General features: G+C 40.5%; 1 protein-coding gene and 4 pseudogenes across 1 annotated transcript; 3 read left to right on the top strand and 2 right to left on the bottom strand.

Moving 5' to 3' along the window:
• The first annotated feature begins 5,140 nt into the window (after nt 1–5,140).
• LOC142433365 (sentrin-specific protease 6 pseudogene) lies at nt 5,141–12,933 on the top strand (annotated as a pseudogene).
• Nucleotides 12,934–30,018: 17,085 nt separating this feature from the next.
• Nucleotides 30,019–30,514, bottom strand: LOC142433364 (large ribosomal subunit protein uL11 pseudogene; annotated as a pseudogene).
• A 3,873-nt stretch (nt 30,515–34,387) lies between these two features.
• Nucleotides 34,388–34,832, top strand: LOC142433363 (small ribosomal subunit protein uS13-like; annotated as a pseudogene).
• Nucleotides 34,833–41,418: 6,586 nt separating this feature from the next.
• Nucleotides 41,419–53,398, top strand: LOC142433362 (sentrin-specific protease 6-like). Its single transcript, XM_075538362.1, is given in 8 exon segments — nt 41,419–41,426; nt 43,158–43,220; nt 45,605–45,645; nt 50,240–50,377; nt 50,380–50,469; nt 50,472–50,778; nt 50,780–53,306; nt 53,309–53,398. Coding segments are annotated over 8 exon segments (3,264 nt in total).
• A 17,093-nt stretch (nt 53,399–70,491) lies between these two features.
• Nucleotides 70,492–70,987, bottom strand: LOC142433361 (large ribosomal subunit protein uL11 pseudogene; annotated as a pseudogene).
• Nucleotides 70,988–72,089: the final 1,102 nt, after the last annotated feature.

Here is a 72,089-nt window from a genome sequence, read left to right as displayed (position 1 = left end):
TACTTAGGAATAAATCTAACAAAAAAACTAAAAGGCTTATACAAAGAAAACTATAGAACATTTCTACAAGAAACTAAAAGAAATTTACATAAATGGAAGAACATCCCATGAGCAGTAAGGGAAGCTACAATGGAGTGAAAAATGTCAATATTACCAAAAGCACTCTATAAATTCAGTCCAATTCTCATCCAAGTCCCAGCATAATTCTTTAAACAAATGAAAAATTGAATCACCAGCTTCATATGGAAAGGAAATAAACCCATAAAATCACACAAACACACACACACCAAGAAAAAAAGTAAAAGTCCTCTCACTTCCTGATTTCAAAACTTATTATAAAGGCATGATCATGAAAATAGCTTGATATTTGTAATATGATGGATATGTAGACCAATGGATTAGAACAGAGAATCCACAAATAAAACCAAGCACCTACCAATACCTGATTTTCCATAAAACACTTTAAAGGAGGAAATAGTCTTTTTGATAAATGGTGTTGGGAAAATTAGGTTTCCACTTGCAAAAAAATGAAACAGACCCATATCTCAAACCACATACAAAGAGGAGCACAATTACATTAAAGAATAAAATAGAAACCACAGGACTATTAATACCATCAATGACAAAAAAGGAACAAACTCAATGGTCCTGATAGAAAGCATAAACACACTACCAAACATAATAAAAAACACACACACAACAGAAGACAAAATAGATGGCAGAGGCCATTTAAGAATACGACACTTGTGTCCTTGTTTTGTTTGGTTTCTGTTTGTCTGTGTATGGGGGTGTCTGAGGATTTCAGTCACTGAGGATCACTCTCTTGAAGTTGAGTTATAGACCCCAGATGCTGTATCTTTTAATAGCCAGTGAGAGAGTTAGTTGATTGTGCTTACCTGGTCGATAAACACATGTGGTTTTGTTGAAGCGCGGAGAGATAAATGGCGCAGTGAGCCTCTCCTTTCTAGTTCTCCAGTCTCTTGCTTTCTGTGGTTAGACCAGGGTGCAGCTGCCTTACCTGGTTCCCTGCTTCAGGTGGCAAGGCTCACTTCCTGTAAGACATCCCTGAGAAAAAGCCATGTAGACCTACCCTGATGCAGCACTGGGTGCTGGAGAAGCCGTGTGGAGACCCGTCAGTGATGAGATGCTTACATGTTCACTGATTAGGCTTTACTCCTGCACTATGTGCCATTGCATCCATTTTGTGAGATGGAGGAGGGACTTTGTGGATTGGTGTCGGACATATGGGTTAATGTTGGACTTGTAGGCTTGGGCAGCTCTGGGTTGTAATGTTTTCTTGCTGTGCACTTACCCTTTAAATAAAACTCTCTCTTATACATATGAGTTTCTGTGGCTTTGTTTCTCTAATGTACATCAACTTTCTTCACCACATTTGCATATGCACCCATTTTGTATTCTGTGATCATCTCAGGATGGTGACTATCATACAATAAGACATTAGTAGAATAAACTATTCTTATACCAAAAAGATTTAAGAGCAGGCCCAAAGTCCATCTGCTTCTTGTTGCATTTGCATATATACACACATAAACAAATAGAGCAATATTTAGATATTTACATATGTCCACATATATGTATATATTGTTCGTTCTTCTTTTTTCGTTCCACCTGCCTCAATCTCACGTTTACCCATCATTTCCCTCTCAGTAATTCCTCTCAGATACAATTAGATTGATCAGACACCACCACAAAAGCTACACCCTCCTCGCCATCAAATTCAAACCCTTAATATTCTCCTATCCCCAACATTACAGGCTCACCACTCACCTCCCCTGCCTTCGCCTTACCATGCCTACGCCACAACCTTTGGTTCCACTGTTGTTGTCTCCATGGGATTGCCTCACCAGCCTATCTTGTAGAGATAAAAGATAGAGGGAGAGAGAGAGAGAGAGAGAGAGAGAGAGAGAGAGAGAGAGAGAGAGAGGGAGAGAGAGAGAGAGAGAGAAGAGGGAGCATACAAATAGTCCGAAGTCTAACAGAGATCCTGACACAGATTACAGAATATTGCTCTGTTCAATACTGAGAAGGACAAGTTATAATCCAGCTGTCCAGTCCCCCCTTTTTATCAGGGTTCCATATCCCAGGACCTACTTACCTAACAGCAGATATGTCCTTATTTAGTCTTCAGCGATCGTGTATCTTTTAGCTTCGTTTTCCCACAAACTTTTTGAAGCCCTCTCATATAGCTCACAAAGTTCATGTTCTGAAGCCCGATGAGATGAGTAGGGCTTTGGGGTCTAAAAGCCTGCAAGAGTTCATCTAAGATACAACTATGGATCTCTCCTGGGTAGGAGAAAAATAGTAAGAAAGTAATCAACCTCAGATGAGAAACAAGTTTACAAGGCTGATAGACTACATGGTCTAAGACCTCAACTACTCTGAGAACAGAAGAGCTAAATGGTGCCCAGGTACCACCTTGAGCTATCTGTTGGACGCAGGGGCACGCAATAAACATCTCTGATTAGTATGGTAGAAAAATATAGAACAAACAAAAAATTCTTAAATATTCCCAGACTACTTGGGCCACCTGAGGCCAGAGGACTCTCTGGGCTATCATCATGAGATACCTTGACACCCCCCCCAATAGATCCTGTTAGATGAATATTATTGTAAAAAAAACACCTGCATGAGTCAAAAAGTGAACATTTAATCCAAAACAATGAAGAGAAAATAAGAAAGGAAAGGCAAAGAAGAGTACTGGAAATGGAAAAATGGTAACATTATTCATAGGAATTTTGAAACAATATGAAAAACATCAGTAATGTCATTTTCAATATGTGTGGAAATTGTCAAGGGGGAAATGAACATGTGTAAATTTTCACCAGAACACAATAAAATATTATTTTTAAAGTAAATAGAAAATTACCATAAAATGTCTATATAAATGTAAAGAATATGGAATTACTAACAATTTGAAATCAAAGAGTAAAGTAGAAAGACTTAATTTCCTGCTTTTAAAACTTTTCAAGTCCACAGTAATCATGACATCACAGTATTAACATGAGGATAGACATAAGATCCATGGCGGGAAATATCCAAGGAAAGAATTTAAAAGGAAAGATACCTATGTATTTATGATCAATTGATTTTAAACCAAGGTACCAAGTAATATAATGGGAAGGGAATAGCCTTCAACAATTTTTTGGTTATATGCCTGTGATTGGTAGGTTTATTGTGCCAACCAGTGAACACATGGGGTTATTTCAAGGGCATTTTAATAGAAGGGCGAGAGATAAATGGCTCCAAGAGCCTTGCCTTTCTTGTCTCTTGATCTTTGGTGATTGGACCAGTGTGTGGCTGCCTTAGCTAGTTCGTTGCCTCAGTGTGTGAGCTACATTACCTGTGGGACACCCAACAAATGGACTGTGTCGCTATAGTTTGAGGTTCCTTCAAGGCCTGCTTGACCATACTGCTGGTGTAAACATCACTTGAACTGTGGAAGGTGGGACCATGTCATCTGGATGACTGTTGGTGACCTGCCCTGCTGTTTGCTACCTGTGGCTGGATTGTCTGAATAGTTCTACAGAAGATTCAGCTGTCTGCTTCATTAACTTGCACCCAGCAGACTCATGAGTTGAAGTACTGCCATTGTATGAATTGTCTCGCAGAACTGAGTGCACTCTGCCCTTTGTACTGCTCTGAGGACTAATGAGCTGTTCATTTCTTATATTGTATCTCCCAATCTATCTTTCTGTCTATCTAAAATCATGCATGTCTTGGTCTTCTTCCTCTAGAGAACCCTGTCTAACACAATGCCATATATAATATGAACATAAAATTCTATTTTACAAAATACACAAAAATTAACTAAAAAACTTATCATATACCTAAAGCTGGGAGCTAAAGCTACAACACTTCAAGAAGGAAATATGAGAAAATATTTGTAATCATGACTTCAGGAGATATTTTATCTATGAAATAAAACCATACCCCATAAAACTTTTTTAAATGATAAATTACCCTACGTAACCTTTTTTCCTCGTTTTTTTTAAATGAGGAAAAGAACAGACATTCCACAAAAGATTATGTATAGATATCCAATCCAATACACACGTGACAATATACTTAACATGCATAATTGGCAAAGTATAATCGCAAAGTGATTTAAATTCACATGCAACTAAATCAGCGATGCTCACAGTGATAGAAAATGAAAAATATTGGTGAGGATGTAGAGAAATTCACGCTCTCAGGCACGATTGGTGAGTATGCAAAATAGCTTATCTGCCTTTGAAAACACTTTTATAATTCCTTTAAACATTTTATATACACAATGTCTATAAAGTGCCACAATTCCACCCTTCAGTATTTATGCCAGAGCGATGAATCATTTGTTCACCTCGAAACCTATATGCAAACGCTCATAGCAGCATTGTTCATAATAAGCAAAGACTGTAAACAACCAAACTGTACCTCAGTTAGGGAGAAGATAAACAAAATGCTGCATGTATGTGTGTATACATACATAAATACATACATACATACACAATAATATAGTACTTAGAATATAGGGAATAAGTTGTTGTATATGAAAGGTGGATTAACATAAAATATGCTAACAGAAGGCACATGCAAAATAATCTATATTTCATGGTACTATGTATATGAAATATCTAGAAAAGGTATAACTATAAAGACAGACACCTATTGGGCCATTGCTGGGTATGAAAGGTTGTGTGGAAATTTCTGTGTACAATACAAAAATGGCATGAGCACATGAGTAGCAAAACAAATGCAATTGAATAGAGCCAAATCTGTGAGAAAGGATAACTAGAGAGCCTTATAGGTCATTGAGGACATGTTAAACTATTTAATCAGCAGTATGAAAACATTTGATTATCTCTTCATGGACAAATAAATAGAGCCCCATTCCAAGCCATTGGCAAAAAAATAGATTTCAAATGAATGTTCTTAAATGTAAATATTAAAAATTTAATTATTACCCTCAAAATTTCAGAATTAACTGATGAGCACCAAAAACCACCAGCCTTGATGAACAACAGCAATGTGGGGGTTAAAGGAGACAGCAGTGGGTGTAAGATACAAAAATAATAATAATTTCACTGGGCTAGAAGTAGGGAAGCCGAGAAGGTGGCGGTGGATCAGACCATGAGCCGGAATGCCTTTGGCGTGCTCAGAGTCTAAGAGAGATGGTTGTTTTAAATATAATTGTAGTTTGAAAAACTATAAATCCACATGACAATACGGATAGAATCAGAAAAAGCATTCAACAACATGTAACACCAATTCCTGTTTAAGCCATTTGAGAAGCTTGGAATGGAAGGAAAATTCCTCAAGACAATACAAGCTATATATGAAAAACCAACGACCAATGTGGTAGTCAATGGAGAAAAGACTAACACAATCCCACTGAAAAAGGAGACCAGAAAAGATGCCCCTTCTCCCCACTCTTAATTACTATCAGGCTGGAGGTATTAGCTAACAGCATAAGGCAAAGAAAAGTCATCAAATGTTTTCCTCTGTGGAAGGAAGAGGTGAAAATATTATTTGCAGATGATATGATTTTATATATGGAAAATCCCAAAAGTTCCACAAGGAGAGTACTGGAAGCAATAGAGGAGTTTGGCAGAGTAGCAGGATACAAGATCAACATACAGAAGTCCATTGGACTGTTACACACATAGGATAAGACCACAAAAGAGGAGATCAAAAAGGTGAAACCCTTCACAATAGCCAAACACAAATTGAAATATCTAGGGATATACCTGCCTAAAAGAACAAAAGATCAATATGCGGAAAACTACAGAACGCTATTACAAGAAACCAAGAGCAACCTCAACAAATGGAAGAATATCCCAGGCTCATAGATTGGAAGGCTCAATATAGTCCAGATGTCAGTTCTGCCTAAGGCACCCTATAAGTTTAATGCAATCTCGATACAACTACCCTCATCTTCCTTCAAAGAAATGCAAAAGCTGATTACCAACTTCATATGGAGAGGGAAGAAGCCCAGAATTAGCAGAGAACTCCTCAAGAAGAAGGATACAGTAGGAGGGCTTGCTTTACCTGGATTTAGCACACAATGTACAACCACAGTGGTCAAAACCTCATGGTGTTGGTACAATGGCAGATACTCAGACCAATAGAAAAAAACTGAAAAGCCAGAAAAAAATCATCAGCATAGAGACAACTGATCTTTGATAAGGGCCCCAACATTATCCAAAGGGAAGCAGATGCCCATTTTAACATGTGGTGCTGGAAAAATATGTATATTTAGCTGCAGAAAAATGAAGCAAGAACCTTATCTCACTCCATGCTCAAGAAGAAACTCTAAGAGGATCACAGACCTTGAAGTTAAACCTGAAACTATTAGGGCCATCAATGAAGGAATTGGGATGAAATTGAGAACCTTGGCACAGGGAATACGCAGGCTATCACAAATAGGAAAGGACACAGATACAGAAGAGAAACATATTGACAAATGGGATATAATGAAGATAAAACACCTGTGTACATGGAAAGAATTCACCAGGAGAGCAATAACAGCGTCCACGGACTGGGAAAACATCTTTAGCAATGACACATCACACAAAGGCCTTATTAGTAAAATCCACAATACTCTGGTAGCTGCACAGGGGCAGATATCTGAATGGCCCAAAAACGTATGAGAAAATGTTCCTGATCTTTAGCCATAAGAGACTTGCAAATTAAAACAACAATGAGGTACCACCTAACACCCTCAAAGATAGCCCAATTGAAAAAAATAGAAAGAAACAAGTTTTGGAGTGGCAATGGGGAGACAAGAACACTCATCCACAGCTGGTGGACCTGTAAGTATGTACAGCCACTATGGAAATTGATCTGGTGATATCTAAGACAGATGGAAATCAAGTTACCATATGACCCAGCAATCCCTTTACTGGGCATATACCCAGAAAAGGTAAGAAAGAAACCAAGGCCAGACACCTGTGCTCCAATGTTCATTGCGGCACAGTTCACAATAGCAAGGAATTGGGAATAATCCAAATTTCTATCAACTGACGAGTGGATACGAAAGCTGTGGCACATACATACAATGGAGTACTATTCATCGCTAAAAAGCAGTGATGAAACGTATGAAGCACATCGCTAAATGGGAAGAATTGTAGGAAATCATGCTAAGTGAAATAAGCCACGGACAAAAGGACAAGTACTACATGAGTCCGCTGAGGTAAGCTTTAAAAAAAAATGCAAAAGGGCCATAGTGGAAAAGCTGTTGTATACAAACATTCCTGGGCTAAGGACCAGGTAGTATGGCACAGACCAGACCAAATACAGGGATACATATGGTAGACAACTAAAAACAAGGTGGGAAAAGGAAAAAATACTAATAATAAAAAGGAAATGGGTATCAGGGGCACAGGGCACTAACCCACCCAAGGGGAAGGTGTTGCTTACATCTCCATAGGGAAATATGGACCAGACGTGTCTTAGATAGGGTTCTAACACAATAAACTATCACAAGACTTCAACCTAGTGCTCCAAAAGATGAATGCAACATGCCAGGGTGGAGGAGGGAAGCAGTGAAGAGGTGTGACGGGCAGGCCCTAATCCCAAATACTATGTGGATACCTGTCCCTCCCCCCACCCAGAAGAATTTATTTCAATGGACTTCATTGAATCTGCAGCTCCAGGAGATGGAGATATCTGATTGGAGTACATTGGAGCCGATGAAAGGGGAAGTGGAGAGAGTGGAGAACATCCTGACCCACTAGGCCTTGAGGACAATGTCCCCAATTTGAGAAGCTAGCCCACATGGTCGGCCCCACTATGAGATATGATGTCCCTCACTGACCCATAGCCCTACAGGGGACAACACCAAAGACACAGTGAGGGAATTGCGCCCTAGATGATCCCGCCACACCTAGGCAAAACAGTAAAGTGGTGCAACAGAACAGCAAGGAACAGAGCGGCAAGGTCTACAGGGAATGTTAAAGGTGGACTTTGGGCCAGGGCAGGTTCCCCAACATACTGGACAGGTAAACACTCCTAACGGCCAACAAATTGTCGTTGAACTGAATACAAGCTTTCCTTTCTTCTGTTTTGTTTTTACCATCGGTTTATTGTTGTTATGATTTTGTTGTATATTGTTGCTTGGTTTTGCTCTGTCTTGTTTTTGTATAAGTTATTATCTCAGCAGTTCTGTCTAAATAAGATAGGCTGGATGAACAATCTGGAGGAGAAAACAACGGGACTGAGAGTTCCGCAGGGACTTGGAAGAGGGGAATGTGGGGGCAAAGGTAGTGGTTTTAACAAACCCAGGGAGAAGGGAACTACAAGTTACCCAAATTGGTTGTGAGGTGGGTGTAGGAGACCTGGCAGGGCATGATGAAGGGTAAAGTAACCAAGAGGAATTACTGAACCCCAAATGAAGACTGAGCAGGATAGTGGGATAAGAGGAAAATCTAAAGAAATAGAGGAAAGAGCTAGGAGGTGAAGGGCATTTATAGAGGTCTAAATAAAGGCATGTACATATGCAAATATATTTATATATGAGGATGAAGAAATAGATCGATGTGCATATATTTATAGGTTTAGTTTTAAAATAGCAGAAGGTCACTGGGGCTCCACTCAAGTACTCCCTCAATGCAAGAATACTTTCTTCTATTAAATTGGCATTCTATGATGCTCACCTTCCCGACACAACTGCTGACGACAAAGCGGGTGAATAAGTAGTGTGGTGAAGAAAGTTGACGGTGCCCCGCTACCAAAAAAATATAGGGTCTGGGGTCTTAAATTTTTTGAAGGTAAACAAGTGGCCATGTAGATCAAAATCAATAAAGTTCACCTAGAAGAAGCACGCTAGCCTGAGTGATTACGAGGGGCCAAAGGGATCAGTTATCAGGCATCAAGGAACAAAAAAATCATAACATTCTGTTCTCACCTCACTGATACAATCACTGAAGACAAATGGGCGCATAAGCAAATGTGGCAAAGAACGCTGATGCTTCCCATCTATCAAAAGATATAGCATCTGAGGCCTTAAATGCTTGAAGGTAAACAAGTGGCCATCTAGCTCTGAAACAACAAAGCTAACCTGGACGAAGCACACCATCCTGTGTGATCACAAGGTGACGAAGGGATCAGGTATCAGGCATCATCAGAACAAAAAAAGATATCCCAGTGAATGAGGTGGTGAATGCGGAGTGGAAACCCAAAACCCATTTGCAGGACACTGGACATCCCCTTACATAAGGATCTTGGGGGTGAGATGAGCTTGTCAGGGTCCGACATAGCAATAATGAAATATACAACTTTTCTCTAGTTCCTAAATGTGTCCTCCTCCCCCACTATCATGATTCCAATTCTACCTTACAAATATGGCTAGACCAGAGTATATACACTGGTACAGAGAGGAACTGGAAACACAGGGAATCCAGGGCGGTTGATCCCTTTAGGACCAGTTGTGTGAGTGGCTATAATTGGAGGGTGGAGTGAGGGTGGGTTGGAAAGCAGAAACCGGTTACAATTATCTACATGTGACCTCGTCCCTAGGGGATGGACAACAGAAGAGTGGGCGAGGGGAGACGTCAGACAAGCAAGATATGACAAAATAATAATTTATAAATTATCAAGGGTTCATGAAGGAGGGGATTATGGGGAGGGAGGGGAAAAATGAGGGGCTGATACCAGGGGCTTGGGGGAGAGCAAAAGTTTTGAAAATGATGAGGGCAATGAATGTTCTTTACACAATTGATGTATGTTTGGATTGTTTTAAGGGTTGTATGAGCCACTAATACAACTATTTAAAATAAAATAATTGGAGCTTTGGTCATGGGGAAGCAAATGAAGGAGATTCAGATAAAGATGGGGCAGATCTGCTAAGTGTAGATGAAGATGAGGATTCTGAGACCTCAAAAGGAACAAAGGTGAACTGCCGATTTGAAATTGTTTCTTGATGATCTATGTAAGATAAAACAAGACTGAAAGTATTAAAACTTTGAAAGGGAACCCACTTGGAATTAACATGTTAAGCGACCATAAGACTTGAGTGAAAAGACACAAACTGCACCATTATGTTCGGCAACTGTAGTTCATGGTAGACGTTTGCAACATGCTAGCGCACGGATGTCATTAGTGCAAGCAGCAGCCCAAACAGAAAGGAACGGATACCCACCTGGTGCCCAGAAAGTTGACACTGCTCCTTTAAGGCCTTTCCTTCGACCCCACCATATTGCCAAGGTGCTCTGACGTCAACAATGCTACCCCTCGTGCCACGCCCACGTCAGAAGAAGCCCGCTGGTCTTTCCGGGAGCTTCCCGTCAACGTCCGTCCGTGAGCAGCTTGAAGGTCGTCCAAGCTCTGGAAGAGAAAGGACGATCACCGCGTCTGCCGAAGTGGCGGTATGAATCTGTCCAAGGACTTTCACAAGAACTGTAGACAAGCCACAGGTCCGAGTGAATCGCCTGGACCGTTATCCAGGATGTCGGTTCCTCGGAATTCTGCAGGCCCTAAGTCAAAAAATACAAGAGCCACCAAGAGGCGTTATGGCCCCAGCCAGGGTAAGCCCCCCACTGATATGACTGTGAACTGTGATGATAGTAGACAGACATACGTGCAGACTAGTGCGAACGTCATTCTAGCCAATGCGAAAGGAACCAAAATGGCAAAGAGGAAGGAAAGGAAACCCAGCCTTTCACATCCACATGATCCAATCGATTTGTTCAGTGATGTTGAGGACAGTGACAGAGCCAACAGAAGAGAGAGCGTAGCTCCTCAACAGGCTGCTTCAGCATGTTGCTCCCGAGCTCCCCCCACCGGGGGTCTGGAAGCAGCCTGCAACGAAAACACACGTAGAGGAGGCATTGTGGCCCAAGCCAAGTTAAATACCGCTCCATTGGCAATGAAAGCTAGCAGGAGAAACCCTTTGGGCAGTTTGGGTCTCAAGAAGCCTCAAAAACGGCGTAAAATTGTTTCTGAAGAAACCGTAGTCCATCCTTTGTCCGTAAGATGCCAGAGATCCTGTGACAGGGTCATTTTAAAGTGTCGATGTGTACGAGTAGGAATACTTCTCCGGGTGTTACTAGAGCCAGTCACTTTTGCTTTGGATTTTATCAAGATAAAGCTAGAAGAACCGGAAGGTGGTCAGGTAGCAATTACCTTAGACACCTCTGATGTAATGAAATGTGACTGGTGTCAAGTCCGAAACCCCCCAGTCGTGTTTCTCCAGACCACACCAGCAGTTTATGGAAAGTTGAGCATGCAGCTGCAAATGCACAAGAAAGAGAAAGTTTGGACTGAGTGTAAAGAAATAAATAAGATACCGACTCTAGAACGATATATCATCTTAAGTTTTGACACTGACCTTGATCTTGAAACAAATACACGATTTGAAAAAATCCTTACTGAAATAGGTAGAAAAAATAAGGTTTCCAATTTTTTTTCAAAAATTTCCTTTGTAGAAGCCAATACCAGAATTGTTGCCTGTAGCAAAACCTATCCCGAAAGCTTCAAAGGAACTGTGATAAAAAAAGTAAACATAATGAAAACTATGTCCTTTGACTCTAAAATACTACTTCAAAGCAAACAGAAAGTCCAGTTGGTTGGTGATGACAAGGCAACTGGACAGAGCCAAGCCGCCTTTACTGGTCCTGTAGAAAAACTAATAGTGTACCCACCACCTCCAGCTAGAGGAGGAATCTCTGTTACTAGTGTGGACCTACACTGTCTAAAGGAAGGGGTATTTCTAAATGATATTATTATTGACTTTTATTTGAAATATTTGGTGCTCGAGAAACTGAAGGAAGAGGAAGCGAACCGAATTCATATATTCAGTTCGTTTTTCTACCCATGCCTGACTGACATTAAAAGACAGCTTTTGCAGGAAGGTACCAATCTATCAACACCAAAAAAGCGACATCTGAGAGTAAAAACCTGGACCCGGCATGTAGATATTTTTGCAAAAGATTTTATTTTTGTACCCCTTAATGAAAATGCACATTGGTTTCTGGCTATTATTTGTTTCCCTGGCTTTGAGAAACCACAATATGAGCCTAATCCTCATTTCCACAAAAATGCACTCGTCCAAAAAACTTCAACTGTAGTAGACCGTTGTATTTCTTCTCCTCCAGCCAACGTAATGGCCAGTTCTTCACAAGCCTGCTCTGCCAAGCCTGTAATTTCGAGGATTCTAAACAGAAAGCCTCACATGCCTTTATGTCCTTCAAAGGGTACCCCACGGGAAGAAAGGGACCCTCGGTGTGGGGAACATACATGCAACGTAAAAGGTAGTTTGGAAAAAGTAAGCCAGACTGCAAGTGAAAGTGAAGCATCAAAGAAAGGAGATTCCGTGTGCGAGAATGTTGTTGATAAGAATAACAGTGAGCATGGGCCACAAGGGGACTGTTTAAGACCGTCACAACATGCACACGCAATGAGTGAAATCAAGCCAAACTGTCCTCATGAGTCAACCTTCAAAGAGCAGGAGAGCCCTTGCAGCCCGGAGAGAGGACAGTGGCATTTCGAGCCCACCATGTGTAAGCAGCCTTGCATCTTGCTTCTGGACTCTCTACGAGGCCCTTCCCGCTCACATGTTGTGAAAATTCTTCGAGAATATCTAGAGGAGGAATGGGAAATTAAAAAAGGCACCAAGAGGAGTTTTTCCACAGATGTCATGATGGACCTGAGTCCAAACGTGCCCCAACAAAGCAACCTCAGTGATTGCGGTGTCTATTTGCTGCAGTATGTCGAGAGTTTTTTTGAGAATCCAGTTCTCAATTTTGCACTACCTATGGATTTGAAAAACTGGTTTCCTCCTCTAAGAATACGGGCAAAGAGAGAGGAAATCCGCAACCTAATTCTGAAGATGGAGGCAGAGCAGTGCAACGGGAGAACAAGCGTGTAGACAGGCTTTCAGAAGAAACGCCTTTAGGTGAAGGAACGCAACCAGATGACGCCAGGATCTCAGACTGACCATTTCTCTTGCCTCTAGAAATAATACACGTTTGATCTTGGTCTAGACAATAAAACATGCAATTGTCCATGACTCAGAGTGATTTGTAAACTTTCATGCTTCTCTAAATGTCCTATAATTAATTTTCCATATAGTATGTATTAAGTAAATGTCGATAATCATGTTAATGGGGCCAATTTTCCCAGCATTTATAATTTCGTTTTTCACCCATTAGGAAGCTTTTGTTATGTGTTCTCTGTTTCTAGAACTTAAACCTGCAACTTCTAAGCACAAAACAAAAATAGAGGAAAAAATAGAAGAAGAAGAATTTATAATTCATCAAGGTTTGACTAGGGTGTAAAGGTGGGGGAGGAGTTGGAGAGGGAAACAAAGAGGAGCTGACACAAAGGGCTCAAGAGAAAGAAAAGATTTTGAAAGGGATGATGGCAACAAATGTACTGATGTGCCTGATACAATGGCTGTATGGATGGTTATAAGAGCTGTAGAAGGCCCCTTCCCCCTGCCCTTATGGTATCACTACTATCAATATCTGTCCTGGATTCTCTGTGTCCTGAGCTCTTTTCTGTACCTGTGTACATGCTCCGGTCTAGCTAGATTTCTAAGATAGGACGCGGGTCATAATATTGGGGCGTGGGGGACGCATTAAAGAAGTAGAGGAATGTTGTATGTTTCACCGGTGCTATACTGCACCTGGATGGCTCGTCCCTTCCTTGTGACCCTTCTGTGAAGGGATGTCCAATGGGGTACTGATGGGCTTTGGGTCTATATTCCGACAAAGATACGGCTTTCTACTCCAGTAAATAGTTACAGTATTGTCCTTTCTGCCCCGTCCTAAAGGGTGACTAAGGGTTGGCACTGACTTGGGTGTAGTGAGTACACACACGCCCACACACGCTGATACACACACAATGTGAGTGTTATTGTCAACGATACTGAGAATGTGCTCTTACATAAAATTGCTGAGCCCAGTTTGGGAGCTAAGGAAGGGCCCAAAGGAAAATGCTGTTCCACGATGTGGAGTGGGGGCTTCATATGTTCAGGCACCGAGCCAACAGAACACAGAATAATTGGATATCTCACGGACAGAAGGGAAGGACACAACATCCAGGGCAGAGGATCCAGCAGCTGGGATGGCTAATCCAGGCTCCTGGCTACATCTGATCGAGCAGGAACAAACAAACAAACGGGAACACAAAAACCAACTTGTGACAAACCATAAAGAAGGAGCAGCTCCTCAGATCTTTCTACCGCAGAGTTCCTTGTGGTGGAGGGACCCTGCCAGCCACGGGCGACTTTCTTAGTTTCTAACACAAAGTATTTCATAGTGAGGTCTCGGGTCTGTCTGCTACTCTCTTCACTAGATGAGGCAGTAGGTCAAATAGAAAGAGCTTAGATGAAACTGCGCACTCTCTAAGAATATTTTCTCCTTCCTGCGCACAGCAGTACTGCTTAACCATGGCAGCAATAGTGAGCCCTGTGTTGTTCTCCAGGATGCTGGTCTATCTTTACTGTATTCCATATACTTTGCACTTTACTATATTACTCATTTCCAAATGCTGAGCACCAAGCATCATCGTAACTTCCCCATGCACACTTCTGAGCACTGCACAGGAGCAAAGCCTCACACTACCTGACAACATGATAAAGGGCTATGGGTTGTGGCTCCCACGAGTTAGACGTTTGCAATCCCATCTCGAAGAAAATAAACACAAGCACAGAGAGGTTTATGGTAAATTTCAACTGGATATTCACACAGTGTGCACTGCAGACTAGGGGTGATGGATGGTTTCCACAATTACATAGCGCTTGGAATGGTTATTTAAATTGTTCTACACACCCCCGACCACCAGCCCCCAGCCACTCCAGAAAGGGTACTTTTAGATTAGGGATGGCAAATGAATGTCAGATCTATGTCCTGGTGCAGTTTGAATGGAAGGCAACCTGAATGTGGTAATTGATATATTGGATATAAAAAGATGGCTGTCTCCACTGAGTACTTCCCTCTACTGAGCGAAGTCTCCAGGAAAGATTCCCTCCACTGAGAGCAATCATGGACCCATGGCCGAGGGGCAGTCCAGCAGCACTAAGTCCAAGACTGCCCACATGCATGCAAGAGTTTCACTGCTTCACCGCTACTTACAGAGCTGACAGAGAACGCTCTAGATCCTGAAGGTGGTTTGAACAGCAGCCTGCAGTATAATTGGGAAAGGTGTCTTCGCTCACTGTATCATGTTAGGATTTGCTACGTACCTGGAATCCTGTGGGATGCTGACAGTTTGTGGGAATTTTATGTGGAAGGAACTATGCTAGTAACGTCACATTCCTCCCTTTTTTTGGTTTAAGCATTATTCAGCTATATGTGTTGAAAAAAAGATCGCTAACTTCCAGGGCCTGTATTACATATTTTCATAAAGGAAAATATTGTGCCTCTATATCTCCAGCAATGAGTTATTCCTGATTTTAAATTGTGTGGATATTTTTCTCAAGAATCATACAAAACCATAGCAATAATATTTATAATTTATCAAGGGTTGACCAGGTTGGGAGAGTCGGGGAGTTTGGGAAAAAAGAGGGGTTGATACAAAGGTCTCAATAGAGAAATGATTTTGTGGGGAAAATGAGGAGCTGATGCCAGGGGCTTAAGTAGGTAGCAAAAGTTTTCAGAATGATGAGGGTAATGAATGTACAAATGTGCTTTAGACAATTAGTGTATGTATGGATTGTCGTAAGGGTTGTATGAGCCCCTAATAAAATGATTAAAAAATAGAATAGCATCTGAAGTCTTCAAAGCTTATTTCCATGTAAGCAGCTTTCTAAGTGAGACATCCGCTAAGTCCAAATGGAAGAAGCACACCAATATCCATAATCCAAGAGCTGTAAATTACATAATCAAAATCCCAAATTTGGAATAGTATCATAGTTATAAGATTTTGGGGTGCAGAGGGCTATGGATGACAGCGGGAGCCGGAAATACAGTTGCAGGGTCTACACATAGAATAAAGCTCCCTGTAACCATCACTAAGGGATGAGAATCACCTGGGTGTCACACAGAGTGTACTGGAGGGGTGACAGTAGTAGATTACAGCGACCAAGCTGACTTGAACGGTTCAAACTTTGTCACTTGATCTCCCCTCTGATATACTTTGTGCTCTATCTGAGTTTTGATATTTTCTCTGGGTTTTTTCTTCATATTGAAGTTATCTCTGTCATATTTTGTTCTTGATAGCCTTTTTGATTCTTTGTTATAAACCCAGGATAGGTGAATCTACACAGAAAACAACTAGAATAAGCGGTAAGGTGGGGAGGTGGGGAGGTAACGGGGAGCTGATATCAAGGGGTTTAAGAAGGAAGGAAGAAGTATTTTGAAACTGATTGTGCTAGCAATTATACAACACTGCTTGCTATGGTTGAAGTATGGAATGGTACGGTGTCTGGATTAGCTCTTAATAAAAGAGTTTTAAATAAAGGAAAGGTTTTGAACAAGATGATCATAACAAATGTACTGATGTGCTTGGTACATTGGATGTATGGATTGTTATAAGAGATGTAAATGGTTCCAATAAAAGGATTTATATTAAAAATTCCCAAAAAACAAAAACTACAGCCTTCAGTATGAAATAAACATCAACTTAAAAAAGAAAAACAGAAATTATTCTCATAACTAGGTCAATAAGTGAGCAACATTATGACAAAGGGAGAAAGAATTGAAGTTATCAAGAATTTCATTTTATTGGTCTCAGAATAAATGCTTGTAGAAGCAGCAGTCACGAATCAAATGACATATTACTTTGGGAAAATCTTGTGCAAAAGACATCCAAGTGACCTTGAGGGCTCAGGTGTCCATGGTCCAAGCCATGGTCCTTTCAATTTCTCCATAGACCGATGAACCTGATCAATGGATAAAAAAAACTTGGGAAGAATTGTTAGGGTTTAATTATGGTCCTGGAAAAGAATATTAGAAGTACCACGGAATGTCTATAAAACAAACAAAGCTGTCTTGGAAATAGTACAGCCACATTTTCCTTGGAAACGGGAAAGGAAGACATTGTCACACACTCTGGACAGGTTATTGGGAGGGACTGGTCCCTGGAGAAGGACATCATGCTAGTTACAGTAGAAGGTCCACCAGAGAAAGGAAGACCCTCAATAAGACCGAGTGACACAGAGGCAGCGACAAAGTGACTCACCTTCACAGTGTTTGTGAGGATGGTGCAAGATCAGGTAATGCGTACTTAAGATGGGTGTGCGTCACAACCAATTCAATATCAACTACATCTAAGAACAACAATATGTTATTTATGTAAACATATACAAATATATATATATGAAAAACCGAATGTGTATGTATGTGAACAAATTATAAGCAGAAAGATTGAAGATAAGAATACAGACTAACTAAATTGAGGCTAGTAGATGTGTCTGAGGAAAAATGTATATGATACTAGAGAAGGGGTGCAAAGGAAGCTTCAATTCTACTTGCCTTTTCCTGATACAAAAAATCTGATGCAAAGGAAAGTTCCAGTTTGTGTTTTGCATACTTATATGTTTGCTATATTATTCTCTGTACTATGTACTTAAACTTCTGTTCCAATAGTAAAATTAAGGGGAAAACCCATGTTACATGCAGTACGTAAGGATTCGGATAACCATTTACTCAGTTACTCATTGGAAGTCATTCCTCCTTCAAACAGAACATCAAAAATGACCCTCCATCTGTTGTGGAATTGCTGTGGGAATATTGTGCAAGGATTGCAGTGCACAAATATGAGAACAGAGACAGGTGATGGTTGACTAGCATGATAAACCTATAATTAATGTTACTTAATTGCACACATGAATATTGTTGAAACAGTGACTATTTTGTTACATACATAATGGCACAATAGAAAATGAATGAGAGAATAACATATGAATAACATAGACCCTTATGTGTCATTCCAAAGAAAGCCAAAGATGTGTGCTGCCATAAATATTTAGCCTTGGAAGACCTAGGGAGCAGTTGTACCCTGTCCTATAGAGTCACCAGGAGTCAGAATCAATTCGACAGCAGTAGTTCGTTATATACATCCTCCCCAATTCTTCTGCCTCTTTGTAGTACCGCAATGGTGTGTGCGACAGAGATGCTAGAAGGCATGCCACCAGTACTGCAAATACCAGTAGGGCCATCCATGATGAAGAAGTTTCCCTTGACCTTCCAGAAAAAAGGACAAACTAGGAATAAGGAATTGGTGGTTCACTTCTGATGTAGTTTCAGAAGATGAGCCCCTAACTGTAGAAGTTGTCAAGGATTTCATTTTACTTGGATCCACAATCAATGCTTATGAACGCAATATCAAGTAATCAAAAGAAGGGTAGCACTGGGCACAAATCTTTAAAGCTTTAAAGAGGAAAGATGCCACTTAGAGCCCTAAGCAAGGCCTTTTCAATCATCACATGAGCATGTCAAAGTGAATGACTAAGGGAGACGGGAGAATTCATGCATTTTAAATTTGCCAAGGAATATTATAAGTATAATGGATTTCAGAAAAACAAACAGATCTATCTTGGAGAAAGTAATGCTAGAGTGCTCCTCATCAAGAAGAATAGCAAGACTTTGTCTCATATACTTTGGACTTGTTGAAAAGAAACCAGACCCCAGAAAAAGACATCATGATGGAAAGTAGCAGGTCGTTGAAAAAGGAGGAAGACCTTCATGGAGATGGATCGACACCGTGGCTGCAACAATGGGCTCCAACCTCTCCATTGTGAGGATGGTGCAGGACCAGACAGTGTTTCCTTTTTGGGTAGCATAGTAGTTATGGTTGAAAATCTAAAGTTCAAAGCCACTAGCTACTCCTCAGGAAAGGGCTTTCTTTCTTTCTTTCTTTCTTTCTTTCTTTCTTTCTTTCTTTCTTTCTTTCTTTCTTCCTTCCTTCCTTTCTTTCCTCTGATTTTAGTTTATTTTTATAAATCATTTTATTGGTGGCTCTAACAGCTCTTGTACCAATGAATACATAAATTGCATTGAGTAAATTTGTACATATGTTGCAATCATCATTTCCAAAACATTTTCTTTCTACTTGAGCCCTTGGTATCAGCTCCTCTTTTGTTCCCCTCCTCTCCCACCCTCCTTCCCCCATGAACCCTTGATAATTAATACATTATATTAATTTTCATATTTTATACCACCCTCTGTCTCCCTTTGTCTACTTCTCTATTGTCTGTCCATCCGGGTGGGGGGGGTTAGGTTTGTACATCGATCATTCCTATTGGTTCCCACTTTCTCCCCATTCTCCCTCAAACTTCCCCCTATCTCCACGTTCTGAGGAGTTAATCTGTCCTGAATTCTCTGTGTTGCAAGCTCTTATCTGCACTAGGGTACATGCTCTGATCTAGCCAGATTTCTAAAGTAGAATTAGGGTCATGATAGATGGGTGGGGAGAAAGCATTAAAGAACTAGAGGAAAGTTGTATGTTTCATTGGTGCTATACTGCACACTGATTGGCTCATCCCCTTCCTTGTGACCCTTCTGTAAGGGGATGTCCAGTTGTTTGTAGATGGGCTTTGAGTTGCCCCTCTGCCCCCCAACTTTTTCACATTGATATGATATTTTGTTTTGGGTCTCTGATGCCGGATAAATGATCCCATTGTCACCTCATGATCACACAGGCTGGTGAGCTTCTTTCATGTGTGCTTTGTTTTTTACCTTCAATCCCCAAAAGTATAACTGCTAGTACTAGAATTCTTCAAAACAATACATTTAAGTCTGAGTTCTTTGTATATATTATTAAGGCCATGAACAAGTTTTCAAATATCTATTGGCTGATAAAATGGACTTATTACTTTGATTATATTTATAAAGTTTATCATGCAGTAACAATTTGTGTGTGTGTTAGATAACTGACAAATGCTGGAGAAAATCGGAGAAAAAAGTTATAGTTGAAACAGTAACTTGCACTTTAACAGTTTTTATGAACAAATTATAAACATTGTATGTAGTATATAGTCTCTATTTTGCTTTATCCCAGAAACACCACATCATGGTTTTCCCTATATTACTAGACTTATACACTGGGAAACTGCTCACACAAATGAGTAAAGTTTTCAGTCACCATTAAATGGTGTTTTTGTTCTAATTATTCTAATAATTATTCTCCTTCTCTTATTCCTAACCTGCTCTCTCACACTCCATTGCAGATTTAGGGGGCACTCTCATTGCCCTAGGGCATTTGTGCCTTCGCAACACCCACCTAGTTGAGTTCCATCTTGCATAGATAGCCCAAGGCTAGGGAAAGGCCTGATTGCTCTCCAGGGTATAATCCTCAGACTTCTCCCCAGGGATTTCCTTCCTGTGTACCTGAAGACATAAGGAAGCTCAGGCAACACTTAACAATATTCAAATCAATAGCAGAAACTTCAGCCCAGCCTCTGCAACACTGGGGTAGGCAGCCGACCTGCCATCTGGGGCACGGCCACCGATAGGGAAGCCACAGGAAGAGAAAATGTTAGGTTAATCCCATCGCAAAATCAGCTGTAAGCAGTTCAAAGAAGCATTCCTATAAGTCTTCCAGAGACAGACTAGAAAATGACACCTGGTACCTCTAAAACAACTCAAAGCAAACAGCCATCAGCCCCAACGACCTCAACGAAAAAATAGGAGAAACAAAAGAAAAAGGTAGAAGATGTCCTTAACATTGCAACATACACAGAAGAAGCAGACATTGAGATGCCATACAAAGAAACTCTCAGAATGCTGCTTGGATCCATGCAGGATATGAGGGAAACAATACAGAAAAGGATGAAACGATAGAGGAGATAAAAGCCATACAGCAAAGGGAAACATAGAAGCTTAGATAGGAGATAGCGAAAAACAATAACAGAATCATGTTGCTTGAGAATTGATTGGAGGAATCAGAGAACCGCATCAGTGTCTTGCAGAACAGCCAAGCAGACTTTAATAAACGTGAACAAAAATTTAATAAGAGCATCAGAGAAGCCGCAGAAAACCTAAGAGCTATGTCTGATGGTATATAGCGGAAGAACATTAGAATTATTGGCCTACCGGAGGAAGACACAACAAAGAAGTCATCTGCAACAATAGCGAGATAATTCTTGAAGGAAAACTTCCCCCGCCTAATGAAAGAAAACCAGGTAACCATCCAGGAGGCTGAAAGAAAACTAGCATGATGGGTCCCCAAGAAGAAATCATCAAGGCACATAATAGTTAAACTATCCAACTTTGAAGAAAAGGAGAAAATCATGAGAGCAGCTAGGGAAAAACAAGCAATCACATATAAAGGTTTCCACATAAGGATATGCTCAGACCTATCAGCAGGAACTATGAAAAAAAGGAGAGAGTGGAGGAACATATTCCAAAATTTGAAGGAAAACAAGGCAAATCGGAGAATACTCTACCCAGCCAAATTATCGACCAAGATTGATAAAGAAGTAAAAGTCTTCCCAGAAAAGGAAAAACTCAAAAATTACATTACAACAAACCCAGCCTTACAAAAGATCCTTGCCGACTCAGTATGGGAAGAAGAAAAACACTCACCAAGCACAAATAAGAGACCAACACATAGAACAACCTCACCCAGAGCACAACAAGAGAAAACAGACCCCAAGATAGCAATGGCTTAAGGATGGAAAGAAGTCAAGAATGATACACACAAAAAACACACATTAATGAGAAAGGAAAGTAGGAAAACTCCCAACACAAAAGGTAAAAAATGGCATCACAGAGTCCGCACATGGAGATAATAACCCTGAATATCAATGGCCTGAACTCGGGCATTAAAGACAGAGAATAGCAGAATGGCTTAGAAAACACAACCCATCAATTTGCTGCCTACAGGAGACATATCTCAAGACTACAGACAAAAACAGGCTGAGAATCAAAGGCTGGAGAAGGACCTACGAAGCAAACAACAATAAAAAAAAAGCAGGGGTTGCAATCCTAATCTTGGATAAAATTGACCTGAAAGTGCAAACCATAAAGAGAGATAAGGAGGGACACTATATAATGCTCAAGGGAATCATAGACAATGAACCACTAAGCATTTTGAACGTATATTCCCGAATGAGAGACCAGCTCAATACATCAACCAAACACGCCAAAAGATTAAGAAATAAATCACAGACTTGACAATTATAGTGGGTGACTTCAACACACCACTCACTGAGAAATATAGATCACAGGGAAAGATATTCAACAAGGAAACTAGAGAGCTAAACTCCACAATTAGACAATTTGACCTAATAGATATTTACAGAGATTTTCATCCAAATATAAATAATTTCACATTCTTTTCAAGCCCCCATGGCACATATTCGAAGATAGACCACATGCTGGGGCATAAGGCAAATCTACATAAATTTAAGCACATTGAAATAATACAGACCTCTCTCTCTGATCACTGTGCCATAAGACTGGAAATCAACAAAAGGAAGACAAAGAAAATAAGAGCAAATAATTGGAGGATGAATAACTCTCTACTGTAAAAGGAGTGCATACTGGTGCAGATCAGAGACGAAATCAGGAAATTGCTAGAAACCAACCTAAATGAGCACACGACGTACCAAAACCTATGGGACACAGCAAAGGCAGTCATCAGAGGAAGGTTCATAGCAATACAAGCACATCTAAGAAAGGAAGAGAGACTGATGATGGATACACTGACTCAAAATTTACAAAAACTAGAGCAGGGTCAGCAGGACAACCCTACTAATAGCAAAAGAAAACAAATGATAAAAATCAGGGCTGAGATTCAGGAAAGGGAAAATAAGAAAACTATGGAAAAAATTAATATCGCTAAAAGTTGGTTCTTTGAAAGGATAAATAGGATTGATAGACCATTGGCAAACCTAACCAAAGGAAGGAGGGAACAAATCTCAATAGCAAGAATAAGGGATGAAAGAGGGGTCATTACAACAGACCCTAATGAAATCAAAAGATAGTTACACAGTACTATGAAGGAATGTACACAATGAATTCAACAATTTGGAAGACATGGACAGATTCCTGGAAAAACAATCCCTCCCTAGACTATCTTCGGTGGACATCAAGAATCTCAACAGACCCAAAGCAATAAAAGAAATAGAAAAGGTTATCAAGGGATTACCAACAGAAATATCCCCTGCACCAGATGACTACACTGAAGAATTCTACCAAGCATTCGGGGAAGAACTAATACCAATCCTACACAAACTTTTTGAGAACATAGAAAAAGATGGCAAACTCCCGAACTCCTTCTATGAAGCGGGTATAACTCTGATATCCAAACCGGGCATGATCCCACAATAATCAAGAACTACCGAACAAAATCCCTAATGAACATTGATGCAAAAATCCTTAACAAAATGCTAGACAACAGGATACAAAAGTATATAAAACAAATAATTCACCATGACCAAGTGGGATTCATACCAGGGATGCAGGGATGGTTCAACATACGAAAGACCATTAGTATTATTCATCACATTGACATGAAAAAGTATAAGAATCACATGATAATATCAATAGACACAGAAAAAGCATTCGACAACATCCAACACCAATTTCTGTTTAAGACCCTAGCGAAGATAGGAATGGAAGGAAAGTTCCTCAAGACAATACAAGCTATATATGAAAAACTAACAGCCAAAGTGGTAATCAATGGAGAAAAGACTAACACAATCCCACGGAAAAAGGGGACCAGACAAGGATGCCCCTTGTCCCCACTCCTATTTAATATCGTGCTAGATGTTTTAGCTAACAGCATAAGGCAAAGAAGTGACATCAAAGGTATTCGTCTGAGGAAGGAAGAGGTGAAACTATCATTACTTGCAGATAATATGATTTTATATATGGAAAATCCCAAAAGTTCCACAAGGGGAGTACTGGAAGCAATAGAAGAGTTTGACAGAGTGGCAGGATAAAAGATCAACAAACAGAAGTCCATCGGACTGTTATACACATCAGATAAGGCCACAGAAGAAGAGATCAAAAAGGTGGTACCCTTCACAATAGCCAAACACAAATGGAAATATCTAGGGATACACCTGGCTGAAAAAAACAAAAGATCTGTGTAAGGAAAACTATAGAGCACTATTACAAGAAACCAAGAGCAACCTCAATAAATGGAAGAATATCCCATGCTCTTGGATTGGTAGACTTAATATAGTTAAGATGTCAGTTATGCCAAAAGTACTATATAAGTTTAATGCCATCCAGATACAATTACCGTCATCATTCTTCAAAGAAATGGAAAAACTGATTACCAACCTCATATGGAGAGGGAAGAAGCCCAGAATTAGCAGAGAATGTCTTAAGAAGAAGGACACCGTGGGAGGGCTTGCTTTACCTGACTCTGGCACATACTGTGCAGCCACAGTTCTCAAAACTGCATGGTATTGGTACAATGACAGATACTGAGACCAAGGGAAAAGAACTGAAAACCCAGAAATAAAAGCATTAGCATACACACAGCTAATCTTTGGTAAGGGCCCCAAAAATATCAAATGGGAAGCTGATGCCCTCTTTAAAAAGTGGTGCTGGAAAAAATGGATATCAACATGCAGAAAAAAGAAGCAAGACCCTCATCTCACTCCATGCACAAGAATAAACTCAAGGTGGATCACAGGCCTTGAAGTTAAACCCCAAACTATTAGGGCCATCAATGAGGGAATTGGGACCAACTTGAGGACTTTGGCGCAGGGAATACACAGGCTATCAGAAATAGAGAAGGACACAAACACAGAGGAGGCACAAATTGACAAATGGGATATACTGAAGATAAAACACTGTGTACATCTAAAGAATTCACCAAGAGAGTAATTAGAGAGTCCACAAACTCGGAAAACATCTTTAGCAATCACACATCAGACAAAGGCCTTATTACTAAAATCTACAATACTCTGCTAGCTTCCAAAAAGAAAAAAAAAAAACCAATAGCCCACTTGAAAGGTGGGCAAATGACTTCAACAGAAATTTCACTGGGACAGAAATCCGAATGGCCAACAAACATATGAGAAAATGTTCCTGATCTTTAGCCAAAAGAGAAATGCAAATTAAAACAACAATGAGGTACCACCTGACACCCTCAAAGGTAGCCCAATTCAAAAAATCAGAAAGCAACAAGTGTTGGAGGGGCTGTGGGGAGACAGGAACTCTCATCCACTGCTGGTGGGCCTGTAAGTACATACAGTCACTATGGAAATCGATCTGGCGATACCTAAAACAGATGGAAATAGAGTGACCATATGACCCAGCAATCCCCCTACTGGGCATATACCCAGAAGAGGCAAGAAACAAACCAAGGCCAGACATCTGTGCTCCAATGTTCATTACGGCACAATTCACAGTTCACAATTGCAAGGAGCTGGAAGCAACCCAAATTTCCATCAACTGACGATTGGATTAAAAAGCTGTGGTATATACATACAATGGAGTGCTAAGCATCACTAAAAAGCAGTGATGAACATATGAGGAACATAGTGGCATGGAAAGAACTGGAGGAAATCATGCTAAGCAAAGAAAGTCAGGCACAAAAGGACAAGTACAACATGAGCCCGCTGAGGTAAGTATTAAAAAAAAAAAAAACCAAAATTGGAATAGGGGAAAAAGCTACAGTATACAAACATTTTTGGGGTGAAGACTGTGTAGTATGGCAGAGACCAGACCAAAACCAGGGATGAACGTGGTAGACAATGATGGATGAGGGGGGCGGGAAGGAAAATACAAGGATGAATATAAGGAAGAAAAGGGGAGTGGGGGCATGGGGCACTAATCCACCCAATGGGAGGGCATTGTTTATATCTCCACAGGGAAAGTGGGACCAGACTTCAACCCAGTGCCGCAAGGTGTGAATGCAATATTCTAGCGTGGAGTACGGAACCAGTGGAGAGGTCTGGGCGGCTGACCCCAGCACCATAAATGAAGTGGATTCCTGCCCGTCCCCCGAAAGGAATTTGTTCCAAAGGATGACATTGACTCTGCAGCTCCGGGAGATGGATATATCTGATCAGAGCACATGGGAGCAGATGAAGGGGCAGGAGGAGAGAGTGGAACGCAGCCTGGCCCACCAGGCCGGGAGAATGATGTTCCTGAGTAGAGCAGCCAGTCCACAGAGAGAACAGCATGGCTGCCCCACTATGAGAAATGATGCCCCTCAGTGACTAAGGGCGATACAGGGGACAGCAACGGAGACACAGTGTGGGAATTGCACCTGACCTGATCCCAGCACACCTAGGCAAAGCACTGGGGGAGTGCAGCGGAACAGCAAGGGAATGGAGTGGCAAGGTCCCCAGGGAATGCTGAAAGTAGACGTTGGGGCCAGGGCGTGGTAGCCCAACAGACTGGACTGGAAAACACTCCTAAGGGCCAACAAACGATCCTTGAACTAACTACAAGTTTTTCTTTCGTGAAGTGTTTTGTTTTGTTCTTTGTCTGGTTTGTTTTTGTTGTATGGTTGTCTGGTTGTATACTGTTGCTTTGTTTACCTCTGTCTTGCTTTCGTGCATGTTAGTGTCTCCACAGGTCTGTCTGAATAGGACAGGCTGGATGAACTATCTGGAGGAAAAACAATGGGACCGACAGTTCCGGGGGGGAGTTGGGGTGGGGGGAGGTTTGGGGGTTAAGGAAATGGTGTTAACAAACACAGGGACAAGGGAACAACATGGGACCCAAAATGGTAGAGAGGGTGGAGTGGCAGGCCTGGTGGGGAAATGATCAAGGGTAAGGTTGCGTAGAGAAGACGTATAGCTGTAGCCCAGGTGGGGACGGAGCATGGGAGTAAGGCAGGAGGAAAGTCAAGGGAGATGGAGAAAAGAGCAAGGAGTCAAGGAGCATTTATGGAGGTCTAGACAAAGACATGTACATGCAAATATATATATGAGGATGAGGAAATAGATCTATGAGTCTATATTTATAGGTTAAGTATGAGGGTGGCGGTAGGACCTTGGGCCTCTACTCAAGCACTCCCTCGATGCATGAATACTTTCTTTTATTAAATTTGCACTCTATAATGCTCACTCTCCCAACACAACTACAGAAGCCAAAGTGGGTGAACAAGTAAATGTGGTGAAAAAAGCTGATGTAGCCCGGCTATCAAAAGAGATAGTGACTGGGATCTTAAAGGCTTGAAGATAAACAAGCGGCCATCTATCTCAGAAGCAACAAAGCCCACATGGAAGAACACACCAGCCTGTGTGATCGAGTGGTAGCGAAGGGATCAGTTATCAGGCATCAAAGAACAAAAAATCATATCATTGGATGCACACCTCCATGATACGATCGCTGAATAAAAAACAGGTGCATAAGCAAATGTGGTGAAGAAAGCTGATGGTGCCCGGCTATCAAAAGAGATAGCGTCTGGGGTCTTAAAGGCTTCAAGGTGAACAAGCAGCCATCTAGCTCAGAAGCAATAAAGCCCACATGGAAGAAGCACACCAGCCAGTGCGATCACAAGGTGCCAAATGGACCAGGTATAAGGTATCATGCAAAAAAAGGATATATATATGTGTGTGTGTGTATGTAATATACATACATATATATATACCATATTGAATGAAGGGGGAAGTGCAGAGTGGAAACCCAAGCCCCAAGTGTCGGCCACTGGAGATACCCTCACAGAGGGGTTTAGGAGAGGAGAAGGGTCAGTCAAGGTGCGAGGTAGTACCGTTGAAGAACACAGCTTTCCCCCAGATCTTGGGTGCTTCATCTCCCAACTACCATGATCCGAATTCTACCTTGCAAGACTGGATAGGGCAGAGCTTGTACACTGGTGCATATGGGGGCTGGAGGCACAGGGAATCCAGGGTGGATAATACCAAGCCTGTGAGGAGTGATGCTGGGAGAGTGGAGGGTGAGTGGGTTGGAAAGGGGAAACTGATTACAAGGATCCACATGTAACCTCCTACCTGGGAGATGGACAGCAGAGAAGAGGGGCAAGGGAGACTCCGGATAGGCAAGAAATGACAATATAACAATGTATAAATTATCAAGGGTTCATGAAGGAAGGGGGAGCGGGGAAGGAGGGTAAAAAAAGTGGACCTAATGCAAAGGGCTTAAGTGGAGAGCAAATGTTTTGAGAATGCATGGGGCTGGGAATATGCGGATGTGCTTTATACAATTGATATGTATATGTATGCATTGTGATAAGAGTTGTATGAGTCCCTAATAAAATGTAAAAAAAGAACAGAAAAAAAAAGAAAATGACTAGGGCAAAGAATGCATAGATGTGCTTTATACAATTGATGCATGTGTATGTATGGATTGTGATAAGAGTTGTATGAGTCTCTAATAAAATGTTTTTTAAAAAAGAAAATGCAAAAATAAAACAAAAAAAAGAACACTGCAGTTGAACTTTTTAAAGAGATTGTCTTGAATCTGTGGATCTATTTCGGGAACTATTTGGAGAACTATTGTCATCTTACCAATATTAAATCTTACAATTTATGAATTTGGAATATCATTCCATTTATTCATGTCATCTTTGATTTACTTTAGAAAGTGTTCAACTTAATTGGTTAAATTCCAAATGATCTTATTGTTTTGTGTTATCATAAGTGAACTGTGCTCTTAGTTTCATTTTCAATTTGCTCATTTGTAGTGTGCAAAATCGACGACTTGTCTGTCTGTTTGTTGTGGTTAAACCCAGCAACTGGTACATGTGAGAAACATCTTTCTGGTCCCATATATACTTTAAAGGCCTTGGAAACTCTATATAGAGTTGCTTTAAGTTGAAATTGACCAATGGCCATCAGTGAAGCTGTTATGCCCTTTGCTTATATTCTTTTCTTCATATAGATTCTATTTGCTATTATTTTATTTTCTTTAGACCAGTTTTTTTCAAGCAGAGATCCTAGCGATGGACTGTTAGGTTTTCTTTATCTGGAAATATCTTAATTTTCTTTTCATTTTGTAGGAATCTGCTTTTCCAGATATGGAATACTGGTTACACTTTCTGTCTTTCATCATTTTGAATGCCACTCCACTATCTTCTGGCCATCACAGTTTCGTATGTGAAACAGGTGTTATGTTTTAATCGTTTAATTGGGGGCTCATTCAACTCTTATCACAATCCATACATATATCAATCGATTAAAGCACATTTGTACATTCATTGCCCTCATCATTTGCTTTCCACCTAAGCCCTGGCCTCAGCTCCTCAATTTTTCCGTCCCTCCCCACTTCCCCCTCCCTTAGGAACCTTTGATAATTTATAAATTATTATTTTGTCATACCTTTCCCTGCCTGACGTCTCCCTTCACCCATTTATCTGTTGTCCGCCCCCCAGGGAGGAGGGTATATGTAGATCCATCTAATCGGTTCCCACCTCCAACTCTTCCTCCCTCCACCCTCCCAGTATTGCAACCCATACCACTGGTCCTGAAGGATCGTCCACCCGGGATTCCCTGTTTTCCAGTTCCTATCTGCACCAGTGTGCATCATCTGGACTAGCCAGATTTGTAAGGTAGAAAAGGATCATGATAGTGATCTCTGTCCTTAAGCATGAATAATTTTGACAAATCTATTTGTAATATATTTTGTTCTTTATGTTCAAATATGCTATTAAACAACTCTAGGGACTTTTTTATTTCCATTTGATTCCTTTTTATAATTTCTATTTTTGCATAGTCTCCATTTGTTGAAACAAACACCCATTCGGATGCTTCTCCCTTTTTAAATTAATTAGATATTATTTTTGAACTTTATTCCTGTAAAACAAAGACTATTTTGAAGTTTTTGCCTAGGAAGTACACTGTTTGCATTTCTTTAAGTGCAACTTAAGTGATTGCTTATTTTCCTGACAAGGGATCATACCTTTGTTTCGTTGTATATCTTATAATATTTTGTTGAGAGTTGGATTGTAACATTTGGAAATTAGTTTCTCTCAATTTTCCAGCTTTGGTTGCTGCTCTTTTGTATTTCAGCGTATGTTGTTTGCTTACTGGCATTTCTGAATGAATTTTGTAATGTCAAGTATGTCTACTAAAGTTTCTCCTAGTTAGCTTAATTCAGTAATGATTACATAAAATAATCATTAAATAACTGGACAAATATGTCTCCAATTATTTTTATTTTGGGAAATTGAATGATTATTTATTGTTTTATTTGGTAGTTCTTAACCTGCAGGGAATTCCACAGCACCAATATTGATGCTATCTATGATATTTTGAGGGTGTCTGCGACCAACATTGCAGCCCACAAACTAGGCATACCCTAGGATTTCGTTAACACTTTGAGAGAGTTCTCTGGCCAAACATCAGTGTCTCATCTGACAGGCGATGCTGACAATCTCAACAGAAGATGTTCCCACAGTGCTTAATGTTTTGCTGCTTCTTTCTGTCCCCGGGTGGTTCATTGGGGGCTTTGATGATCAGAGCAGAGGCAGAATTCACCACTTCCATCTGGGCCGGTCTATTCTGAATGATCAGTTTCACAGTAATCCTTCACCCCTTCTAGTCACTGGTTGCCTTAACAATGCCATCACCAACCTTTTATGGAGACAAACCAAAGAGCCTGATCTTGGAGGCCAGTGCAGATGTGGTACTGACTTCCCCACCTATTTATTTCAAGTACACGACTTTGGTCTCATGGGGGTCAAACTTGAGAAGCATAACGGAGGCGGCTGGTGTCAGACAAACCCAGATGCAGAGCGACTGAAGAAAGGTGCATTGAACTCTCCTCTGATCCTACCGCTGAAAGCTCCACCTTTTTTCTAAGGGCTCTTGTATTTGGTGGAGTGTGCCTTCAACATTAATCCAAGCAGTTTCCAGCATTCCCTTAATCCTCATCTCTTGCTAGTGCACAGCACCAAAGTCAGGCAGATGTAAGAGATCACAGCCTTCTCATATTTGTCCTGAACATGAGAAAAACCCTAAAAATGTGCATGCACCTCCAGATTCTTCGATATGTCCCAGCTTTTCCAAACCCCAGTGGATAGCTCACACCCAGTGTTGTAAAATTAGGCTGTCTGGCTGCTCTATTGTTTTCTCTACCTTTTATCTCATTTAAGACAACCCTGGTGGTGTAGTGGGTTACCAGCATGAGCTGTTGAACCTCAGTTCAATCCAATAACTACTCATTGGAAGAACGGTAAGTTGATTTGCTTCCGTAAAATGTACACCCTCAGAAACACTAAAGAGACTGTGACTCTTTGATGGAAGTAGGAAGCACAGTCTTTCTCCTGAGGGGATGTTGGTGGTTTCGAACTATTGACCATGCAAATTGCACCCTAACGTGTAACCCTACACCACTAGCTGGTAGCAAAGTATATTAAATATACCAAAGACAGCCGGACGAACGAGCAACTCTGTCTCGAAAGAAATAGGGCAGGGAAAGACAGAGAAAGGACTAGGACAGGGATTCGCCTTAGAAATGAAAGTGTCAAGAAGTCTTCTCGTGTATTTTGGATGTCTTATCAGGAGGGACAAATCCCCGAAGAAGGACATCATGATTGAAAGAGTAAAGGTTCAGAAAAAAAACAGGAAGTCCCTCAATGAGCAAGAGTCATCCAGTGCAGACATACTGTGAAGATGGTGGACTATTGAGCAGCGCTGTGTTCTGTTGTCCGTGAGGTTGCTATGCCAATTTTAAGAAAAAACTATCACAAAGAATTTTCAAAAAGTAAAAGGAAATTTTACATTCTGTATTAAATCATTTTCTATATAATTTTTGAAGCTCCTCATAAATTCACTGAAGACACAACCACAGATACTCCTCAGACCTAACTAAATATCTTCCAAGGTCGGTTTTCTGTGTTTGAAGCCCTAAGGCAATAGTCTCATAGGAAAACTCAGTCAATTTTCATTGAAGGAGTCTTCAAAAAGTGCAAGGAAGCAGCTGAGGAAAAACATAGCCACTGGCCTGAAGCTCTATAAAATCCTCTTCAAACAAGGCTTGTTTAAAAGTGAAGAAGAGGTCGCTGAAGACTAAGCGGATGCATAAGCAAATGTGGTGAAGAAAGATGATGGGGCGTGGCTATCAAAAGATATAGCGTCTAAGTTCTTCAAGACTTGAAGATAAACAAGCAGCCACCTGGCTCAGAGGCAACAAAGCCCACATGGAAGAAGCACACCAGCAGCCTGTGTGATCATGAGGTGTTGAAGTGATCAGGCATCAGACATCAAAGAACAAGAAATCATACCATTGGGTGCTCACCTTCCCTATACGATCGCTGAAGACAATTGGTTACATAAGCAAATGTGGTGAAGAAAGCTGATGGGGCCCAGGTATCAAAAGATATAGCATCTGGGCTCTTAAAGACTTGAAGGTAAACAAGTGGCCACCTAGCACAGAAGCAACAAAGGCCACGTGGAAGTAGCACACCAGCTTGTGTGATCACAAGGTTTCTAAGGGATCAGGTATCAGGCATCAAAGAACAAAAAATGAAATCATTGTGAATGAGGGGGAGTGCAGATTGGGGAACCAAGACCCATCTGGAGGTAACTGCATATCCCTTTACTGGAGGGTAGCAAGGAGGAAATGAGCCAGTGAGGGTGCAGTGTTGCAATGATGAAACATACAATTTTCCTCTAGTTCTTAAATGCTTCCTTCCACCACTATCAAGATCCCAATTCTACCTTACAAATCTTGTTAGACCAGAGCATGTATACTGGACTAGATAGGAACTGGAAACATAGGGAATCCAGGACAGATGGTCCCTTCAGGACCAGTCGTGAAAGTAGCAATAGCGGGAAGGTGGAGGGAGGGTGGGGTGGAAAGGGGGAACTGATTACAAGGATCTCCATATAACCTCATCCCTGTTGGATGGAAAACAGAAAAAGTGTGTTAAGGGAGATGTCAGACAGTGATAAAATAATAATAATTTATAAATTATCAAGGGTTCATAAGGGAAGAAGGTGTGGGGGAGGGATGGGGAAAATGAGAAGCTGATAACAAGGGCTCTAGCAGAAAGCTAATGTTTTGAGAATGATCATGGCAACAAATGTGCTTGACACAATGGATGGATGGATTGTGATGAGTTGTATGAGCCCCACAAAAGAACATTTAAAAATTAATTAATTGAAATTGAAGAAGATTCAGGAACCTGAGTTCTAACCTCCCCAGAAGAATAGAAACCCCTGCTAGTAACAGCCTGGTCACATCAGAGGAAGGAATTCAGTGTAGAGAAACCAAAAGAAGCCTCAAATTCTTGGCTATCTTGAAGTGACATCTGCAGAGATGCCCCTCTCCCCAGTGCTCCAGAAAATCAGCTGAGGAGAAGGATTTTGTGAGAACAGGCCAACCTTACAAAAAACACTGACATTGGTTCTTTGAACAGAGAATCAACAATATACAGCATCCTAAGATCAACATATATGATGTAATTTTTAAGAAATCATCCTCCATAAGTAACACACAGAGTGAAACAAAATGGTACAATTCAACATAGGGAAGCTCAGGTAACATTCTGCAATAAAGACAACAATATGGTGTGGGATTATAAAGAGACTTTTCCCCAGCTTTGTTTCCCCCAAAGACATGGAAAGCATTAGGGGCTTTTGGCTAGCATATGGGGGGAGGTCAGATGCTTACAGACAGCTTCCCTGGAGGCATTCAGTCACCAGACTAAGGTAGACCCAGCTCCCTGATGTTAAGGACAAAGGATTACTTCTCCCTAAAGGTTTGCAGTCATTGATTTGGTTCCTGTAGGTGGAGTTCACACCCTACTGATTATGGTCATCATCAGTTGTGCCAGGGAACAGGTGAAACCATCTTAGTGACATCCAAGGTAGGCTGCCATCCTGAATCTAGGATCCACCCATCTTGCCACATGTATACCCCAATCCCTCATCGTCCTATTGGGTGGATAACCCCAGGTTACCCCCTCCCATTATTGTATTACCTATAGCACAACCCTTTCCTGTGACGTATGTCTTCACCTGTAATTAGGGGTCTTACATCTCCCCAGAGAATATAAAAGCCTTGGTTAGCATTAAATCTCTCTCTGTCCACGTGAATCACCATTGAGCCTCAGTTGTGCAATGCTCCCATAAAATGTGTCTGACTCCTTTATTTCTATCTCTTTATCTCTCATTCTCCCTATGACTCTACTATGATCTTTATTATTATTGCTGTAAAATTGCACTTACCGGGCCCGTGATGATGTGCCAGGGGCAGGCCTCACCTTGCAATACTGTAATACGGTACTTACAATACAGTAAGAGAAGAAACATAGCAGATATTAGTCGAATGGAGAAGATACTGAGTAGTTAACAAAAGACCAGAAACCGCCTTAAATTTGGAAAGAAAGTAATTAAAAGCAAACTGATCTCAAATAAAATTCTATAACTTCAACAAAATAAAAAGGGAAAATCATAAAATTCTCTTAAACAGTAAGGTAAAAACAGGAAAAAATTGAACAGAAAATCCATAAGAAAATGGAAATCAGCACGGAAAATCATGATGAGCAATGAAATGAATACCATAAAAATATACCAAAATGCTCTTTCACCGGAGGTCTACACATCAACGCCACTGCTACCGCCATGTCTCTAGTAATCCCTGCGAACTTCCAGCACATTTTGTAAGTGCTCAAGACTAACATAGATGGGCGGCAGAAAATAGCCTTTGCCTTCACTGCCATGAAGTGTGTGGGGCGAAGATATGCTCGTGTTGAGGAAATCAGACATTGACCTCACCAAGAGAGCAGGGGAGCTCACCAAAGACAAGGTTGAGGGGGTGACCACCATCCTGCAGAATCCACTGCCATACAAGATTCCAGACTGGTTCTTGAATAGACAGAAAGATGAGAAAGATGGCAACTGTCCTGGCCAACCGTCTGGACAACAGGGTCTTTGAACATTTGGAGCAACTGAGAAAGATGGGGGCCCACAGAGGGCTGTGCCACTTCTGAGATTTTGACATCAAGGTCAGCACACCAAGACCACTGGCCGCCGTGGTCGAACCCGTGGACTGTCTAAGAAGAACTAAAGCCTATCAAACTTGTCTATTAGTGAGTAGTTTATGCATAAAAAAGGAAACATATATAACAAAGTGATAGCATTAAAAACATACCCATCGATAATAACATCGTATGTAAATGTATAAGATCTACTAGTTAAGAGACAAAAATTGTTAGAATGGATGAGAAAACTTGAGCTATTAATATGCTGCTTATAGAAAACACATCTCAGCTATAAAGACAAAAACAGACTAAAAATCAAAATATAAAAATATCAAACTAATGGTAGTCAAAAGAAAGCAGAAGTAATATTAATTTTTGAAAAAAATGGATATCAAAGTAAAAACTATCAAGAGAGACAAAGAAGGCCATTGTATACTCATGGGAGTTGAAATTGGACAAGTAGACATAACAAAATAAACATCTACGTATGCAAAGAAAAACCTCAAAATACATTAATCTTACGTAACTGAAGAGAGGAAAGACTATAATGCAATAATACCAGGAAATGTTAATATATCACTTATACCATAACAGATAAAGAAGAAAGAAAATCCATAAAGATATAGAAGAAGTAAGAATACATAAAAAGAGCATAATATGCATCATTCCCAGTGCTCATAGAATACTCCAGAACAGATCATACACTAGACCGCAAAGCAGGCATCAATATACTTTAAACATTAAGATATTACAAAACATTTTTTCAGATCACAATGCTATAAAATTAGATATCAAGTACATGACAATTGACCTAAAAGTCAATTATATGGAACCTGAACAATGTTGTACTTTAAAACTTCCGAGTAACTGAAGAAATAAAGAATGCAATTTAGAAATTTCTTGAAACAAATGAGAATGCAGCATACCACAATCTGTTAAATGGCAAAAGCGGTACTGAGAGGGCAATTTTAACAGTAAGTACTCGCATCACAAAGGAAGAAAGGATTAAAACAGACACCATAACACTACATCTAAAACAATTAGAACAATAAACTCTCAGACACTAAAAGACAAGGAATAAAAACATTAGAGCAGAAATAAATGAATCAGGAATATATTAAATGTAGGAAAATTCAACAAGAATTTGTTTCTTGAAAAGGATTAACAAAATTGACAAGCCATGTGAGAACCTAACAAAGGTAAAGGAGAAAAAGCAAACATTGTAAATAAAAAATGAAAATGGTGATATCACAAGAGAACCAACTGAAATAAAACAGATAATTATACAATTTATGAAAAAGGTGTATTCCAACAAACTTGAAAATCTAGAAGTGTATGTTTTTCCTAGAATCCCATTACCTACCTACAATTAAACAGAGAGGTCTATAAAACCTTAACTTCAAAATAAAAATGTCTGAAACCAAAGGGTTTTACAGGGGAAATCTACTAATCATTTAGGCGTCATCAAACTACGGTCCGTGGGCCACATGTGGCCCACTGAAGGACATTTATCTGGTCCGCCGGGTGTTTTTGCCCCGTTTTTTTTTACTTCAAAATAAGGTATGTGCAGTGTGCGTAGGAATTTGTTCACAGATTTTTTTCTTTAAAAACTATAGTCTGCCCCTCCAACGGGTCTGAGGGAAAGTGAACTGGCCCCCTGTTTAAAAAGTCTGAGGATGCCTGATTTTAGAGTATAGTTAACACCTATTCTACATAAACAATTTCAGAATTTTAAAAAGGATAAGATATTACTAAACTCATTTTGTGAAATAAGTATGAACCTAATAACTATGCCATTCGAAGACATCAGATTTGACAAATTCTGACCAATATCTCTTGTAAATATAGGTGTCAAATTTTTCAAAAAACTGCCAGCTAAAATTTTCAGGAAATCATTTTTTAAAACATCATGATCAAGTGAGATTCATACCAGGTATCCAAAGATGGTTTAATATTAGAAAATAGTCAATGAAATCTATCAAGAAAATCCATCAAAAGATGCCTGGTTATCAAAAGATAGAGTGTCTAGGGTCTTAAAGACTTGAAGGTAACAAAGTGTTTATCTAACTCAGAAGCAACAACGTCCACATGAAAGAAGCACACCAAATCTGTGTGATCACAAGGTGCCAATTATCAGGCATAAAAGAACAAAACAATCTTATCATTGTGTGCTCACCTACCTGATACAGTCTCTGAAGACAAATGGGTACATAAGCAAATGTGGTGAAGACAGCTAATGGTGCCAGGCTTTCAAAAGATATAGCATGTGGAGTCTTAAGGGATTGAAGGTAAACAATCAGACATCTAGCTCAGAAGCAACAAAGACCACATGGAAGAAACACACCAGACGGTGTGATCACAAGATGTTGAAGGGCTCAAGTATCAGGCATCAAAGAACAAAAAAAATCAAATCATTGTGAATGGGGGGGTGTACAAGATCCAAGACCCATCAGTAGGCAACTGGACATCCCTTTACAAGAATGGTTGCGGGGAGGAGACGAGTCAGTCAGGGTGCAGTGTAGCAATGATGAAATATACAACTTTCCTCTAGTTACTAAATGCTTAATTCCCCCACTATCATGATCCCAATTCTACCTTACAAATCTGGCTAGATCAGAGGACGTACACTGGTACAGATAGGAACTGGAAACACAGGAAATCCTGGACAGATGATCCCTTAAGGACCAGTGCCAAGAGTGGCAATGCTGGCAGGGCGGAGGGAAGGAGGGGTAGAAAGGGGGAGCGGATTACACGGATCTACTTATAACCTACTCTCCGGGGATTAACAATAGAAAAGTGGGTGCAGGGAGACGTCGGGCAGTGTAATAAATGATAAAATAATAATAATTCATAAATTATCAAAGGCTCATGATAGAGTGGGGAGCGGGGTGGGAGTGTGAGAAATGAGGAACTGATTCCAAGGACTCAAATAGAAAGAAAATATTTTGAGAATGACGTTGGCAACAGATGTACAATTGTGCTTGAAACAATAGATTGATATATGGATTGTGATAAGAGTTGTATGAGCCGCCCCTAAAATTATCTTTAAAAAAGAATCTACCAAAAGAAACAATAATATCAATCAATACAGAAAAGGCATTTGATGGAACTCATTATCCATTCTTGATAAAAACACTTAATACAATAGGAATAGAAGGGAAATTCCTCAACACAATAAACACCATATGCAAAACCAGGAGCTAGCATCTCACTCAATGAAGAGACATTGAAAGCATTATCCTTCCCAATGAGACCCAGAGAAGGTTGCCATTTATCACTATTCTTATTTAATGTTATCCTGGAAGTCTTACCCAAGTTATAAGACATCAAAAAGTTATTAAAAATTACAAGTTGGCAAGAAGAAGAAACAAAATTTTGTTTCTTTACAGACACCATGATTTTATATAAACATCACAGAGAAACAATTAAAAACATGCTGAAACAAATTGAAGATTTTGACAATATATCAGAATATGAGATCAACAAACATAAATCAATTGGATTCTTGTATATTAATAAGGACTCTGAAAAAGAAATTAAAATAAAAACAATGACAATAACCACCCCAAAGAGAAAATACTTAGGAATCATTCTAACCAGAAAAACAAAAGGCTTATACAAAGAAAATTATAGAACATTTCCACAAGAAACTAAAAGAAATTTAGATAAATGGAAGACCATCCCATGAGCAGTAAAGGAAGCTATAATGGAGTGAAAAATGTCAATATTACCAAAAGCACTCTATAAATTCAGTCCAATTCTTATCCAAGTCCCATCATAATATTTTAAACAAATGAAAACTTGAATCACCAGCTTCATATGGGAAGGAAATAAACCCATGAAATCGCGCGCGCACACACACACACACACACACACACACACACACACACCAAGAAACAAAGTAGAAGTCCTCTCCCTTCCCGATTTCAAAACCTATTATAAAGGCATGATAATGAAAACAGCTTGATATTTGTAATATGATAGATATGTAGACCAATGGATTAGAACAGAGAATTCACAAATACAACCATTACCCGATTTTTTATAAAACATTTTAAATGAGGAAATAGTCTTTTTGATAAATGGTGCTGGGAAAATTAGGTTTCCACTGGCAAAAAAAATGAAACAGGACCCATATCTCAAACACGTACAAAAAGGAGCACAAATACATTAAAGAATAAAATAGAAACCCCAGGACTATTAATACCATCAATGACAAAAAAGGAACAAACTCAAAGGTCCTGGTAGAAAGCATAAACACACTACCAAAGATAATAAAAAACACCCACAAGACAGAAGACAAAATAGAGGGCAGAGGCCATTTAAGAATACGACACTTTTGTCCTTGTTTTGTTTGGTTTCTGCTTGTACGTATATGGGGGTGTCTGAGGAGACCGGTCACTGAGGATCATTCTCTTGAAGTTGTGTTATATCTTTTTTTCATGTATCAGTATAAGAAGCTCAGGTTTAGGAGAGAGCAAGTAGAGTAAGGGATTCTGGGGTAGAGGAGTACAGCGGGGTTGGTGCGAGGAAGGGAAGTCGATGTCAAGGAGTCCGTGTAGAAAAGAATTGTTTGGAAAATGATTGTGGTAGCAAATGTACAATTATACTGGACATGATTGAGCTATGAAATCATATGATACATGTATTAATTCCCAATTGACAATAATAATAATGCTTCAGAAAAAGAGTAAAAAGAGGACCCACAGACAATAATAATAATGGCTTCAGAAAAGGGGTAAAAAGAGGACCTACAGATTAGGAAAAATATTTCAAATTTTAAAATGGGCACAAAATATCAATACATGGCAGCCAAGAAATGTTCTCCATAATTAGCAATACAGAGTTGAGAAATGATGAGATACCACCTCACACTGACACTGTTAAAGAAACTTAAAGCAAACAGAAAATACCAAATGCTAGAGAAGATGGGGACAGATTGGAATGCTTATCCATTGCTGTGGGGATTGCAGAATTGTACAGCTACTTTGAAGAACAGTATGGCACTTCCTTAAACAAATACCAATAGAAATACCATATGTCCTTGCGATCAAGGGATACACACCCACGAAATAAAGAGCAAAACAAATGCAGATATATGGATATCATGTTTATTACATCAGTTTCTATAATAGCAAAAGGACAGAAACAACCGAAAACCTCATTTGTGGTGACATGAATAAACAAACTCTGTGGTATATACACAACATGTCATATGCCTCTCTAAAAACCAATTGAGAGACTGTCAAACACCTCATGACACAGACGAAATTGGAAGACATTCTGTGGAACAAAGTTAGTCAGTTTCATAAAGAAATTTTTCAGGACACCACTATAAAAAGGAAAAATACAAAAGCAAAAGAAATGGTATGCACCACAAAGGAAAAGACTTTGAAGGCTATAATTGAGGAGAGAATAGGAGAGGGTTGGGACAGGAAGAGAAGGAGGGAGTTAATGGAAAACAAAAAGAAGATAGAGCCATATGCGGGGGCGAGTGGCTATGGGGACACAATCACAGTGCTGAAGCCCTGGGCTGTACAAGTATGTATAAAGTATAGTATATTTTGCTTTGTATGGATTATCCTCCACAAATGAAAGGAGAAAATAATGTAATTAAATAAACATGGACAAAATTTAAAGAGAAGAGGATCACAGTCTTGAAAACTCTCCATTTTCTTCCCCATCATATATGAATACTGGTTTGAGAGGTTAAAAAGGACTGAAAAATAAAAACTGAAACGGACTTCCATGTTTTTGTGGTACACAAAATGAAGTTTGTGGGAAAATTCCACAATATTTTCTTAATAATCTTTTTATTGGGAGCTCTTAGAAATATCATAACATTCCATAATTCAATCACGTCACACACACATTCTTGTGCCACTGCTACCACAATCAGTTTCAAAACATTTTCCTTCTTCTTGAACCCCTTGACATCAGCTCCCTTTATCCCCTCCCTCTCCCACCCTACCCCAAGAAACCCCTATTTAGTTAGTTAGTTCTTTTGCCATCCAAGATATCCATTCACATATTCTGTTGTTCACTCCTCTCCAGCAGAGTTGTACTGTCATCCAGACTATCAGCCTCCCTTCCCACCCTTCTCCCCACCCCCTTCCTGTGCCCTCAGGGAGCCATTACTCCTGTTACTCCTGTTAGTGGTTTCTCAAGGATTATCTATCTTGACTTTCATGGATTGAATGATCCTAATTATACAAATGAACATATGCCAGTCTAACATGATTAATGAAGTAAATCAAATAAAATCCATAATGGAGGAGGAAATATTTTTAAAATAGAGGATAGTTATATGTTTCATCAGTGATATACCACACACTGGCTTAATCATTCCTTTCCTGTGCCTTTTCTGAGAGGGATTGTCCAATTGTTTTACAGGTGGGGTTTGGCCTCCACCACATCCATGCCCCTTCACATAGATTTGGTTGCTTGTGTTTGAATTTTTGATACCTTCTCCCTTTCATACCTCAAAATCATGCATGCTGGAATGCTTCTTCCATATGGGTTTTGTTGCTTCCCTGCTAGATGACCGCTTGTTTGGCTAGAAGCTTTTAAGACCCCAGATGCTGTATCTTTTAATAGCCAGTGAGATAGTTCGTTGATTGTGCTTACCTGGTCGATAAACACATGTGGTGTCATTGAAGCGCGGAGAGATAAATGGCGCAGTGAGCCTCTCCTTTCTAGTTCTCAGGTCTCTTGCTTTCTGTGGTCAGACCAGGGTGCAGCTGCCTTAGCCGGTTCCCTGCTTCAGGTGGCAAGGCTCACTTCCTGTAAGTCATCCCTAAGAAGCCACGTAGACCTAACCTGATGCAGCACTGGGTGCTGGAGCAGCCATGTGGAGACCCCTGTCAGTGATGAGATGCTTACATGTTCACTGATTAGGCTTTTCTCCTGCACTATGTGTCATTGCGTCTGTTTTGTGAGATGGAGGAGGACTTTGTGGATTGGTGTCGGACATATGAGCTAATGTTGGACTTGTGGGCTTGGGCAGCTCTGGGTTGTAATGTTTTCTTGCTGTGTACTTACCCTTTAAATAAAACTCTCTCTTATACATATGAGTTTCTGTGGCTTTGTTTCTCTAATGTACATCAACTTTCTTAACCACATTTGCATATGCACCCATTTTGTATTCTGTGATCATCTCAGGATGGTGACTATCATACAATAAGACATTAGTAGAACAAACCATTCTTATACCAAAAAGATTTAAGAGCAGGCCCAAAGTCCATGTGCTTCTTGTTGCATTTGCATATATACACACATAAACAAATAGAGCAATATTTAGATATTTACATATGTCCACATCTATGTATATTTTGTTCGTTAATTCTTTTTCTTTCCAGCGCCTCAATCTCACATTTACCCATCATTCCCCTCTCTGTAATTCCTCTCAGGTACAATTAGATTGATCAGACACCACCACAAAAGCTACACCCCCCTCGCCATCCAATTAGAACCCTTAATATACCCGTGTGCCCATCATTACAGGCTCACCACTCACCTCCCCTGCCTTCTCCCTTACCATGCCTACTCCACAACCTTTGGTCCCACTGTTGTTGTCTCCATGGGATTGCCTCACCAGCCTATCTTGTAGAGATAAATGAGAGAAAGAGAGAGAGAGAGAGAGAGAGAGAGAGAGAGAGAGAGAGAGAGAGAGAGAGAGAGAGAGCAGAGGTAGCATACAAATAGTCCGAAGTCTAACAGAGATCCTGACACAGAGTATAGAATATTACTCTGTTCAATACTGAGAAGGACAAGTTATAATCCAGCTGTCCAGTCCCCCCTTTTTATCAGGGTTCCATATCCCAGGACCTACTTACCTAACAGCAGATATGTTCTTTTTTAGTCTTCAGCGATCGTGTATCTTTTAGCTTCGTTTTCCCACAAACTTGTTGAAGCCCTCTCATATAGCTCACAAAGTTCATGTTCTGAAGCCCGATGAGATGAGTAGGGCTTCAGGGTCTTAAAAGCCTGCAAGTGGTCATCTAAGATACAAATATGGATCTCTCCTGGGTAGGAGAAAAATAGTAAGAAAGTAATCAACCTCAGATGAGAAACAAGTTTACAAGGCTGATAGACTACATGGTCTAAGACCTCAACTACTCTGAGAACAGAAGAGCTAAATGGTGCCCAGGTACCACCTTGAGCTATCTGATGGACGCAGGGGCACACAATAAACATCTCTGATTAGTATGGTAGAAAAATATAGAACAAACAAAAAATTCTTAAATATTCGCAGACTACTTGGGCCACCTGAGGCCAGAGGACTCTCTGAGCTATCATCTTGAGATACCTTGACCCACCCCCCCAAATAGATCCTGTTAGATGAATATTATTGTAAAAAAAAAAACACCTGCATGAGTGAAAAGGTCAACTTTTAATCCCAAACAATGAAGACAAAAGAAGAAAGGAAAGGCAAACAAGAGTACTGGAAATAGAAAAAAGGTAACATACTTAAAAGGAATATTGAAACCATATGAAAAACATCAGTAATGTCATTTTTCAATATGTGTGGAAATTGTCAAGGGGGAAATGAACATGTTTAAATTTTCACCAGAATACAATAAAATATTATTTTAAAAGTAAATCGAAAATTACCATAAAATGTCAATATAAATGTAAAGAATATGGAATTACTACAAGTCGAAATCAAAGATTAAAGGTGAAAGAGTTAATTTCCTGCTTTTAAAACTTTTAAAGTCCACAGTAATTATGACATCATAGTATTAACATGAGGATAGACATACCGATCGATGGGCGGAAATATCCAAAGAAATAATTTAAAAAGGAAAGATACCTACATATTTATGATCAATTGATTTTCAACCAAGGTACCAAGTAATCTAATGGGAAGGGAATATTCTTCAATAATTTTTTGGATATATACCTGAGATTGGTAGGTTTATTGTGCCAACCAGTGAACACATGGGGTTATTTCAAGGGTATTTTAATAGAAGGACGAGAGATAAATGGCTCCAAGAGCCTTGCCTTTCTTGTCTCTTGCTCTTTGGTGATTGGACCAGTGTGTGGCTGCCTTAGCTACTTCGTTGCCTCAGCGTGTGAGCTATACTACCTGTGGGACACCCAACACATGGACTGTGTCGCTATAGTTTGAGGTTCCTTCAAGGCCTGCTTGACCATATTGCTGGTGTAAACATCACTTGAACTCTGGAAGTTAGGACCATGTCATCTGGCTGACTGTTGGTGACCTGCCCTGCTGTTTGCTACCTGTGGCTGGATTGTCTGAATAGTTCTACAGAAGATTCAGCTGTCTGCTTCATTAACTTGCACCCAGCAGACCTCATGAGTTGAAGTACTGCCATTGTATGAATTGTCTCACAGAAGTGAATTGCACTCTGCCATTTGTACCGCTCTGTGTACTAATGAGCTGTTCATTTCTTATGTTGTATCTCCCAATCTATCTTTCTGTCTATCTAAAATCATGCATGTCTTGGTCTTCTTTCTCTAGAGAACCCTGTTTAACACAATGCCATTTATAATATGAACTTAACTTCTATTTTACAAAAATTAACCAAAAAACTATCATATACCTAAAGTTGGGAGCTAAAGCTACAACACTTCATGAAGGAAATATTAGAAATTATTTGTAATCATGACTTCAGGAGATATTTTATCTATGAAATAAACCATACTCCATGAAACCTTTTTGAAATGATAAATTACACTATGTAACCTTTTTCCTCGTTTTTTTTTAAATGAGGAAAAGAACAGACATTCTACAAAAGATTATGTATAGATATCCCAATCTAATACACATGTGACAATATACTTAACATGCATAATTGGCAAAGTATAATTGCAAAGTGATTTAAATTCATATGCAACTAAATCAGCGATGCTCACAGTGATAGAAAATGAAAAATATTGGTGAGGATGTAGAGAAATTCACGCTCTCAGACACAATTGTTGAGTATGCAAAATAGCTTATCTGCCTTTGAAAACACTTTTATAATTCCTTTAAACATTTTATATACACAATGTCTATAAAGTGCAGCAATTCCACGCCTCAGTATTTATGCCAGAGCGATGAATCATTTGCTCACCCCGAAACCTATATGCAAACGCTCACAGCACCATTGTTCATAATAAGAAAAAACTGTAAACAACCAAACTGTACCTCAGGGACTAGATAAATAAAATGCTGCATGTATGTGTGTGTGAGTGTGTGTGTATATACATACATACATACACAATAGTGTACTACTTAGAATATAGGGAATGAGTTGTTATATATGAAAGGTGGATTAACATAAAATATGCTAACAGAAGGCACACACAAAATAATCTGTACTTCATGGTACTATGTATGAAATATTTAGAAAAGTTATAACTATAAAGACAGACAACTATTAGGCCATTGCTGGGGATGAAAGGTTGTGTGGAAATTTCTGTGTACAATACAAAAATGGCATGAGCACATGAGTAGCAAAACAAATGCAATTGAATAGAGCCAAATCTGTGAGAAAGGATAACTAGAGAGCCTTATAGGTCATTGAGGACATGTTAAACTATTTAATCAGCAGTATGAAAACATTTGATTATCTCTTCATGGACAAATAAATAGAGCCCCATTCCAAGCCATTGGCAAAAAATAGATTTCAAATGAATGTTCTTAAATGTAAATATTAAAAATTTAATTATTACCCTCAAAATTTCATAATTAACTGATGAGCACCAAAAACCACCAGCCTTGATGAACAACAGAAATGTGGGGGTTAAAGGAGACAGCAGTGGGTGTAAGATACAAAAAAAATAATAATTTCACTGGGCTAGGAGTAGGGAAGCCGAGAAGGTGGCGGTGGATCAGATGTTGAGCCGGAATAGCTTTGGCAAGCTCGGAGTCTAAGAGAGATGATTGTTTTAAAAATAATTGTAGTTTGAAAAACTATAAATCCACATGACCAAACGGATAGACTCAGAAAAAGCATTCAACAACATGTAACACCAATTCCTGTTTAAGACATTTGAGAAGCTTGGAATGGAAGGAAAATTCCTCAAGACAATACAAGCTGTATATGAAAAACCAACGACCAATGTGGTAGTCAATGGAGAAAAGACTAACACAATCCCACTGAAAAAGGAGACCAGACAAAGATACCCCTTGTCCCCACTTTTAATTACTATCATGCTGGAGGTAATAGCTAACAGCATAAGACAAAGAAAAGATATCAAATGTTTTCTCTGTGGAAGGAAGAGGTGAAAATATCATTATTTGCAAATGATATGATTTTATATATGGAAAATCCCAAAAGTTCCACAAGGGGAGTACTGGAAGCAATAGAGGAGTTTGGCAGAGGAGCAGGATACAAGATCAACAAACAGAAGTCCATTGGACTGTTACACACATAGGATAAGACCACAGAAGAAGAGATCAAAAAGGTGGTACCCTTCACAATAGCCAAACACGAATTGAAATATCTAGGGATATACCTGCCTAAAAGAACAAAAGATCAATATGCCGAAAACTACAGAACGCTATTACTAGAAACCAAGAGCAACCTCAACAAATGGAAGAATATCCCAGGCTCATAGATTGGAAGGCTCAATATAGTCAAGATGTCAGTTCTGCCTAAGGCACCCTATAAGTTTAATGCAATCTCGATACAACTACGCTCATCTTCCTTCAAAGAAATGCAAAAGCTGATTGCCAACTTCATATGGAGAGGGAAGAAGCCCAGAATTGGCAGAGAACTCCTCAAGAAGAAGGATACAGTAGGAGGGCTTGCTTTACCTGGATTTAGCACACAATGTACAACCACAGTGGTCAAAACCTCATGGTGTTGGTACAATGGCAGATACTCAGACCAATAGAAAAAAACTGAAAAGCCAGAAAAAAATCATCAGCGTAGAGACAACTGATCTTTGATAAGGGCCCCAACATTATCCAAAGGGAAGCAGATGCCCTTTTTAACATGTGGTGCTGGAAAAATATGTATATTTAGCTGCAGAAAAATGAAGCAAGAACCTTATCTCACTCCATGCTCAAGAAGAAACTCTAAGAGGATCACAGACCTTGAAGTTAAACCTGAAACTATTAGGGCCATCAATGAAGGAACTGGGATGAACTCGAGAACTTTGGCACAGGGAATACGCAGGCTATCACAAATAGGAAAGGACACAGATACAGAAGAGAAACATATTGACAAATGGGATATAATGAAGATAAAACACCTGTGTACATGGAAAGAATTCACCAGGAGAGCAATAACAGCGTCCACGGACTGGGAAAACATCTTTAGCAATGACACATCACACAAAGGCCTTATTAGTAAAATCCACAATACTCTGGTAGCTGCACAGGGGCAGACATCTGAATGGCCCAAAAACGTATGAGAAAATGTTCCTGATCTTTAGCCATAAGAGACTTGCAAATTAAAACAACAATGAGGTACCACCTAACACCCTCAAAGATAGCCCAATTGAAAAAAATAGAAAGAAACAAGTTTTGGAGTGGCAATGGGGAGACAAGAACACTCATCCACAGCTGGTGGACCTGTAAGTATGTACAGCCACTATGGAAATTGATCTGGTGATATCTAAGACAGATGGAAATCAAGTTACCATATGACCCAGCAATCCCTTTACTGGGCATATACCCAGAAAAGGTAAGAAAGAAACCAAGGCCAGACACCTGTGCTCCAATGTTCATTGCGGCACAGTTCACAATAGCAAGGAATTGGGAATAATCCAAATTTCTATCAACTGACGAGTGGATACGAAAGCTGTGGCACATACATACAATGGAGTACTATTCATCGCTAAAAAGCAGTGATGAAACGTATGAAGCACATCGCTAAATGGGAAGAATTGTAGGAAATCATGCTAAGTGAAATAAGCCACGGACAAAAGGACAAGTACTACATGAGTCCGCTGAGGTAAGCTTTAAAAAAAAATGCAAAAGGGCCATAGTGGAAAAGCTGTTGTATACAAACATTCCTGGGCTAAGGACCAGGTAGTATGGCACAGACCAGACCAAATACAGGGATACATATGGTAGACAACTAAAAACAAGGTGGGAAAAGGAAAAAATACTAATAATAAAAAAGAAATGGGTATCAGGGGCACAGGGCACTAACCCACCCAAGGGGAAGGTGTTGCTTACATCTCCACAGAGAAATATGGACCAGACGTGTCTTAGATAGGGTTCTAACACAATAAACTATCACAAGACTTCAACCTAGTGCTCCAAAAGGTGAATGCAACATGCCAGGGTGGAGGAGGGAAGCAGTGAAGAGGTGTGAGGGGCAGGCCCTAATCCCAAATACTATGTGGATACCTGTCCCTCCCCCCACCCAGAAGAATTTATTTCAATGGACTTCATTGAATCTGCAGCTCCAGGAGATGGAGATATCTGATTGGAGTACATTGGAGCCGATGAAAGGGGAAGTGGAGAGAGTGGGGAACATCCTGACCCACTAGGCCTTGAGGACAATGTCCCCAATTTGAGAAGCTAGCCCACATGGTCGGCCCCACTATGAGATATGATGTCCCTCACTGACCCATAGCCCTACAGGGGACAACACCAAAGACACAGTGAGGGAATTGAGCCCTAGATGATCCCGCCACACCTAGGCAAAACAGTAAAGTGGTGCAACAGAACAGCAAGGAACAGAGCGGCAAGGTCTACAGGGAATGTTAAAGGTGGACTTTGGGCCAGGGCAGGTTCCCCAACATACTGGACAGGTAAACACTCCTAAAGGCCAACAAATTGTCGTTGAACTGAATACAAGCTTTCCTTTCTTCTGTTTTGTTTTTACCATCGGTTTATTGTTGTTATGATTTTGTTGTATATTGTTGCTTGGTTTTGCTCTGTCTTGTTTTTGTATAAGTTATTATCTCAGCAGTTCTGTCTAAATAAGATAGGCTGGATGAACAATCTGGAGGAGAAAACAACGGGACTGAGAGTTCCGCAGGGACTTGGAAGAGGGGAATGTGGGGGCAAAGGTAGTGGTTTTAACAAACCCAGGGAGAAGGGAACTACAAGTTACCCAAATTGGTTGTGAGGTGGGTGTAGGAGACCTGGCAGGGCATGATGAAGGGTAAAGTAACCAAGAGGAATTACTGAACCCCAAATGAAGACTGAGCAGGATAGTGGGATAAGAGGAAAATCTAAAGAAATAGAGGAAAGAGCTAGGAGGTGAAGGGCATTTATAGAGGTCTAAATAAAGGCATGTACATATGCAAATATATTTATATATGAGGATGAAGAAATAGATCGATGTGCATATATTTTTAGGTTTAGTTTTAAAATAGCAGAAGGTCACTGGGGCTCCACTCAAGTACTCCCTCAATGCAAGAATACTTTCTTCTATTAAATTGGCATTCTATGATGCTCACCTTCCCGACACAACTGCTGACGACAAAGCGGGTGAATAAGTAGTGTGGTGAAGAAAGTTGACGGTGCCCCGCTACCAAAAAAATATAGGGTCTGGGGTCTTAAATTTTTTGAAGGTAAACAAGTGGCCATGTAGTTCAAAATCAATAAAGTTCACCTAGAAGAAGCACGCTAGCCTGAGTGATTACGAGGGGCCAAAGGGATCAGTTATCAGGCATCAAGGAACAAAAAAATCATAACATTCTGTTCTCACCTCACTGATACAATCACTGAAGACAAATGGGCGCATAAGCAAATGTGGCAAAGAACGCTGATGCTTCCCATCTATCAAAAGATATAGCATCTGAGGCCTTAAATGCTTGAAGGTAAACAAGTGGCCATCTAGCTCTGAAACAACAAAGCTAACCTGGACGAAGCACACCATCCTGTGTGATCACAAGGTGACGAAGGGATCAGGTATCAGGCATCATCAGAACAAAAAAAGATATCCCAGTGAATGAGGTGGTGAATGCGGAGTGGAAACCCAAAACCCATTTTCAGGACACTGGACATCCCCTTACATAAGGGTCTTGGGGGTGAGATGAGCTAGTCAGGGTCCGACATAGCAATAATGAAATATACAACTTTTCTCTAGTTCCTAAATGTGTCCTCCTCCCCCACTATCATGATTCCAATTCTACCTTACAAATATGGCTAGACCAGAGTATATACACTGGTACAGAGAGGAACTGGAAACACAGGGAATCCAGGGCGGTTGATCCCTTCAGGACCAGTTGTGTGAGTGGCTATAATTGGAGGGTGGAGTGAGGGTGGGTTGGAAAGCAGAAACCGGTTACAATTATCTACATGTGACCTCGTCCCTAGGGGATGGACAACAGAAGAGTGGGCGAGGGGAGACGTCAGAAAAGCAAGATATGACAAAATAATAATTTATAAATTATCAAGGGTTCATGAAGGAGGGGATTATGGGGAGGGAGGGGAAAAATGAGGGGCTGATACCAGGGGCTTGGGGGAGAGCAAAAGTTTTGAAAATGATGAGGGCAATGAATGTTCTTTACACAATTGATGTATGTTTGGATTGTTTTAAGGGTTGTATGAGCCACTAATACAACTATTTAAAATAAAATAATTGGAGCTTTGGTCATGGGGAAGCAAATGAAGGAGATTCAGATAAAGATGGGGCAGATCTGCTAAGTGTAGATGAAGATGAGGATTCTGAGACCTCAAAAGGAACAAAGGTGAACTGCCGATTTGAAATTGTTTCTTGATGACCTATGTAAGATAAAACAAGACTGAAAGTATTAAAACTTTGAAAGGGAACCCACTTGGAATTAACATGTTAAGCGACCATAAGACTTGAGTGAAAAGACACAAACTGCACCATTATGTTCGGCAACTGTAGTTCATGGTAGACGTTTGCAACATGCTAGCGCACGGATGTCATTAGTGCAAGCAGCAGCCCAAACAGAAAGGAACGGATACCCACCTGGTGCCCAGAAAGTTGACACTGCTCCTTTAAGGCCTTTCCTTCGACCCCACCATATTGCCAAGGTGCTCTGACGTCAACAATGCTACCCCTCGTGCCACGCCCACGTCAGAAGAAGCCCGCTGGTCTTTCCGGGAGCTTCCCGTCAACGTCCATCCGTGAGCAGCTTGAAGGTCGTCCAAGCTCTGGAAGAGAAAGGACGATCACCGCGTCTGCCGAAGTGGCGGTATGAATCTGTCCAAGGACTTTCACAAGAACTGTAGACAAGCCACAGGTCCGAGTGAATCGCCTGGACCGTTATCCAGGATGTCGGTTCCTCGGAATTCTGCAGGCCCTAAGTCAAAAAATACAAGAGCCACCAAGAGGCGTTATGGCCCCAGCCAGGGTAAGCCCCCCACTGATATGACTGTGAACTGTGATGATAGTAGACAGACATACGTGCAGACTAGTGCGAACGTCATTCTAGCCAATGCGAAAGGAACCAAAATGGCAAAGAGGAAGGAAAGGAAACCCAGCCTTTCACATCCACATGATCCAATCGATTTGTTCAGTGATGTTGAGGACAGTGACAGAGCCAACAGAAGAGAGAGCGTAGCTCCTCAACAGGCTGCTTCAGCATGTTGCTCCCGAGCGCCCCCCACCGGGGGTCTGGAAGCAGCCTGCAACGAAAACACACGTAGAGGAGGCATTGTGGCCCAAGCCAAGTTAAATACCGCTCCATTGGCAATGAAAGCTAGCAGGAGAAACCCTTTGGGCAGTTTGGGTCTCAAGAAGCCTCCAAAACGGCGTAAAATTGTTTCTGAAGAAACCGTAGTCCATCCTTTGTCCGTAAGATGCCAGAGATCCTGTGACAGGGTCATTTTAAAGTGTCGATGTGTACGAGTAGGAATACTTCTCCGGGTGTTACTAGAGCCAGTCACTTTTGCTTTGGATTTTATCAAGATAAAGCTAGAAGAACCGGAAGGTGGTCAGGTAGCAATTACCTTAGACACCTCTGATGTAATGAAATGTGACTGGTGTCAAGTCCGAAACCCCCCAGTCGTGTTTCTCCAGACCACACCAGCAGTTTATGGAAAGTTGAGCATGCAGCTGCAAATGCACAAGAAAGAGAAAGTTTGGACTGAGTGTAAAGAAATAAATAAGATACCGACTCTAGAACGATATATCATCTTAAGTTTTGACACTGACCTTGATCTTGAAACAAATACACGATTTGAAAAAATCCTTACTGAAATAGGTAGAAAAAATAAGGTTTCCAATTTTTTTTCAAAAATTTCCTTTGTAGAAGCCAATACCAGAATTGTTGCCTGTAGCAAAACCTATCCCGAAAGCTTCAAAGGAACTGTGATAAAAAAAGTAAACATAATGAAAACTATGTCCTTTGACTCTAAAATACTACTTCAAAGCAAACAGAAAGTCCAGTTGGTTGGTGATGACAAAGCAACTGGACAGAGCCAAGCCGCCTTTACTGGTCCTGTAGAAAAACTAATAGTGTACCCACCACCTCCAGCTAGAGGAGGAATCTCTGTTACTAGTGTGGACCTACACTGTCTAAAGGAAGGGGTATTTCTAAATGATATTATTATTGACTTTTATTTGAAATATTTGGTGCTCGAGAAACTGAAGGAAGAGGAAGCGAACCGAATTCATATATTCAGTTCGTTTTTCTACCCATGCCTGACTGACATTAAAAGACAGCTTTTGCAGGAAGGTACCAATCTATCAACACCAAAAAAGCGACATCTGAGAGTAAAAACCTGGACCCGGCATGTAGATATTTTTGCAAAAGATTTTATTTTTGTACCCCTTAATGAAAATGCACATTGGTTTCTGGCTATTATTTGTTTCCCTGGCTTTGAGAAACCACAATATGAGCCTAATCCTCATTTCCACAAAAATGCACTCGTCCAAAAAACTTCAACTGTAGTAGACCGTTGTATTTCTTCTCCTCCAGCCAACGTAATGGCCAGTTCTTCACAAGCCTGCTCTGCCAAGCCTGTAATTTCGAGGATTCTAAACAGAAAGCCTCACATGCCTTTATGTCCTTCAAAGGGTACCCCACGGGAAGAAAGGGACCCTCGGTGTGGGGAACATACATGCAACGTAAAAGGTAGTTTGGAAAAAGTAAGCCAGACTGCAAGTGAAAGTGAAGCATCAAAGAAAGGAGATTCCGTGTGCGAGAATGTTGTTGATAAGAATAACAGTGAGCATGGGCCACAAGGGGACTGTTTAAGACCGTCACAACATGCACACGCAGTGAGTGAAATCAAGCCAAACTGTCCTCATGAGTCAACCTTCAAAGAGCAGGAGAGCCCTTGCAGCCCGGAGAGAGGACAGTGGCATTTCGAGCCCACCATGTGTAAGCAGCCTTGCATCTTGCTTCTGGACTCTCTACGAGGCCCTTCCCGCTCACATGTTGTGAAAATTCTTCGAGAATATCTAGAGGAGGAATGGGAAATTAAAAAAGGCACCAAGAGGAGTTTTTCCACAGATGTCATGATGGACCTGAGTCCAAACGTGCCCCAACAAAGCAACCTCAGTGATTGCGGTGTCTATTTGCTGCAGTATGTCGAGAGTTTTTTTGAGAATCCAGTTCTCAATTTTGCACTACCTATGGATTTGAAAAACTGGTTTCCTCCTCTAAGAATACGGGCAAAGAGAGAGGAAATCCGCAACCTAATTCTGAAGATGGAGGCAGAGCAGTGCAACGGGAGAACAAGCGTGTAGACAGGCTTTCAGAAGAAACGCCTTTAGGTGAAGGAACGCAACCAGATGACGCCAGGATCTCAGACTGACCATTTCTCTTGCCTCTAGAAATAATACACGTTTGATCTTGGTCTAGACAATAAAACATGCAATTGTCCATGACTCAGAGTGATTTGTAAACTTTCATGCTTCTCTAAATGTCCTATAATTAATTTTCCATATAGTATGTATTAAGTAAATGTCGATAATCATGTTAATGGGGCCAATTTTCCCAGCATTTATAATTTCGTTTTTCACCCATTAGGAAGCTTTTGTTATGTGTTCTCTGTTTCTAGAACTTAAACCTGCAACTTCTAAGCACAAAACAAAAATAGAGGAAAAAATAGAAGAAGAAGAATTTATAATTCATCAAGGTTTGACTAGGGTGTAAAGGTGGGGGAGGAGTTGGAGAGGGAAACAAAGAGGAGCTGACACAAAGGGCTCAAGAGAAAGAAAAGATTTTGAAAGGGATGATGGCAACAAATGTACTGATGTGCCTGATACAATGGCTGTATGGATGGTTATAAGAGCTGTAGAAGGCCCCTTCCCCCTGCCCTTATGGTATCACTACTATCAATATCTGTCCTGGATTCTCTGTGTCCTGAGCTCTTTTCTGTACCTGTGTACATGCTCCGGTCTAGCTAGATTTCTAAGATAGGACGCGGGTCATAATATTGGGGCGTGGGGGACGCATTAAAGAAGTAGAGGAATGTTGTATGTTTCACCGGTGCTATACTGCACCTGGATGGCTCGTCCCTTCCTTGTGACCCTTCTGTGAAGGGATGTCCAATGGGGTACTGATGGGCTTTGGGTCTATATTCCGACAAAGATACGGCTTTCTACTCCAGTAAATAGTTACAGTATTGTCCTTTCTGCCCCGTCCTAAAGGGTGACTAAGGGTTGGCACTGACTTGGGTGTAGTGAGTACACACACGCCCACACACGCTGATACACACACAATGTGAGTGTTATTGTCAACGATACTGAGAATGTGCTCTTACATAAAATTGCTGAGCCCAGTTTGGGAGCTAAGGAAGGGCCCAAAGGAAAATGCTGTTCCACGATGTGGAGTGGGGGCTTCATATGTTCAGGCACCGAGCCAACAGAACACAGAATAATTGGATATCTCACGGACAGAAGGGAAGGACACAACATCCAGGGCAGAGGATCCAGCAGCTGGGATGGCTAATCCAGGCTCCTGGCTACATCTGATCGAGCAGGAACAAACAAACAAACGGGAACACAAAAACCAACTTGTGACAAACCATAAAGAAGGAGCAGCTCCACAGATCTTTATACCGCAGAGTTCCTTGTGGTGGAGGGACCCTGCCAGCCACGGGCGACTTTCTTAGTTTCTAACACAAAGTATTTCATAGTGAGGTCTCGGGTCTGTCTGCTACTCTCTTCACTAGATGAGGCAGTAGGTCAAATAGAAAGAGCTTAGATGAAACTGCGCACTCTCTAAGAATATTTTCTCCTTCCTGCGCACAGCAGTACTGCTTAACCATGGCAGCAATAGTGAGCCCTGTGTTGTTCTCCAGGATGCTGGTCTATCTTTACTGTATTCCATATACTTTGCACTTTACTATATTACTCATTTCCAAATGCTGAGCACCAAGCATCATCGTAACTTCCCCATGCACACTTCTGAGCACTGCACAGGAGCAAAGCCTCACACTACCTGACAACATGATAAAGGGCTATGGGTTGTGGCTCCCACGAGTTAGACGTTTGCAATCCCATCTCGAAGAAAATAAACACAAGCACAGAGAGGTTTATGGTAAATTTCAACTGGATATTCACACAGTGTGCACTGCAGACTAGGGGTGATGGATGGTTTCCACAATTACATAGCGCTTGGAATGGTTATTTAAATTGTTCTACACACCCCCGACCACCAGCCCCCAGCCACTCCAGAAAGGGTACTTTTAGATTAGGGATGGCAAATGAATGTCAGATCTATGTCCTGGTGCAGTTTGAATGGAAGGCAACCTGAATGTGGTAATTGATATATTGGATATAAAAAGATGGCTGTCTCCACTGAGTACTTCCCTCTACTGAGCGAAGTCTCCAGGAAAGATTCCCTCCACTGAGAGCAATCATGGACCCATGGCCGAGGGGCAGTCCAGCAGCACTAAGTCCAAGACTGCCCACATGCATGCAAGAGTTTCACTGCTTCACCGCTACTTACAGAGCTGACAGAGAACGCTCTAGATCCTGAAGGTGGTTTGAACAGCAGCCTGCAGTATAATTGGGAAAGGTGTCTTCGCTCACTGTATCATGTTAGGATTTGCTACGTACCTGGAATCCTGTGGGATGCTGACAGTTTGTGGGAATTTTATGTGGAAGGAACTATGCTAGTAACGTCACATTCCTCCCTTTTTTTTGTTTAAGCATTATTCAGCTATATGTGTTGAAAAAAAGATCGCTAACTTCCAGGGCCTGTATTACATATTTTCATAAAGGAAAATATTGTGCCTCTATATCTCCAGCAATGAGTTATTCCTGATTTTAAATTGTGTGGATATTTTTCTCAAGAATCATACAAAACCATAGCAATAATATTTATAATTTATCAAGGGTTGACCAGGTTGGGAGAGTCGGGGAGTTTGGGAAAAAAGAGGGGTTGATACAAAGGTCTCAATAGAGAAATGATTTTGTGGGGAAAATGAGGAGCTGATGCCAGGGGCTTAAGTAGGTAGCAAAAGTTTTCAGAATGATGAGGGTAATGAATGTACAAATGTGCTTTAGACAATTAGTGTATGTATGGATTGTCGTAAGGGTTGTATGAGCCCCTAATAAAATGATTAAAAAATAGAATAGCATCTGAAGTCTTCAAAGCTTATTTCCATGTAAGCAGCTTTCTAAGTGAGACATCCGCTAAGTCCAAATGGAAGAAGCACACCAATATCCATAATCCAAGAGCTGTAAATTACATAATCAAAATCCCAAATTTGGAATAGTATCATAGTTATAAGATTTTGGGGTGCAGAGGGCTATGGATGACAGCGGGAGCCGGAAATACAGTTGCAGGGTCTACACATAGAATAAAGCTCCCTGTAACCATCACTAAGGGATGAGAATCACCTGGGTGTCACACAGAGTGTACTGGAGGGGTGACAGTAGTAGATTACAGCGACCAAGCTGACTTGAACGGTTCAAACTTTGTCACTTGATCTCCCCTCTGATATACTTTGTGCTCTATCTGAGTTTTGATATTTTCTCTGGGTTTTTTCTTCATATTGAAGTTATCTCTGTCATATTTTGTTCTTGATAGCCTTTTTGATTCTTTGTTATAAACCCAGGATAGGTGAATCTACACAGAAAACAACTAGAATAAGCGGTAAGGTGGGGAGGTGGGGAGGTAACGGGGAGCTGATATCAAGGGGTTTAAGAAGGAAGGAAGAAGTATTTTGAAACTGATTGTGCTAGCAATTATACAACACTGCTTGCTATGGTTGAAGTATGGAATGGTACGGTGTCTGGATTAGCTCTTAATAAAAGAGTTTTAAATAAAGGAAAGGTTTTGAACAAGATGATCATAACAAATGTACTGATGTGCTTGGTACATTGGATGTATGGATTGTTATAAGAGATGTAAATGGTTCCAATAAAAGGATTTATATTAAAAATTCCCAAAAAACAAAAACTACAGCCTTCAGTATGAAATAAACATCAACTTAAAAAAGAAAAACAGAAATTATTCTCATAACTAGGTCAATAAGTGAGCAACATTATGACAAAGGGAGAAAGAATTGAAGTTATCAAGAATTTCATTTTATTGGTCTCAGAATAAATGCTTGTAGAAGCAGCAGTCACGAATCAAATGACATATTACTTTGGGAAAATCTTGTGCAAAAGACATCCAAGTGACCTTGAGGGCTCAGGTGTCCATGGTCCAAGCCATGGTCCTTTCAATTTCTCCATAGACCGATGAACCTGATCAATGGATAAAAAAAACTTGGGAAGAATTGTTAGGGTTTAATTATGGTCCTGGAAAAGAATATTAGAAGTACCACGGAATGTCTATAAAACAAACAAAGCTGTCTTGGAAATAGTACAGCCACATTTTCCTTGGAAACGGGAAAGGAAGACATTGTCACACACTCTGGACAGGTTATTGGGAGGGACTGGTCCCTGGAGAAGGACATCATGCTAGTTACAGTAGAAGGTCCACCAGAGAAAGGAAGACCCTCAATAAGACCGAGTGACACAGAGGCAGCGACAAAGTGACTCACCTTCACAGTGTTTGTGAGGATGGTGCAAGATCAGGTAATGCGTACTTAAGATGGGTGTGCGTCACAACCAATTCAATATCAACTACATCTAAGAACAACAATATGTTATTTATGTAAACATATACAAATATATATATATGAAAAACCCAATGTGTATGTATGTGAACAAATTATAAGCAGAAAGATTGAAGATAAGAATACAGACTAACTAAATTGAGGCTAGTAGATGTGTCTGAGGAAAAATGTATATGATACTAGAGAAGGGGTGCAAAGGAAGCTTCAATTCTACTTGCCTTTTCCTGATACAAAAAATCTGATGCAAAGGAAAGTTCCAGTTTGTGTTTTGCATACTTATATGTTTGCTATATTATTCTCTGTACTATGTACTTAAACTTCTGTTCCAATAGTAAAATTAAGGGGAAAACCCATGTTACATGCAGTACGTAAGGATTCGGATAACCATTTACTCAGTTACTCATTGGAAGTCATTCCTCCTTCAAACAGAACATCAAAAATGACCCTCCATCTGTTGTGGAATTGCTGTGGGAATATTGTGCAAGGATTGCAGTGCACAAATATGAGAACAGAGACAGGTGATGGTTGACTAGCATGATAAACCTATAATTAATGTTACTTAATTGCACACATGAATATTGTTGAAACAGTGACTATTTTGTTACATACATAATGGCACAATAGAAAATGAATGAGAGAATAACATATGAATAACATAGACCCTTATGTGTCATTCCAAAGAAAGCCAAAGATGTGTGCTGCCATAAATATTTAGCCTTGGAAGACCTAGGGAGCAGTTGTACCCTGTCCTATAGAGTCACCAGGAGTCAGAATCAATTCGACAGCAGTAGTTCGTTATATACATCCTCCCCAATTCTTCTGCCTCTTTGTAGTACCGCAATGGTGTGTGCGACAGAGATGCTAGAAGGCATGCCACCAGTACTGCAAATACCAGTAGGGCCATCCATGATGAAGAAGTTTCCCTTGACCTTCCAGAAAAAAGGACAAACTAGGAATAAGGAATTGGTGGTTCACTTCTGATGTAGTTTCAGAAGATGAGCCCCTAACTGTAGAAGTTGTCAAGGATTTCATTTTACTTGGATCCACAATCAATGCTTATGAACGCAATATCAAGTAATCAAAAGAAGGGTAGCACTGGGCACAAATCTTTAAAGCTTTAAAGAGGAAAGATGCCACTTAGAGCCCTAAGCAAGGCCTTTTCAATCATCACATGAGCATGTCAAAGTGAATGACTAAGGGAGACGGGAGAATTCATGCATTTTTAATTTGCCAAGGAATATTATAAGTATAATGGATTTCAGAAAAACAAACAGATCTATCTTGGAGAAAGTCATGCTAGAGTGCTCCTCATCAAGAAGAATAGCAAGACTTTGTCTCATATACTTTGGACTTGTTGAAAAGAAACCAGACCCCAGAAAAAGACATCATGATGGAAAGTAGCAGGTCGTTGAAAAAGGAGGAAGACCTTCATGGAGATGGATCGACACCGTGGCTGCAACAATGGGCTCCAACCTCTCCATTGTGAGGATGGTGCAGGACCAGACAGTGTTTCCTTTTTGGGTAGCATAGTAGTTATGGTTGAAAATCTAAAGTTCAAAGCCACTAGCTACTCCTCAGGAAAGGGCTTTCTTTCTTTCTTTCTTTCTTTCTTTCTTTCTTTCTTTCTTTCTTTCTTTCTTTCTTTCTTCCTTCCTTCCTTCCTTTCTTTCCTCTGATTTTAGTTTATTTTTATAAATCATTTTATTGGTGGCTCTAACAGCTCTTGTACCAATGAATACATAAATTGCATTGAGTAAATTTTATACATATGTTGCAATCATCATTTCCAAAACATTTTCTTTCTACTTGAGCCCTTGGTATCAGCTCCTCTTTTGTTCCCCTCCTCTCCCACCCTCCTTCCCCCATGAACCCTTGATAATTAATACATTATATTAATTTTCATATTTTATACCACCCTCTGTCTCCCTTTGTCTACTTCTCTATTGTCTGTCCATCCGGGTGGGGGGGTTAGGTTTGTACATCGATCATTCCTATTGGTTCCCACTTTCTCCCCATTCTCCCTCAAACTTCCCCCTATCTCCACGTTCTGAGGAGTTAATCTGTCCTGAATTCTCTGTGTTGCAAGCTCTTATCTGCACTAGGGTACATGCTCTGATCTAGCCAGATTTCTAAAGTAGAATTAGGGTCATGATAGATGGGTGGGGAGAAAGCATTAAAGAACTAGAGGAAAGTTGTATGTTTCATTGGTGCTATACTGCACACTGATTGGCTCATCCCCTTCCTTGTGACCCTTCTGTAAGGGGATGTCCAGTTGTTTGTAGATGGGCTTTGAGTTGCCCCTCTGCCCCCCAACTTTTTCACATTGATATGATATTTTGTTTTGGGTCTTTGATGCCGGATAAATGATCCCATTGTCACCTCATGATCACACAGGCTGGTGAGCTTCTTTCATGTGTGCTTTGTTTTTTACCTTCAATCCCCAAAAGTATAACTGCTAGTACTAGAATTCTTCAAAACAATACATTTAAGTCTGAGTTCTTTGTATATATTATTAAGGCCATGAACAAGTTTTCAAATATCTATTGGCTGATAAAATGGACTTATTACTTTGATTATATTTATAAAGTTTATCATGCAGTAACAATTTGTGTGTGTGTTAGATAACTGACAAATGCTGGAGAAAATCGGAGAAAAAAGTTATAGTTGAAACAGTAACTTGCACTTTAACAGTTTTTATGAACAAATTATAAACATTGTATGTAGTATATAGTCTCTATTTTGCTTTATCCCAGAAACACCACATCATGGTTTTCCCTATATTACTAGACTTATACACTGGGAAACTGCTCACACAAATGAGTAAAGTTTTCAGTCACCATTAAATGGTGTTTTTGTTCTAATTATTCTAATAATTATTCTCCTTCTCTTATTCCTAACCTGCTCTCTCACACTCCATTGCAGATTTAGGGGGCACTCTCATTGCCCTAGGGCATTTGTGCCTTCGCAACACCCACCTAGTTGAGTTCCATCTTGCATAGATAGCCCAAGGCTAGGGAAAGGCCTGATTGCTCTCCAGGGTATAATCCTCAGACTTCTCCCCAGGGATTTCCTTCCTGTGTACCTGAAGACATAAGGAAGCTCAGCCAACACTTAACAATATTCAAATCAATAGCAGAAACTTCAGCCCAGCCTCTGCAACACTGGGGTAGGCAGCCGACCTGCCATCTGGGGCACGGCCACCGATAGGGAAGCCACAGGAAGAGAAAATGTTAGGTTAATCCCATCGCAAAATCAGCTGTAAGCAGTTCAAAGAAGCATTCCTATAAGTCTTCCAGAGACAGACTAGAAAATGACACCTGGTACCTCTAAAACAACTCAAAGCAAACAGCCATCAGCCCCAACGACCTCAACGAAAAAATAGGAGAAACAAAAGAAAAAGGTAGAAGATGTCCTTAACATTGCAACATACACAGAAGAAGCAGACATTGAGATGCCATACAAAGAAACTCTCAGAATGCTGCTTGGATCCATGCAGGATATGAGGGAAACAATACAGAAAAGGATGAAACGATAGAGGAGATAAAAGCCATACAGCAAAGGGAAACATAGAAGCTTAGATAGGAGATAGCGAAAAACAATAACAGAATCATGTTGCTTGAGAATTGATTGGAGGAATCAGAGAACCGCATCAGTGTCTTGCAGAACAGCCAAGCAGACTTTAATAAACGTGAACAAAAATTTAATAAGAGCATCAGAGAAGCCGCAGAAAACCTAAGAGCTATGTCTGATGGTATATAGCGGAAGAACATTAGAATTATTGGCCTACCGGAGGAAGACACAACAAAGAAGTCATCTGCAACAATAGCGAGATAATTCTTGAAGGAAAACTTCCCCCGCCTAATGAAAGAAAACCAGGTAACCATCCAGGAGGCTGAAAGAAAACTAGCATGATGGGTCCCCAAGAAGAAATCATCAAGGCACATAATAGTTAAACTATCCAACTTTGAAGAAAAGGAGAAAATCATGAGAGCAGCTAGGGAAAAACAAGCAATCACATATAAAGGTTTCCACATAAGGATATGCTCAGACCTATCAGCAGGAACTATGAAAAAAAGGAGAGAGTGGAGGAACATATTCCAAAATTTGAAGGAAAACAAGGCAAATCGGAGAATACTCTACCCAGCCAAATTATCGACCAAGATTGATAAAGAAGTAAAAGTCTTCCCAGAAAAGGAAAAACTCAAAAATTACATTACAACAAACCCAGCCTTACAAAAGATCCTTGCCGACTCAGTATGGGAAGAAGAAAAACACTCACCAAGCACAAATAAGAGACCAACACATAGAACAACCTCACCCAGAGCACAACAAGAGAAAACAGACCCCAAGATAGCAATGGCTTAAGGATGGAAAGAAGTCAAGAATGATACACACAAAAAACACACATTAATGAGAAAGGAAAGTAGGAAAACTCCCAACACAAAAGGTAAAAAATGGCATCACAGAGTCCACACATGGAGATAATAACCCTGAATATCAATGGCCTGAACTCGGGCATTAAAGACGGAGAATAGCAGAATGGCTTAGAAAACACAACCCATCAATTTGCTGCCTACAGGAGACATATCTCAAGACTACAGACAAAAACAGGCTGAGAATCAAAGGCTGGAGAAGGACCTACGAAGCAAACAACAATAAAAAAAAAGCAGGGGTTGCAATCCTAATCTTGGATAAAATTGACCTGAAAGTGCAAACCATAAAGAGAGATAAGGAGGGACACTATATAATGCTCAAGGGAATCATAAACAATGAACCACTAAGCATTTTGAACGTATATTCCCGAATGAGAGACCAGCTCAATACATCAACCAAACACGCCAAAAGATTAAGAAATAAATCACAGACTTGACAATTATAGTGGGTGACTTCAACACACCACTCACTGAGAAATATAGATCACAGGGAAAGATATTCAACAAGGAAACTAGAGAGCTAAACTCCACAATTAGACAATTTGACCTAATAGATATTTACAGAGATTTTCATCCAAATATAAATAATTTCACATTCTTTTCAAGCCCCCATGGCACATATTCGAAGATAGACCACATGCTGGGGCATAAGGCAAATCTACATAAATTTAAGCACATTGAAATAATACAGACCTCTCTCTCTGATCACTGTGCCATAAGACTGGAAATCAACAAAAGGAAGACAAAGAAAATAAGAGCAAATAATTGGAGGATGAATAACTCTCTACTGTAAAAGGAGTGCATACTGGTGCAGATCAGAGACGAAATCAGGAAATTGCTAGAAACCAACCTAAATGAGCACACGACGTACCAAAACCTATGGGACACAGCAAAGGCAGTCATCAGAGGAAGGTTCATAGCAATACAAGCACATCTAAGAAAGGAAGAGAGACTGATGATGGATACACTGACTCAAAATTTACAAAAACTAGAGCAGGGTCAGCAGGACAACCCTACTAATAGCAAAAGAAAACAAATGATAAAAATCAGGGCTGAGATTCAGGAAAGGGAAAATAAGAAAACTATGGAAAAAATTAATATCGCTAAAAGTTGGTTCTTTGAAAGGATAAATAGGATTGATAGACCATTGGCAAACCTAACCAAAGGAAGGAGGGAACAAATCTCAATAGCAAGAATAAGGGATGAAAGAGGGGTCATTACAACAGACCCTAATGAAATCAAAAGATAGTTACACAGTACTATGAAGGAATGTACACAATGAATTCAACAATTTGGAAGACATGGACAGATTCCTGGAAAAACAATCCCTCCCTAGACTATCTTCGGTGGACATCAAGAATCTCAACAGACCCAAAGCAATAAAAGAAATAGAAAAGGTTATCAAGGGATTACCAACAGAAATATCCCCTGCACCAGATGACTACACTGAAGAATTCTACCAAGCATTCGGGGAAGAACTAATACCAATCCTACACAAACTTTTTGAGAACATAGAAAAAGATGGCAAACTCCCGAACTCCTTCTATGAAGCGGGTATAACTCTGATATCCAAACCGGGCATGATCCCACAATAATCAAGAACTACCGACCAAAATCCCTAATGAACATTGATGCAAAAATCCTTAACAAAATGCTAGACAACAGGATACAAAAGTATATAAAACAAATAATTCACCATGACCAAGTGGGATTCATACCAGGGATGCAGGGATGGTTCAACATACGAAAGACCATTAGTATTATTCATCACATTGACATGAAAAAGTATAAGAATCACATGATAATATCAATAGACACAGAAAAAGCATTCGACAACATCCAACACCAATTTCTGTTTAAGACCCTAGCGAAGATAGGAATGGAAGGAAAGTTCCTCAAGACAATACAAGCTATATATGAAAAACTAACAGCCAAAGTGGTAATCAATGGAGAAAAGACTAACACAATCCCACGGAAAAAGGGGACCAGACAAGGATGCCCCTTGTCCCCACTCCTATTTAATATCGTGCTAGATGTTTTAGCTAACAGCATAAGGCAAAGAAGTGACATCAAAGGTATTCGTCTGAGGAAGGAAGAGGTGAAACTATCATTACTTGCAGATAATATGATTTTATATATGGAAAATCCCAAAAGTTCCACAAGGGGAGTACTGGAAGCAATAGAAGAGTTTGACAGAGTGGCAGGATAAAAGATCAACAAACAGAAGTCCATCGGACTGTTATACACATCAGATAAGGCCACAGAAGAAGAGATCAAAAAGGTGGTACCCTTCACAATAGCCAAACACAAATGGAAATATCTAGGGATACACCTGGCTGAAAAAAACAAAAGATCTGTGTAAGGAAAACTATAGAGCACTATTACAAGAAACCAAGAGCAACCTCAATAAATGGAAGAATATCCCATGCTCTTGGATTGGTAGACTTAATATAGTTAAGATGTCAGTTATGCCAAAAGTACTATATAAGTTTAATGCCATCCAGATACAATTACCGTCATCATTCTTCAAAGAAATGGAAAAACTGATTACCAACCTCATATGGAGAGGGAAGAAGCCCAGAATTAGCAGAGAATGTCTTAAGAAGAAGGACACCGTGGGAGGGCTTGCTTTACCTGACTCTGGCACATACTGTGCAGCCACAGTTCTCAAAACTGCATGGTATTGGTACAATGACAGATACTGAGACCAAGGGAAAAGAACTGAAAACCCAGAAATAAAAGCATTAGCATACAGACAGCTAATCTTTGGTAAGGGCCCCAAAAATATCAAATGGGAAGCTGATGCCCTCTTTAAAAAGTGGTGCTGGAAAAAATGGATATCAACATGCAGAAAAAAGAAGCAAGACCCTCATCTCACTCCATGCACAAGAATAAACTCAAGGTGGATCACAGGCCTTGAAGTTAAACCCCAAACTATTAGGGCCATCAATGAGGGAATTGGGACCAACTTGAGGACTTTGGCGCAGGGAATACACAGGCTATCAGAAATAGAGAAGGACACAAACACAGAGGAGGCACAAATTGACAAATGGGATATACTGAAGATAAAACACTGTGTACATCTAAAGAATTCACCAAGAGGGTAATTAGAGAGTCCACAAACTCGGAAAACATCTTTAGCAATCACACATCAGACAAAGGCCTTATTACTAAAATCTACAATACTCTGCTAGCTTCCAAAAAGAAAAAAAAAAAACCAATAGCCCACTTGAAAGGTGGGCAAATGACTTCAACAGAAATTTCACTGGGACAGAAATCCGAATGGCCAACAAACATATGAGAAAATGTTCCTGATCTTTAGCCAAAAGAGAAATGCAAATTAAAACAACAATGAGGTACCACCTGACACCCTCAAAGGTAGCCCAATTCAAAAAATCAGAAAGCAACAAGTGTTGGAGGGGCTGTGGGGAGACAGGAACTCTCATCCACTGCTGGTGGGCCTGTAAGTACATACAGTCACTATGGAAATCGATCTGGCGATACCTAAAACAGATGGAAATAGAGTGACCATATGACCCAGCAATCCCCCTACTGGGCATATACCCAGAAGAGGCAAGAAACAAACCAAGGCCAGACATCTGTGCTCCAATGTTCATTACGGCACAATTCACAGTTCACAATTGCAAGGAGCTGGAAGCAACCCAAATTTCCATCAACTGACGATTGGATTAAAAAGCTGTGGTATATACATACAATGGAGTGCTAAGCATCACTAAAAAGCAGTGATGAACATATGAGGAACATAGTGGCATGGAAAGAACTGGAGGAAATCATGCTAAGCAAAGAAAGTCAGGCACAAAAGGACAAGTACAACATGAGCCCGCTGAGGTAAGTATTAAAAAAAAAAAAAACCAAAATTGGAATAGGGGAAAAAGCTACAGTATACAAACATTTTTGGGGTGAAGACTGTGTAGTATGGCAGAGACCAGACCAAAACCAGGGATGAACGTGGTAGACAATGATGGATGAGGGGGGCGGGAAGGAAAATACAAGGATGAATATAAGGAAGAAAAGGGGAGTGGGGGCATGGGGCACTAATCCACCCAATGGGAGGGCATTGTTTATATCTCCACAGGGAAAGTGGGACCAGACTTCAACCCAGTGCCGCAAGGTGTGAATGCAATATTCTAGCGTGGAGTACGGAACCAGTGGAGAGGTCTGGGCGGCTGACCCCAGCACCATAAATGAAGTGGATTCCTGCCCGTCCCCCGAAAGGAATTTGTTCCAAAGGATGACATTGACTCTGCAGCTCCGGGAGATGGATATATCTGATCAGAGCACATGGGAGCAGATGAAGGGGCAGGAGGAGAGAGTGGAACGCAGCCTGGCCCACCAGGCCGGGAGAATGATGTTCCTGAGTAGAGCAGCCAGTCCACAGAGAGAACAGCATGGCTGCCCCACTATGAGAAATGATGCCCCTCAGTGACTAAGGGCGATACAGGGGACAGCAACGGAGACACAGTGTGGGAATTGCACCTGACCTGATCCCAGCACACCTAGGCAAAGCACTGGGGGAGTGCAGCGGAACAGCAAGGGAATGGAGTGGCAAGGTCCCCAGGGAATGCTGAAAGTAGACGTTGGGGCCAGGGCGTGGTAGCCCAACAGACTGGACTGGAAAACACTCCTAAGGGCCAACAAACGATCCTTGAACTAACTACAAGTTTTTCTTTCGTGAAGTGTTTTGTTTTGTTCTTTGTCTGGTTTGTTTTTGTTGTATGGTTGTCTGGTTGTATACTGTTGCTTTGTTTACCTCTGTCTTGCTTTCGTGCATGTTAGTGTCTCCACAGGTCTGTCTGAATAGGACAGGCTGGATGAACTATCTGGAGGAAAAACAATGGGACCGACAGTTCCGGGGGGGAGTTGGGGTGGGGGGAGGTTTGGGGGTTAAGGAAATGGTGTTAACAAACACAGGGACAAGGGAACAACATGGGACCCAAAATGGTAGAGAGGGTGGAGTGGCAGGCCTGGTGGGGAAATGATCAAGGGTAAGGTTGCGTAGAGAAGACGTATAGCTGTAGCCCAGGTGGGGACGGAGCATGGGAGTAAGGCAGGAGGAAAGTCAAGGGAGATGGAGAAAAGAGCAAGGAGTCAAGGAGCATTTATGGAGGTCTAGACAAAGACATGTACATGCAAATATATATATGAGGATGAGGAAATAGATCTATGAGTCTATATTTATAGGTTAAGTATGAGGGTGGCGGTAGGACCTTGGGCCTCTACTCAAGCACTCCCTCGATGCATGAATACTTTCTTTTATTAAATTTGCACTCTATAATGCTCACTCTCCCAACACAACTACAGAAGCCAAAGTGGGTGAACAAGTAAATGTGGTGAAAAAAGCTGATGTAGCCCGGCTATCAAAAGAGATAGTGACTGGGATCTTAAAGGCTTGAAGATAAACAAGCGGCCATCTATCTCAGAAGCAACAAAGCCCACATGGAAGAACACACCAGCCTGTGTGATCGAGTGGTAGCGAAGGGATCAGTTATCAGGCATCAAAGAACAAAAAATCATATCAGTGGATGCACACCTCCATGATACGATCGCTGAATAAAAAACAGGTGCATAAGCAAATGTGGTGAAGAAAGCTGATGGTGCCCGGCTATCAAAAGAGATAGCGTCTGGGGTCTTAAAGGCTTCAAGGTGAACAAGCAGCCATCTAGCTCAGAAGCAATAAAGCCCACATGGAAGAAGCACACCAGCCAGTGCGATCACAAGGTGCCAAATGGACCAGGTATAAGGTATCATGCAAAAAAAGGATATATATATGTGTGTGTGTGTATGTAATATACATACATATATATATACCATATTGAATGAAGGGGGAAGTGCAGAGTGGAGACCCAAGCCCCAAGTGTCGGCCACTGGAGATACCCTCACAGAGGGGTTTAGGAGAGGAGAAGGGTCAGTCAAGGTGCGAGGTAGTACCGTTGAAGAACACAGCTTTCCCCCAGATCTTGGGTGCTTCATCTCCCAACTACCATGATCCGAATTCTACCTTGCAAGACTGGATAGGGCAGAGCTTGTACACTGGTGCATATGGGGGCTGGAGGCACAGGGAATCCAGGGTGGATAATACCAAGCCTGTGAGGAGTGATGCTGGGAGAGTGGAGGGTGAGTGGGTTGGAAAGGGGAAACTGATTACAAGGATCCACATGTAACCTCCTACCTGGGAGATGGACAGCAGAGAAGAGGGGCAAGGGAGACTCCGGATAGGCAAGAAATGACAATATAACAATGTATAAATTATCAAGGGTTCATGAAGGAAGGGGGAGCGGGGAAGGAGGGTAAAAAAAGTGGACCTAATGCAAAGGGCTTAAGTGGAGAGCAAATGTTTTGAGAATGCATGGGGCTGGGAATATGCGGATGTGCTTTATACAATTGATATGTATATGTATGCATTGTGATAAGAGTTGTATGAGTCCCTAATAAAATGTAAAAAAAGAACAGAAAAAAAAAGAAAATGACTAGGGCAAAGAATGCATAGATGTGCTTTATACAATTGATGCATGTGTATGTATGGATTGTGATAAGAGTTGTATGAGTCTCTAATAAAATGTTTTTTAAAAAAGAAAATGCAAAAATAAAACAAAAAAAAGAACACTGCAGTTGAACTTTTTAAAGAGATTGTCTTGAATCTGTGGATCTATTTCGGGAACTATTTGGAGAACTATTGTCATCTTACCAATATTAAATCTTACAATTTATGAATTTGGAATATCATTCCATTTATTCATGTCATCTTTGATTTACTTTAGAAAGTGTTCAACTTAATTGGTTAAATTCCAAATGATCTTATTGTTTTGTGTTATCATAAGTGAACTGTGCTCTTAGTTTCATTTTCAATTTGCTCATTTGTAGTGTGCAAAATCGACGACTTGTCTGTCTGTTTGTTGTGGTTAAACCCAGCAACTGGTACATGTGAGAAACATCTTTCTGGTCCCATATATACTTTAAAGGCCTTGGAAACTCTATATAGAGTTGCTTTAAGTTGAAATTGACCAATGGCCATCAGTGAAGCTGTTATGCCCTTTGCTTATATTCTTTTCTTCATATAGATTCTATTTGCTATTATTTTATTTTCTTTAGACCAGTTTTTTTCAAGCAGAGATCCTAGCGATGGACTGTTAGGTTTTCTTTATCTGGAAATATCTTAATTTTCTTTTCATTTTGTAGGAATCTGCTTTTCCAGATATGGAATACTGGTTACACTTTCTGTCTTTCATCATTTTGAATGCCACTCCACTATCTTCTGGCCATCACAGTTTCGTATGTGAAACAGATGTTATGTTTTAATCGTTTAATTGGGGGCTCATTCAACTCTTATCACAATCCATACATATATCAATCGTGTAAAGCACATTTGTACATTCATTGCCCTCATCATTTGCTTTCCACCTAAGCCCTGGCCTCAGCTCCTCAATTTTCCCGTCCCTCCCCACTTCCCCCTCCCTTAGGAACCTTTGATAATTTATAAATTATTATTTTGTCATACCTTTCCCTGCCTGACGTCTCCCTTCACCCATTTATCTGTTGTCCGCCCCCCAGGGAGGAGGGTATATGTAGATCCATCTAATCGGTTCCCACCTCCAACTCTTCCTCCCTCCACCCTCCCAGTATTGCAACCCATACCACTGGTCCTGAAGGATCGTCCACCCGGGATTCCCTGTTTTCCAGTTCCTATCTGCACCAGTGTGCATCATCTGGACTAGCCAGATTTGTAAGGTAGAAAAGGATCATGATAGTGATCTCTGTCCTTAAGCATGAATAATTTTGACAAATCTATTTGTAATATATTTTGTTCTTTATGTTCAAATATGCTATTAAACAACTCTAGGGACTTTTTTATTTCCATTTGATTCCTTTTTATAATTTCTATTTTTGCATAGTCTCCATTTGTTGAAACAAACACCCATTCGGATGCTTCTCCCTTTTTAAATTAATTAGATATTATTTTTGAACTTTATTCCTGTAAAACAAAGACTATTTTGAAGTTTTTGCCTAGGAAGTACACTGTTTGCATTTCTTTAAGTGCAACTTAAGTGATTGCTTATTTTCCTGACAAGGGATCATACCTTTGTTTCGTTGTATATCTTATAATATTTTGTTGAGAGTTGGATTGTAACATTTGGAAATTAGTTTCTCTCAATTTTCCAGCTTTGGTTGCTGCTCTTTTGTATTTCAGCGTATGTTGTTTGCTTACTGGCATTTCTGAATGAATTTTGTAATGTCAAGTATGTCTACTAAAGTTTCTCCTAGTTAGCTTAATTCAGTAATGATTACATAAAATAATCATTAAATAACTGGACAAATATGTCTCCAATTATTTTTATTTTGGGAAATTGAATGATTATTTATTGTTTTATTTGGTAGTTCTTAACCTGCAGGGAATTCCACAGCACCAATATTGATGCTATCTATGATATTTTGAGGGTGTCTGTGACCAACATTGCAGCCCACAAACTAGGCATACCCTAGGATTTCGTTAACACTTTGAGAGAATTCTCTGGCCAAAGATCAGTGTCTCATCTGACAGGCGATGCTGACAATCTCAACATAAGATGTTCCCACAGTGCTTAATGTTTTGCTGCTTCTTTCTGTCCCCGGGTGGTTCATTGGGGGCTTTGATGATCAGAGCAGAGGCAGAATTCACCACTTCCATCTGGGCCGGTCTATTCTGAATGATCAGTTTCACAGTAATCCTTCACCCCTTCTAGTCACTGGTTGCCTTAACAATGCCATCACCAACCTTTTATGGAGACAAACCAAAGAGCCTGATCTTGGGGGCCAGTGCAGATGTGGCACTGACTTCCCCACCTATTTATTTCAAGTACACGACTTTGGTCTCATGGGGGTCAAACTTGAGAAGCATAACGGAGGCGGCTGGTGTCAGACAAACCCAGATGCAGAGCGACTGAAGAAAGGTGCATTGAACTCTCCTCTGATCCTACCGCTGAAAGCTCCACCTTTTTTCTAAGGGCTCTTGTATTTGGTGGAGTGTGCCTTCAACATTAATCCAAGCAGTTTCCAGCATTCCCTTAATCCTCATCTCTTGCTAGTGCACAGCACCAAAGTCAGGCAGATGTAAGAGATCACAGCCTTCTCATATTTGTCCTGAACATGAGAAAAACCCTAAAAATGTGCATGCACCTCCAGATTCTTCGATATGTCCCAGCTTTTCCAAACCCCAGTGGATAGCTCACACCCAGTGTTGTAAAATTAGGCTGTCTGTCTGCCCTATTGTTTTCTCTACCTTTTATCTCATTTAAGACAACCCTGGTGGTGTAGTGGGTTACCAGCATGAGCTGTTGAACCTCAGTTCAATCCAATAACTACTCATTGGAAGAACGGTAAGTTGATTTGCTTCCGTGAAATGTACACCCTCAGAAACACTAAAGAGACTGTGACTCTTTGATAGAAGTAGGAAGCACAGTCTTTCTCCTGAGGGGATGTTGGTGGTTTCGAACTATTGACCATGCAAATTGCACCCTAACGTGTAACCCTACACCACTAGCTGGTAGCAAAGTATATTAAATATACCAAAGACAGCCAGACGAACGAGCAACTCTGTCTCGAAAGAAATAGGGCAGGGAAAGACAGAGAAAGAACTAGGGCAGGGATTCGCCTTAGAAATGAAAGTGTCAAGAAGTCTTCTCGTGTATTTTGGATGTCTTATCAGGAGGGACAAATCCCCGAAGAAGGACATCATGATTGAAAGAGTAAAGGTTCAGAAAAAAAACAGGAAGTCCCTCAATGAGCAAGAGTCATCCAGTGCAGACATACTGTGAAGATGGTGGACTACTGAGCAGCGCTGTGTTCTGTTGTCCGTGAGGTTGCTATGCCAATTTAAAGAAAAAACTATCACAAAGAGTTTTCAAAAAGCAAAAGGAAATTTTACATTCTGTATTAAATCATTTTCTATATAATTTTTGAAGCTCCTCATAAATTCACTGAAGACACAACCACAGATACTC

The sequence above is a fragment of the Tenrec ecaudatus genome, chromosome X, assembly GCF_050624435.1.
Source record: "Tenrec ecaudatus isolate mTenEca1 chromosome X, mTenEca1.hap1, whole genome shotgun sequence".
NCBI lineage: Eukaryota > Metazoa > Chordata > Mammalia > Afrosoricida > Tenrecidae > Tenrec > Tenrec ecaudatus.
This window is presented reverse-complemented; position numbering and strand designations above follow the sequence as displayed.